The sequence below is a fragment of the Staurois parvus genome, unplaced genomic scaffold (assembly GCF_062004578.1).
Source record: "Staurois parvus isolate SC_StPar_1 unplaced genomic scaffold, SC_StPar_1.0 ptg001270l, whole genome shotgun sequence".
Taxonomy (NCBI): domain Eukaryota; kingdom Metazoa; phylum Chordata; class Amphibia; order Anura; family Ranidae; genus Staurois; species Staurois parvus.
The window spans coordinates 2,538,963-2,606,651 of record NW_028319066.1 but is presented as its reverse complement, the minus strand read 5'-3'; the positions used below and the strand labels follow the sequence as shown (position 1 = coordinate 2,606,651).

Genomic DNA, 67,689 nt, shown 5'->3' with positions numbered 1-67,689 from the left:
CTCCCCCTCTCTCTCTCGTCTCTCTCCCCTCTCCCCTCTCTCTCGTCTCTCCCCTCCTCTCTCTCGTCTCTCTCTCTCGTCTCTCTCTCTCGTCTCTCTCTCTGTCCTCCCAGTCCTGAGTTTTACACAGCTCTGCTACACCACAGAGCCCTATCTGGCAGGTGAGGACACCTGATTTTTCTCTGCTACAGTTAAGTAGCCTCCACAGGTCATGTCCTTCCCTTAGCCAGCGACTGAAGAGTGCACACTTAGTAGTTCATCTCTCTGCCACTCTGCTCTCTCGTATCAGCACGCTGTTTGTTAGCACACGAGTACTGCAACATAGCTGAGCTTTCCTGAACGGGGGACTGCATGAAGCGGATGCCAAGTCTGTCCGTAGAAGTGTATAATCTTTCCTTCTGTAGCAATGCTTGGAGGATCTTGATACCTAAGTCTGCCCAAAAATATATGTTTGGGGGGAGCCTGTGAACAATGTCTCACTGTTGTGCATTCAATGTCGTGAAGAATCCAAGAGGAAGATGAGCCCTTTTCTTGGTGGATAAGGCATAAGGATGCAGCTGGGAACTTTGAGAGTTCTGAAGTTATTTAGTGTATTTGCCCTTCAACATAACCCCCATTGTATGTGGTCAGTACATATCATTCCATCTCTTCACAAGAGACATTGGTAGTGGAGAGTGTCAGCTTTTTAATAATGGTTTCATAAAACCCTGCAGTTCCTTCATTATAGGAAAAGGTGACATCCATAGGGTTATGCCATCACGTGATTCATGGACTGTAAACCTGTATTCTCTCAATTACAGCCTGTACGGAGACAGTCACTGCCCCCGCCTCCCCCGAACACCATTACCTGGGAAGAGTACATGTCTGCAGAGAGTGGAAAGTAAGTTTCTTTTTTGTGTTTTTTTGTTTTTTTTTATAAAGAATAGCCCACTTCTACTTTCCTAATCATTTTTTTTTTTGCCTTAACCACTTCCAGCCCCAGACCAAGTAGTAATTTCTCGCCTCAAAATCATAATTTTTTGCTAGAAAATGACTCGGAACCCCCAAACAATATAAATGTATATTCACTTTAAAAATGTTTACAGGTTACCAGTTTACAGTTACAGAAGAGGTCTAGCACTAGAATTATTGATCTTGCCATAGCAATTGAGGCAATACCTCACATGTATGCATGTGGTTCAAATGCCGTTTACAGATGTGGGCGCAACCTATTTATGTGTTTGCTTCTGCATGCGCGAGCACAAGGGGATGGGAGCGCTTTACAAAATATATATATTTTTTTTTAACCCTTTCCCTTTAATAATTTTTTTTAATCCCTTTCATATTTCAAGGAATGTAAGCATCCCTTGTAATAAGAATAAGGCATGACAAGTTCTCTTTATGGAGAGATGTGGGGTCTAGAAGACCCCAGATCTCTCCTTTATGCTGGAAAGCATGAGCTAAAAAAAAAAAATCATCTCCAGGCTTTCCAGTAAAAAAAACTAGCCATGTTTATGCCTTGACGTCGCTCCCAGCCTCCCAGGATCATAGAGACGGCCAGGGACCATCTGGTAATCCGGGGCTTCCAGGTCAGATCTCCGGTTTGACAATCGCACGGAAGAGCATAGAGAGGTTGGGGGGAGGGAGAAACGCCCCCTTCCTGCTGCCTGTAAAAGCAATCCAGCAGCTAATCAACCCCTAGGATGGCTTTTACTAAAGAGGGACTCACTAGCTGAAAACAATATCTAGATAATACCTGTAGCTGCAAGCATCATCCAAATATCTCCTCTCAAACCCCGGGACATGATCTGATATCCACGGGGGGGGGGGAGTGGTTAAACCCCTTCCTAAGCCTTTTTAAGTTACCTTAAACCACCGTCATTTGACCATATGATACCTCTTCTGGGACTGGGGACTGGGAATCCACCTTAATCCTACAAAACTGCCATTGTTGAATTTTTAGGGTGTGTGCTCAGGTACTGTTATGGTTTCACCCTTCACTGTGTGGTGAGTCCATGACTTGGAACAAATGTGTAAGTCGGTTTCAGGTACCTTCAATGGCTGCATCCTTGTTAGTGACTCACTAAGAAGTGAACAAGGGTACGGATGACCTGCCCACACGTTATATCTTTTTTAAAAAAAAAACATATTTAACCAATCAGAATTTTGTATTGAGTTCATTTATAGTAGATAGAATAATGCTGAACATTTTCCTGTTGTAAGTGGATCCTGCTATTTGTATTGTAAAATAAATCCCTATGATGGAGGCAGATATTTAGATTTCACGATGGAGGCCTTTACTTTTTCTGAAAATACATGACGGCACCCAGGGACTCTGCCTTTTGGAAGTTTATCTTTGTTGAGCACTGTGTGTATCTTCGATCCCTTGTATTTAGGGCTCCCCATCTTGGAAGAGAACTTGTCTGCAAAGAGAACAAGAAAACCTTCAAAGCAACGATTGCTGTGAGCCAGGACTTCCCTCTAGGAATTGAATCGTAAGTGTCCCCTTATTCTGGCGCAACACATTCTATATTACTATCTGTAAGTGTTGGTGCGCTGCCGGATTCAGCAGGAACCAGCTGACTGGTGTGTACTCTTCTCTGTTCAACAGAAGCTGGCTTCTGTCAAAATGTCATGCTGGAAAACCATTCGGTCAGGCTGGAGGCATTATTGATGAGCGAGCAATGCCTTCTGCGGGCTGAAGGTTTATGTTGGCCACTTCCGCTCCAGACGTTTTTACGCCCTTCATGACCAGGCCATTTTTTTGCTGTACCGCACTGCGCTACTTTAACTAGTAATTGTGTGGTCATGCAATGCTGTTACCTAATTAAGCGAGCAATTATCAGGGCAGCCCCAAAAGTGCCCATCAGTGAAGGAGAAAAACTACCTGTTTAGAAAAACTTTTCTTGGCTTCTATTATGTAATTTTGCATTTTTGTTTTTCTTTAAACATACTGTCACTGATGTAGTACAGCGTCATACAGGGTGCGGCAACATAACTTCCTTTTTTCAAAACGCAATAAAACCCATTTTATGAATCAGAATTGTTTTTATTGCCTTTAATGTAGGTACATATATAAAGTTCTGTTTTACACAGTTTTGAAAATCATATCAGGTGGGTGACGCCCCCCATTGTCCATACACTGAATAAGCTGATTTCTGGCGTTTTTCATGACCTTTACCAGCATAGCAGCGGGTATGTTGGCAACTTCTGCGCGGATGTTGTCCTTCAGGTCTTATAGGGTCCTTGGACGGTTTACATAAACGCGGGATTTCAAAAAACCCCACAAAAAAAGTCGCAAGGGGCCAAATCGGGGGAGCGGGCTGGCCACTCCAAATCGCCCCTTATTGAGATGAGGCGCTCCGGGAAGTGTTCCCTTAAAACAGCCATTGATGCTCTTGAAGTGTGAGCCGTTGCTCCGTCCTGTTGGAACCAAATGTCCCCTAAGTCCAATTCATCAAGTCGTGGAAAAACAAATTCCTCCAACATGTTCACATACCGGTCTGAATTCACTGTCACTGTGACCTCATTTTCTTCAAAGAACCAGGGACCAATAATCCCAGCTGAGGCATTTGCACACCACACTGTGACTTTAGATGAATGCAAAGGCCTTTGATGCAATTCTCAAGGATTGGTGTCGGTCCAGTAGCGCATGTTCTGTTTGTTGATGCATCCAGTCAAGTGAAAATGGGCTTCATCACTGTAAAAAATAATTGCGTCCTCAGGGACGTTTTCGAGTACTGCCTCACATGCGTTCTTCCGAGAATTGAAGTCGCGTTCGGAGAGTTCCTGCACAATCGCCAACTTGTACGGATGGTAATGAAGGTCATCGTGAAGAATTCGCCTCACTGAAAGATCCGAAAGTCCAAGGGCAGACGCATGTTTGCGCGCAGAACGCTGTGGGGATCGCAAGATTGAAGCTCTCACTGCTTCGATGTTCTCAGGTGATCTGATGGGTTGAGGGACTCCAGCTCTTCATCATGTCGTACTCGCGGTTCCAACGCATGATGATGACTGACCTGGAAGAGAACAAAACTTTAGAACTACGCCTGTCGCCTCAGACCACTCCCGCCCCGCTATGGCCGCTACAGCCTGAATGGCACGCATTGCAAAAAAGGAAGTTATGTTGCTGCACCCTGTATAACTGGTGATCAGGGACAATGGTGAGAATTTTTTTTTTTTTAATCCATTTTTAACCCTGTGACCAGAGCAATACAGTGTTAGAAAGTTTTTTTTTTTGTTTTTGTTTTTGTTTTTTTTTTTAATGAATGCTTATACCAGTGAATTTTATTTTTACTTAATAATTGAGTACTGTCCGTGATACTTTTTTTATTTGCACTAACATACAACTTTGAGGACAAGCTTTCAGGGAATGTCCCCTTCTTCAGGTCCAAGCAGTGCTGATCACAATGTTTTTTTAGCAGAATGTTAGAAGAGATGTAGGGGATGGGGGGGAAAAAAAAACCCAGAGATAAGACACAGCAAAAGTAAAGTCTGGGGGGGAGACAACACTCACAGAGGCAGTCATGCTTGAGGTGATAGTCATAAAACTGTTAGATGCTGATTGAGGAATCCCATGTCCAAATTCAGGCCGTTATCTCTTGTGTCAAATACAATTATTCTTAGCTCAAAAGTTTTTCTTTCCTGAATGGATTTGAAATTTTAAGCGCTAAAATATTGAGGTCTCCCATAGTGTGGTCTGGTTGTGCGAAATGGTGTCCCAAAGGTGTGCAAAATCACCTCAATGACTATCACCTCAAGCATGACTGCCTCTGAGAGTGTTGTCTCCCCCCCCCAGACTTTGCTTTTGCTGTGTCTTATCTCTGTTCTTTTTTTTTTTTTTTTTTTTCCCCATTCCCTGCATCTCTTCTAACATTCTGCTAAAACATTGTGATCAGTACTGCTTGGACCTGAAGAAGGGGACACTCCCCGAAAGCTTGTCCTCAAGATTGTATGTTAGTGCAAATAAAGTATCACGGACAGTACTCAATTGTTTCTGTCGCAAATGCACTAATACGGCTACAATCACCTCAAGCATTTTTACTTAATGAAACTGATTAACTCAGTATATATTGTGGTTAGCTGTGATTGGCCACAGTTAATCACATGGTACGGATGGGCTGTGATTGGCTGTCCGTACCATGTGATAGCAGTGATTCGTCACAGTGAACAACACAATTGTAAGCAAAAGAATGACATGAAAGGAAGCCATTCATTGTTTACAATGGTTGGTCACAGGAATCACATGATACCGGCAGTGGGCCAGTACAGCGATCAGTCATCGGTGACAGATCGAGCCACAGCGCAGCCCCACAGCTGCCAGCAAGGCACGTTCCTGGAGGACGTCGTATGAATTCCACCCGGAATGGCAAAAGTCCCACCTATCCGTCATATTGCAATAGGCTGGGTGGGAACTGGTTAAAAGACGAGTGGAAAAGTGACATTCTGACATTTTATAAGCCATTTAGTTCACCTGCTTTGTTGGTTCCTTCTCTATATTGAGGTTTTAGATGCAATCGATCCTTTGTATAGATCTGCACATTTTAGGGACTATATAAACACAAGAAAAATATTTCCTTTTCTTACAGACTGCTGAATGTTCTAGAAGTAATTGCACCTTTCAAGCACTTTAACAAACTTCGAGAATTTGTACAGATGAAGCTTCCTGCAGGTTTCCCTGTAAAACTAGGTAAGTAACGTTCGATAAATAAATGAACACACAACACATAATAGATATAGTGTTATAGCGGCGCTAAATTAATAATAAAGTGATATAGTGAATGCCACAAAATGAATGTGAACCATGAAACAAAGTAAACATCCGTGATTAACATGCTCACAAAATAATATAAAATAGAATTGTGATGATCCAAAGTCCATAAACTTATTTCTTGTCCTTTAAATTCACCACGTGCTTTTATCTGATAACCGAGCGCTTCACCTGACGTGGCACATGGATGTACACTCACCACAGATAATTGCCTTCCACTCTCGTGGTTGGCAAACCAGCTTCCTGGGATATTCTTCCCAATTATAGGCGATGCTTATACATTGCATAAGAATGAAACTCCACTGCCTGGAGATATACCATGTAAAACACAGAGCAACGCTCCAATGGTATAGTATAAAACCAAGATCCTATAATTTAATGAATGGACATTAATCACCAGCAAACGAGTATAAAAATGCCCCAATCATTTGACCATGGATAAACCTGAAGTGATCATAGACCAGGTGCTCTCACCACCTCCGGATTGTTGGGAACTAACGCTGTTGTGTCACTTCCGGTCACGGTCTGACACATTGGGGTTTATTTACTAAAGCTGGAGAGTGCAAAATCAGACTCCCTTCTGCATAGAAACCAATCGGCTTCTAACCTCAGCTTGTTCAATGAAGCTTTGGCAATGAAACCTGGAAGCTGATTGGTTTCTATGCAGAAGTGAGTCTGATTTTGCACTCTCCAGCTTTAGTAAATAAACCCCATTTCGTCACTTCCGGTCGCCGCACCGTCACGGGCTGACGCATTTCGTCACTTCCGGTCGCCGCACCGTCACGGGCTGACGCATTTCGTCACTTCCGGTCGCCGCACCGTCACGGGCTGACGCATTTCGTCACTTCCGGTCGCCGCACCGTCACGGGCTGACGCATTTCGTCACTTCCGACTCGCTCATAGGGGTGACGGTTCGGCGTGTTGCTCTTTATAGAGCCGAGAATTGGAGAGAAAACAACACCCATTTGGTCAGTTTCAACATTTACCTCCAAACAGGAAGTGAGATGGGAACCTGGTGGAAGTTCCCCCAATGTAACAGTACAACTATGGGCAAAACAAATGTATTTTTGGGCAAAACAAAATATATACAAAATATAACTAATACAGGAACTCCATATGGCATGTGTAGTCATATAGACATGTATGGCAATCTACATAGGATATACATATAAAATATTAAAATTATACATATTAAACATAAATGAAAATGAGTTTAAAATTATAATAAAAATGAATTCAATCAATAACCCAAACTTGGATCAATATTTCAAAATTAGAAAAAAAGAAATATTTTAAATTTGGAATTTAAAATTAATAAAGCCAATTAATACATAATAAAACAGACATAAGAGACGATAATAATATACTAAAATAACAACTATCTAGATTTTTTTTTTCTTTTTTAGACACTAATTGCTTTTGCAGCAAGTGAGGCTGAAAGAGCAATCATTTCTCTCTCTGGCTGCATTCCTGAAGCCATTGAGAAATGCTGTGAGAGTTGTGATTGGTCACAGCTTATCACGTGGCACAAGGCTGTGGTGAATGGCTTTTGTACCATGTGATCTCTGTGATTGATCAGAGCTCACAGTAGAAAACCATCATGCCAGGAAATGGCATCTTGTTTACTACTGTACATGTGATCACTGAATGGCTAATTGGCGATCACATGGACTTTTTTGGACTTTGTAAAAGCAATAGCTGAGTTTGCACATTTTGGATGGTCTATACATATTCCCTGTATCAGGATTTAGTGCTAGCTGCCATGTCACACAAATTTTTTTTGAACTAGCACAGATTTTCTCAAATGGTTTGATGATCACATGGTACTGAGGCCAACACAGTGGCCCGGTACCGTGATCCGTGTTCTGCTGTGTCCGATGGATGCAGCGGACACAGATCGCGCCACTGTGTCCGCCCCATCGGCACTGATCCCATCCGGCCCTTTATGTGGATGAGCCAGATGGGGAGAGGTTAACAGTAGCCTTGAGAGGAAACACCTGAACTCCATTTTGAGGCATTGTCCACTATGAGCCATATAGAGGATGTGTATTGGTCAAGTTACATAGTTAGTCTGGCTGAAAAAAAGACAAGCGTCCATCCAGTTCAACCATAGAAAAAAAAGTTATAATCCTACACCCACAGTTGATCCAGATGAAGGCAAAAAAAACCCCAGCAAGGCATGATCCAGTTTGCTCCTACAGGGGAAAAAATTCCTTCCTGATCCCCCGAGAGGCAATCGGATATTCCCTGGATCAACTTTACCTATAAATGTTATATTCTGTGTATCCAAGAAAGAATCCAGGACTTTGTTAAAGAAATCCACTGAGCCGGCCAGAACCAACTCTTGAGGGAGTCTATTCCACATTCTCACAGCTCTCACTGTGAAGAAACCTTTCCGTGTTTGGAGATTACATTTCTTTTCCTCCAGATGTAAAGAGTGCCCCCTTGTCCTCTGTGATATAACTAGAAATGATGTAGCGCTAAACCAAAAACGATCATATCAGGCCCATGGACAATCTGACATCATGATGAGATTATATATATATATATATATATATATATATATATATATATATGGAAAGAACAAATTAGTGCGTGATAAAACTAGAAAATGAGATGAAACAAATGTGCAACCCCTGCACACAGTGCACATAAATAAAATGTGTCAATTCCTCCACTCATACAGAATCCATGGGCTATGTGTAGACCCGCACACCACCAAGTGCAATCCAAAAATGGCTGGAATGGCCTCTCACCTCCTCCCTGCGACCCTGCAGGGCCACAGAGCTTTATATATCCCCACTGTGTCAGAATAAGCTTCCTCTTGAGCGGATGGCTTCAGTGTTGTGTCCCCAGTATACTGCTTCCACCTCTCCTATGATATCCTCAGAGGTCAGCTGAGCAGGGTGAATCCCAGCTCAAACCCCAATAGGACAAAGGAAGCAGAAGACATCCTCCATAGTGTAAAATCGTTTTAATAAGATGAAATAAAATACTTGTGTACACTCACATTTGCCAGATGAAATACAAGCTGATACCCATACCATGGGTGTAAGCGTGTGGCTGAAGGGTGTTCCAAGATGGCGATATCATCCAAGATGGTGTATATCATTTTGTCCTCTGTGATGACCTCAGGGGGAATAGAGTCTCAAGTGTCTACAAATGTTTCCGCACATTTTACATGCTTTCCCAAACTCTTTTCTTGGTCTGCAGATATCCCTGTATTCCCAACCATCACAGCCACTGTAACGTTTCAAGAGTTCCGCTATGGAGAATTTGAGGAGTCCATCTTTACGATACCGGATGACTACAAAGAAGATCCAAGCCGTTTCCCCGACTTATAAAGACGTCTCACAGAGGATATGGATGTAGAGTACGATTCTGTGCGGGGAAAATCCGACGAGATTCCTTAAGCAAATCGCAGAGGCTCTGCGTTTTCTTTTGTATTGCAAGCGAACCGCTTCTGATCTCTCGTAATCTGTGATCCATTACCTCTAGGATTGATAACCAGCTGCACAGTCCGGCAAGCCAGGGGCATTATGGGACAATCTCAATACCCCCCACCCTTCTTCACACTTCCCTTTTCTCAGTTTAATTCCTCACTGCAGCTGCGGATCATCCAATTGTGTTCAAGGACTTTTTTTGACACTCAAATCTTGTATAATTCCACCTTCTATTTTAGGGTGAACTTTTAAATAATCTTTTTCCATAAATTATACTCTATGTAATATTATGTATAGATTCCTGTTTGCTGGATATATATATATAAAATAGAAGGCGTGTCCTTCTGTAGTCTACTTAAAACATTTACTGAATACACTGAATACATCAGTGCAGACCATCACACCCACCGGGGAGGCCAGACACCTGGCTCCAAAGTGGGTGCAACTTTTTTTTTTTTTTTTTTTTAACACATTGACATTTTTACTTAACTCTTTTTTCCTTTTTTTTTCTATTTAAAAAGAAATGTAATTGACCTTTTTATTGGCAGAAGCATCAGGTTTTTTTTTTTTTTTCTTTTGGGTTTTTTTTCTTTTTTTTGTTTTTTCTTTGTTTTTCCTTTTTTTTTTTTTTTTTTTTTTTTTTCTTTGTTTTTTTTTTGCATTTTTTTTTGTTCTTTGTGTGTTTTTTTTTTGCATTTTTTCCCCCCCCCCTCCCATAACCACCTGGGACGCAAGTGTCACCGTTACAGGCTGTGTTGAGTTGTTCTTTGATCAGTGCATAGATTTTCGTCATCATATGCTGGAAAGGGTTATATTAATTTTGTTTCAGAAGCCAGGCTGTCTCTGGAACGGGGTAACCGCTATCATGCAGCAGCTAGTTAAACAAGCTTTAAGGGGCTTTTTAAAGGTCTATGAAAAGGGACAGAACACGCTTGTGTAAAATGTTTTACTAGACAACCTCCTAACCTGTTTTATAATATTGCAATATTAGTCTGCTTGCTGGGAATTTTTAGTAAACACAAAAATTCCCTGGAAAAAAAAAAATGTGCTTTTCTTTTAAAGGACTGCGTTTTTATCATAAAATAATTACAAAAGGAAAAAAAATGCCAACGGTACTGTATGTTGATGGAAATTTCTTCCATGTGGTTTCCAGTAAGATCTGTGACCTTGCTGGGATGGAAACCTTTATAACGGACATATATGTATTTCACTCAGTGCACCCTGGGTAATATGAAGCAGATTTTCAGGCTCACAAGTCAGGTCTTCCAAAATGTTGCTTTTTACTGAAAGGGAATGAAGAGTCCGTTACCCCCTCACCCTGCCGCATTGAAGGTTGTCCCCGACTCCCCCATCACTGCAGAGATCTTTTTACTGGAAGATGTACACTTTGTCATACTTTTTGTTTTGCTGTTTGTTTTGTAACTAGTAAACAAGTTAATGATAACCATTTCTTGCTGGAACCACACCTAGTACTGGTTTAATTAAACAAAGATCAATCTGTTTTAATTGGCTTGTGTGCATTATTTCTCAGATTTTGTGTTTTTTAGAAATTTATTAAAGCAGACCTGTCTTATCCACTTGCCCTCTGGAAGATTTACCCCCAGTTCCTGACCAGGCCATTTTTTTTTTTTTTTGTGCTGTAGGGCTCTGCGCTTCTTTCACTAACAATTGTGCAGTCATGGAACACTGTACACAAATGAAATTTTTATTTTTTTTCACACAAATAGACCTTTCTTTTGGTTGTATTTGATCACCACTGGGTTTATTTTTTGCGATCTAAACCAAAAACATAGCAAAAAGTAAAAAAAAAAATGATATAAGACATCCAATTTAAAAAAAAAAAAAAAAAAAAAAAAATCTTCATAAATTTAGGCCAAAAGGTATTCTGCTACGTCTTCAGTAAAAAAAAAAAAAAATACCAATAAGTGTATATTAACTGGTTTGCGTGAAAATCGAGTCTACAAACTTATGGTATGCTGGATTTTTTTAAAAAAAATTTTTTATACTAGTAGTGATGATCAGCAAATTATTGTGGGACTGATAGTGGCAGTCAGTCAGCTCCCACCCAGTGTCAGTGTCACTGGAGATGTCAGTATGGTAGGCATTCTAATACAATGATCAGTGCCAATAAAAAAAAAAAGCAGTCATTTCTACGAAACGGGTTAACATCTATGTCAGAGATGTCAAACTAGCGGCCCTCCAGCTGTTGCGAAAGTACAAGTCCCATCATGCATCTGCCTTTAGGAGTCATGCTTGTAACTGTCAATCTTGCAATGCCTCATGGGACTTGTAGTTTGGCAACAGCTGGAGGCCGCCAGTTTGACACCTATGATCAAAACTGGCGGCATTATGGAATGTTATGGGTGTGTACTGGTTTACTGGGGACCTGCTGGTTTTTATTCCTTGCTTTGCAGGAAGATAAAAACTGGCACATCCCCGCTGACCGAACGTTCTGTTGCATTCACAGATATCTCTGCTGTCAGTTGCTCTGCCGATTGCTGTATCTTGGCCAGTGACATGCAAGGAAGCCAATGACAGCGCAGGCAGGCAGGTGCATGCATGCTCCTTACCCAGAAAAGTGGAATTGCGCATATATATATATATATATATATATATATATATATATACAGTCAGGTCCATAAATATTGGGACATCGACACAATTCTAACATTTTTGGCTCTATCCACCACCACAATGGATTTGAAATAAAACGAACAAGATGTGAGTTAACTGCAGACTGTCAGCTTTAATTTGAGGGTATTTACATCCAAATCAGGTGACCGGTGTAGGAATTACAACAGTTTGCATATGTGCCCCCCACTTGTTAAGGGACCAAAAGTAATGGGACAGAATAATAATCATAAATCAAACTTTCACTTTTTAATTCTTGGTTGCAAATCCTTTGCAGTCAATTACAGCCTGAAGTCTGGAATGCATAGACATCACCGGACGCTGGGTTTCATCCCTGGTGATGCTCTGCCAGGCCTCTACTGCAACTGTCTTCAGTTCCTGCTTGTTCTTGGGGCATTTTCCCTTCAGTTTTGTCTTCAGCAAGTGAAATGCATGCTCAATCGGATTCAGGTCAGGTGATTGACTTGGCCATTGCATAACATTCCACTTCTTTCCCTTAAAAAAACTCTTTGGTTGCTTTTGCAGTATGCTTTGGGTCATTGTCCATCTGCACTGTGAAGCATCCAATGAGTTGTGAAGCATTTGGCTGAATATGAGCAGATAATATTGCCTGAAACACTTCAGAATTCATCCGGCTGCTTTTGTCAGCAGTCACATCATCAATAAATACAAGAGAACCAGTTCCATTGGCAGCCATACATGCCCACGCCATGACACTACCACCACCATGCTTCACTGATGAGGTGGTATGCTTAGGATCATGAGCAGTTCCTTTCCTTCTCCATACTCTTCTCTTCCCATCACTCTGGTACAAGTTGATGTTGGTCTCATCTGTCCATAGGATGTTGTTCCAGAACTGTGAAGGCTTTTTTACATGTCGTTTGGCAAACTCTAATCTGGCCTTCCTGTTTTTGAGGCTCACCAATGGTTTCCATCTTGTGGTGAACCCTCTGTATTCACTCTGGTGAAGTCTTCTCTTGATTGTTGACTTTGACACACATACACCTACCTCCTGGAGAGTGTTCTTGATCTGGCCAACTGTTGTGAAGGGTGTTTTCTTCACCAGGGAAAGAATTCTTCAGTCATCCACCACAGTTGTTTTCCATGGTCTTCCGGGTCTTTTGGTGTTGCTGAGCTCACCGGTGCATTCCTTCTTTTTAGGAATGTTTCAAACAGTTGTTTTGGCCACGCCTAATGTTTTTGCTATCTCTCTGATGGGTTTGTTTTTTCAGCCTAATGATGGCTTGCTTCACTGATAGCGACAGCTCTTTGGATCTCATCTTGAGAGTTGACAGCAACAGATTCCAAATGCAAATAGCACACTTGGAATTAACTCTGGACCTTTTATCTGCTCATTGTAATTGGGATAATGAGGGAATAACACACACCTGGCCATGGAACAGCTGAGAAGCCAATTGTCCCATTACTTTTGGTCCCTTAACAAGTGGGAGGCACATATGCAAACTGTTGTAATTCCTACACCGTTCACCTGATTTGGATGTAAATACCCTCAAATTAAAGCTGGCAGTCTGCAGTTAAAGCACATCTTGTTTGTTTCATTTCAAATCCATTGTGGTGGTGTATAGAGCCAAAAATGTTAGAATTGTGTCGATGTCCCAATATTTATGGACCTGACTGTATATGTGATTGTGCACAGGGCGGCCGTTCTGTAGCAGTAAATCTACAATGGGCCAGTCGCCAAGTAGTTTAGTTTATATGCAGAAATAGTATTGGTATAAAGAAATATGTTCTTAACCTCCAGTCAGCGATTTTGCTGCAGTCAGTATTCCCTCCTCTCCTGTGGTCAGACTATTCCCTCCTCTCCTGTGGTCAGACTTCAAGACTGTAACTTTGTGGAAAGTCACAAGGTGCGAGGCTGAAGCAAAGGTGGATCAGTTTCAGACATTCTTGATGCAGCCAAGCACTGCGCCGGCACCAGGATTTATATGAAATGCATAGTGACCCTGCATGATGCCTGGAAAGAGATGGCTTTGTCCTTCTGGAGAGAAAAGCAGAGGGTATGATAATAGAGAGCACTTCATTACTATTGAGGTTTTTATAGATTTGTTAATTGTCTGAATTGTCAGTGAAAAGGCTACAAGTTGTTAGTCGTCAAGCTTTTCACACAATAATATATGGGGGGGGGGGGGGGATCTAATCAGTGTTGTGAAAAAGTATTTGCCCCCTTCCAAGAGCAGTTGCTCCAGAGCTTAGTAAATGGGCAGAAGCTCTGCTTACCTCCATCATCCAATCATGTGCAAGCAAAAAAAATTTTTATATTTTTTTCTCACATGTAATTGGGTATTCTATGCAAACATAAGCTTTACCTCATTTACAAAGCTCTGGAGAAACTGCTCTTGCGGAGTGCAAGTACTCAGTCTGTTTGCCTTTAGTAAATCAACCCCAAAGGCTTCTCTCACATTTGCCAAAACAATTCTTGATTATCCTCAAGACTTTTGCGCAAATATTTTGTGGACTGCTGAGACAAAAGTTGAACTTTCTGGACGTTGTGCATCCTGTTATCAGGTGTAACACTAACATAGAGTTTCATAAAAAGAACATCATACCAGCAGTCAAATGTGTGGTGGTGGTGTGATGGTGCCGGGCTTCTTTGCAGCTTCAGGACCTGGGCAATGTGCCATAATTGATAGAGCCATGAATTCTGCATCAGAAACCAGAAAATCCTGGAGACTGTCCGACCATCCTTTGTGACCTCAAGCACACTGGTTATGCAGCAGGGGGTTTAGGGGTAAGGTTTGGACCACTTATTTTCCCCTTAATAAATTAATACATCATTTGTAAACTGCGTTTTGTATTTACTGAGGTTATCTTTGTTCAATATTAAAATTTGATCTAAATGATTTACCATATTTTTTGCTCCATAAGACGCACCTAAGTTATAGAGGAGGAAAACAAGAAAAAAAATATTCTGAACCAATGGAGTGCAGGCATAGTACAGGAGAAGGACCGGAGACTGCGGACACAGTACAGGAGAAGGACCGGAGACTGCGGACACAGTACAGGAGAAGGACCGGAGACTGCGGACACAGTACAGGAGAAGGACCGGAGACTGCGGACACAGCACAGGGGATGGCCGGAGACTGCGGACACAGCACAGGGGATGACCGGAGACTGTGGACCCTCTTTGGGGAGTGGGTATCTGATTTGGACAGGTTCCTGCTTCCACGGAGTTGTAATCCCTCCCTGTCTTCTGGGACACATGACAGGTCCCAGAAGACTGCCAGACCATTCACAAAGCGCAGCGGGCACCTGGCTGTGAGGCTGCTAGCTGTCACAGCTGGGTGCTCACACTGAAGATGCCGGCACCGAGGAGAGTAGACAGTGAGGACACGGCTGGACCGAGGAGTAGATTCTGCTGCAGAGAAGAGCCGAGTGGCTGGCCCGGTATTCTAACACGGCGGGCATTCCGAGCCGGCTGATTTCATATTCGCTCCATAAGACGCACAGACATTTACCCCATTTTTTTTTTTTTGGGGGGGGTGTCTTATGGAGTGAAAAATGTGTGACAAATGGGCAAAAAAAATAAAAATCAGGAAAGGGTGATTACTTTTTCACAACACTACTTTCCTGCTGCTAGGCAATATTTTGAGCTCCAAAGACTCTCTGCCTTTAAAGACCACCTCTGTGGAATCCAAGAGGCCTTGGCAGGCAAACACCACCCTATCCAATAAAGCTGGCCATACATGGGTCAAATTCCAAAAGAATTTTCTTCTGAAAATCTTTTCTAAGACTTTTTGTTTGAATATCGTACTGTTAGTGGGCCACATCAATGGCTGATTTTCAAACAACCATCAACTTTGCGTAACTGGGCATTTTGAAAATTTTTTGAAAAATGAATATTTTTTATCGAAGGAAGAATCGTGCCAGAAATGTAATTGAAAAAGAAATGAGCATGAGCTGTGACCTGAAAAGAAAATTCTTGGCCATGAAAATACTTTTCTGTAGCAATGTGAGGTGAAATTAAAGGCTTGGTTGGTTGAATTTTGAAATCGATGGGGGCATCATCAGATTACAAAATACACAAAATGTCAGGTTTTCTAAAGAAAATTCGTTTGGAATTTGGCTTATGTATGGGCTGCTTTACACCCCCCCCCCCCAGTCAAATCATAAGTCAGTAGGAGGCAGCTCTGACATGAAGGAAGAAAAGCCCTATTCATCTACCACACTGACTGCCTCAACACAATGTAGGACACAGATGATGAGTGCTTACTGACACCAATGATGGGGCACTATTCCTCCCACTGACACCAATGCCAGGGCACTATTCCTACCACTGACACCAATGCCGGGGCACTATTCCTACCACTGACACCAATGCCGGGGCACTATTCCTACCACTGACACCAAGGCCGGGGCACTATTCCTACCACTGACACCAATGCCGGGGCACTATTCCTACCACTGACACCAATGCCGGGGCACTATTTCTACCACTGACACCAATGCCGGGGCACTATTCCTACCACTGACACCAATGCCGGGGCACTATTCCTACCACACACCAATGCCGGGGCACTATTCCTACCACTGACACCAATGCCGGGGCACTATTCCTACCACTGACACCAATGCCGGGGCACTATTCCTACCACTGACACCAATGCCGGAGCACTATTCCTACCACTGACACCAATGCCGGGGCACTATTCCTACCACTGACACCAATGATGGGGCACTATTCCTACCACTGACACCAATGATGGGGCACTATTCCTACCACTGACACCAATGCTGGGGCACTATTCCTACCACTGACACCAATGTTGGGGCACTATTCCTACCACTGACGCCGATGACTGGGTACTATTCCTCATCCTACTGACCACCAAGCCTTGCGGATTTTCATATATTTATATGTATTTTGAGGAATTTATATACACTGATTAAAAAGTGTTCCTTTAATTTTTTTGAGCAGAGTATAGCATCACGTCAATGAAACTCCTGGGATATTGATCTGGTCAGTTAAGTAGCAGAGGGGGTTGTAATCAGTTTCAGCTGCTTTGGTGTTCATGAAATTAACAACAGGTGCACTAGATGGACAACAATGAGACAACCCCCAGGTGGAGGCCACTGACATTTTCTTCCCTACTCATCTTTTCTGATTGTTTTTCACTAATTTTGCATTTGTCTAGGGTCAGCGTCACTGCTGCTAGCATGAGGCCATACTTGGACCCTACAGAGGTACAGGGTCCTCGGTTCCTCCTGGTGCATGACAATGCCCGGCCTCATGTGGAGAGTATGCAGGCAGATCCTGGAATTGATACCATTGAATGGCCCCCACGCTGTCCTAAATCCAATAGAACACCTCTGGGATATCATGTTTCAGTCCATCGGATGCCACCAGGTTGCACCTCAGACAGTCCAGGAGCTCAGTGATGCCCCGGTCCAGATCTGGGAGGAAATCCCCCAGGACACCATCCATCGTCTCATTAGGAGCCTCCCCTGACGTTGTCAGGCATACATACAAGCACATGGGGGCCATACAAACTACTGAGGACCATTCTGAGTTGCTGCAATGAAATTTCAGCAAAATGGACTCGCCTGCTGCATCATATTTTCACTTTGATCTTCAGGGTGTCTTTGAATTCAGTCCTCTGTAGGTTGATCATTTCCATCATACAATGGGGCATCCTTACATTCCTAATATATTACCCCGTCCATATCAGTATAGATATCCAGCATGATATCTGTCCCCATTGAGATCTGATGTGTTTTTAAAGCGTTCCTTTAATTTTTTGGAGCAGTGTATTTATTGGCACATTTTTTTTTATATAAGCATTTATTTCTTTTCAAATGAATTTGACACAAGAATTGTTTCTAGCTAAGGGGATAGCGCCACACAATGTCTTAGATTTTTTGATACTTGTCTGTGTGCTAAATATCAGTGAGGGGGCGCTGTCTTAAGTCGCTTATTCTAATTAGCACTTTTAGCACGATTGGTTTTGTGTTTTTGTTTTAGAATTGAGTACCTTATAAAGCAGGAATCACTAAATGGCGGAATGTAGTCCCCAGATCTGATCCTGTCCAGATGTCAGCAACTATGCCATTTAACTGCCTGTGTGTCTGTCCTTCTCTTCCTCCTGCTATCCTCACAGCAGGACAGAGGGTGGGAGGAGCAATCAGCCCAGATGAAGGGCAGGGAGCTGCCTGCTTTTCAAATTAACCAACGGCCAATTGGTTGATATGCTGCTGGGCGGTTCTAACATCCAATCACCCCTTGTTAACAGGAAAAGTTGGGAAGCTCCTGCCCTTCATCCAGTCCGATTTCTCCTCCTGCCCTTCATCCAGTCCGATTTCTCCTCCTGCCCTTCATCCAGTCCGATTTCTCCTCCTGCCCTTCATCCAGTCCGATTTCTCCTCCTGCCCTTCATCCAGTCCGATTTCTCCTCCTGCCCTTCATCCAGTCCGATTTCTCCTCCTGCCCTTCATCCAGTCCGATTTCTCCTCCTGCCCTTCATCCAGTCCGATTTCTCCTCCTGCCCTTCATCCAGTCCGATTTCTCCTCCTGCTCTTCATCCAGTCCGATTTCTCCTCCTGCCCTTCATCCAGTCCGATTTCTCCTCCTGCCCTTCATCCAGTCCGATTTCTCCTCCTGCTCTTCATCCAGTCTGATTTCTCCTCCTGCCCTTCATCCAGTCCGATTTCTCCTCCTGCCCTCTGCTATGAAAGGAAGGGCTAGAAGAGCAGGGAGAGGATTGGTCACACTGATGTAAAGATAGAGGGTCATCTGTGTTGTAAACATGGGACTGCAATGCAAAGGGGGGACTGCTAAGTAAAGATGGGGACTGCAATCTAAAGGGGGGAGACTGATGCAAAGGGGGGCCTGCTAAGTAAAGATAGGGACTGCACTCTAAAGGGGGGGAGACTGATGCAAAGGGGGGTCCTGCTAAGTAAAGATGGGGACTGCACTCTAAAGGGGGTGAGACTGATGCAAAGGGGGGCCTGCTAAGTACAGATGGGGACGGGGAGACAGATTGCAGTCCCCATCCTTGCTTAGCAGGCCCCCCTTTGCATCAAAGGGGGGTGAGACTGATGCAAAGGGGGGCCTGCTAAGTAAAGATGGGGACTGCAATCTAAAGGGGGGGACTGATGCAAAGGGGGGCCTGCTAAGTAAAGATGGGGACTGCAGTCTAAAGTGGGGACTGATGCTAAGGTGGGGCCCTATATTGTAGACAGAGGCTGTAACATACAGAGGGGCTGAGTAATAGCACAAATATGAGATTTTAACCCCTACTGGAAGAAATATTTACTGCCCAGACCTCTATGAATTTTAATTCATTACCCCTATTATAAAGGGTTGTAGGTGAAAGTAGTGGTAGAAGGGCGACCTATACCAACCTACAAATCCTCCTACATAATTTGTACCCAAATATCTACAGCTGCATTTCCCCTATATCCAAAGTGCAGAATTTACACAGGATCTCTCAGCTCTGAAAAGCAGGGGGTGGGCAGCTGGAGTTACATCACTGAGGAGAGCTGATTGGAGGAAGAGACACACCCCCCCTTCACAAAGTACAGAGCTGAGGCTAACAATCACAGGCCATGCCATCCCTGTCACCATTTTTCTCTTGGTGTCAGGAAAACTTGTCAGAAATGACTCATGTTTATTGCAGAGGAACAGAGCAGCAGACAGATATGACAAGCATACACTATAGAGGAATATGCCTTGTTCATATTTCATGAAGGGTCCCAGACTTTGCCCATCATAGTGGGCATAGGGGTCTTTAGGGTCCGGGCTCCAAAGGCATGGACTATGGTCCTGGACCTGTATGGTACTCCTCGGCTTTACTACACGTGTTACTAAAGGTGAGTGTCCAAGCAGGATCCATTTCCTGAAGTAACATTACAGGCTGTCCCTACAATTTGGGGTCTGGCTATGGCTCCCAAGGTTATACTGAGGTTGCACTGCTTCTGTTGTTGAAATAGAAAACAGTCAAATAAATACTAGTGCCGTTGGTTCAAATACCAACCACGGCACCACCTGCCTGGAGTTTGCATGTCCTCCCTGTGCCTGTGTGGGTTTCCTCCTACACGCCAAAGACATGCTGGTAGGTTAATTGGCTCCAGTCTAAATTGGCCCTGGTATGTGTATGTATGAATGTGAGTTAGGGACCTTAGATTGTACACCCCTTGAGGGTTAGGGACTGATGTGAATATACAATATACTGTGCCTTGAAAAAGTATCACATAAAATCCCAATACTTTTACGTTTTTGGTTGTAACATGACAAAATGGGGAACATTTCAAGGGTATGAATAGACCAACACAAAGTGGTACAGAATTGTGAAGTGGAAGGAAAATAAATGTTTTCAAATTTTTTTTTACAATTAAATCTGTGAAAAGTGTGGCAGCATTTGTATTCAGCCCCCGGAGTCAATATTTGTAGGACCCCCTTTCACTGCAATTACAGCTGCAAGTCTTTTTGTGGATGTCTCTCCCAGCTTTGCACATCTAGAGAGGGACATTTCTGCCCGTTCTTCTTTGCAGAATAGCTCCAGCTCTGTCAGATTGGATGGAGAGCGTCTGTGAACAGCAATTCTCAAGTCTTGCCACAGATTCTCCACTGGATTTAGGTCTGGACTTTGACTGGGCCATTCTAACACATGAATATGCTTTGATCTAAACCATTCCATTGTAGCTCTGGCTGGATGTTTCGGGTCGTTGTCCTGCTGGAAGGTGAACCTCCGCCTTAAGTCTTTTGCAGATTCTAACAGGTTTTCTTCTCAGATTGCCCTGTATTTGGCTCCATCCATCTTCCCATCAACTCTGACCAGCTTCCCTGTCCCTGCTGTAGAAATGCATCCCCACATCATGATGCTGCCACATTTCACAGTGGGGATGGTGTGTTCAGGGTGATGGGCAGCGTTAGTTTTCCACCACACATAGCATTTTGCCTTTAGACCAAAAGGTTCAATTTTGGTCTCCTGTGACCAAAGCCCCTTCTTCTAAGTTTGCTGTGTCCCCCACATGGCTTCTCGCAAACAAGACTTCTTATGGCTTTCTTCTGTCACTCTTCCATAAAGGCCAGATTCTACCACCTGAGCTGTGGATCTCTGCAGCTCCCCCAGTTACCATGGTTCTCTTGGCTGCTTCTCCGATGCATGCTCTCCTTGCCCGGCCTGTCAGGCAACAGTTTGATCAAAATAAAAAAAAGTTTAACAAATTTTAATATCATATTAGTGAAATCCCAATTTAGGAGAGGATTTACAAGAACCAAGCTGTTTCATGACCCTCCAGACAGGTCGGTGACCAAGTTTGACATTAACCACCATTGTCTGGGTTTCATATTAACCTAAAAACACTGAATTTAAAGAATAATTTCACCTTTTGAAAAAAATACTTTTGCAGGTAAAAAAAAGGGGGCTTTTTTTTTTTTTTTTTTTTTTTTTTAAGAGCCTGCAGACCATTGCACCAGTGATCAGCAGATGCTGGGTGCAGTGTAATGCTCCTGCAGACCCTCAGCAGAGCTGTATGCCTGCACCTCGTAAAGGCAGGCTGTTAGGCTGGCCATACATTATACAATTATCTGCAGATTTTTGGTTTAGATTTACCAAAAACCATATAATAGGAGGACAAACCTAAACAACACTTTCAGTTGTATCCAATTAGGCAGGCCCTTGCACTACATAGTTGAAGGTAAATCTAAAGGAAATTGGGCAGAAAATCTGCAGATAATTGTATAATGTATGGCCAGCCTTACTTGTGAGCAGAAAGATCAATGGACTAGAATACTCTCCAGCACTCTCATAGTTCATTCAGAACTACAAGCTGTCTGCCACAAGACAAGATGGTAGTTGTAGTCTATTCATTCACAAGAAATGTTCAAATTGTGAGAGTGGGTGCAGAGAAAGGATCCCCTTCCCACTGTTATGGGGGGGCAAAGAGGCTGCAGACCATTGCACCAGTGACCAGCAGATGCTGAGTGCAGTGTAATGCTCCTGCAGACCCTCAGCAGAGCTGTATGCCTGCACCTCGTACAGGCAGGCAGTTACTTGTGAGCAGAAAGATCAATGGACTAGAATACTCTCCAGCACTCTCAGGGACGGGGCGAAGGGGCTGCAGATGCTGGAACATATTTCACCCTCAAAATATGTTGGAACATATTCCAAAGGTGAACTTTATCCTTTAATATACCACCTACACCCCTCTGCCTTAGGTATCAGCAGTAATATAGGCACATACTCAGGTATTTACAATCACATTGGGGTGGATTTACTAAAACTGGAACGTGCAAAATCTGCTGCAGCTCTGCATAGAAACCAATCAGCTTCCAGGTTTTTGTCAAGCTGACAATAGAAGCGGATCGCCTACCATGCACAGCTCCTCCAGATTTCGTAAACAAACCCCTTTAAGTCTTGGTCAGCTTGTGATCATCCTCCGTGCATGCACACAGATAGATGAACAGTACTCGATCTACACAGACCGAACACCAACAAGGCCTCCAAATAAAATGAAACTAGCAATCCTGGTTTATATATTTTATTATCAAAGTTTCTTGTAAAACAAAATTTCAGGAACTGTACAACAAGATGGCACAGACTGGAAACTAGCTTTCATTACTGGGTCATCAACAAAAAATAAGCTCTTATGTTTTTGAAAATGAAACTGAAGAAAAAAAAAAAAAAATTCACTGACTACTGTGTGTAAGAATGGAATCACCATCAGTATACTACAGCACTAAGAGAACACAATCAGCAGGGTACGTTCTGGAAAGAAAAAAGAAGAAAGGACTTCTCAACAGTATACAAAAATATCCAATTAAAATGCAGTACTATATAAATCAATTTACACAGCAAAAAGAAGAACTTTTCAAGTGAACGGTCAAGACGTAAGTGTTAAACCACTAGCAGGCTTGTTGAATAAGGCAGGCAGCAATGATGAGACAAATCCAGGACAACATGCTAGAACCTGGAGCTACCATCAGATTTTTGTTTACTTCAGATATATCTGTTAAAAGAACAAGCAAAGTGACAGGTTCTCTTAAAAGCTCACATTTTCTGTTCCATTTTTCCATTGGAGCCATGGGTCCAATCCTTGTGTATGCTCCTTGTTAGAGCTTACACAGCACAGTTCTCCCTCATGCATCCATGTTTTGGGCATCTTTCAAAACTGAGCAGTGGGTATATAGGCTGAAGGTCACATGCTCCCCCATCCCCAGAGACACCGGCTGTTTCCCCGAGCTCTGACAAAAAGGAATGAAGTAGCAGGCTATGTGACAAACACAAATGAGTGTGGGGGAAAAAGGAGCGGTTAAGAAGTGCCAGTCACTTTGCTGTGAATAGGCTAAGGTGGACTGTGTTGTGATGGGTTCACACAAGAGCATTTATTGCCTATTAAATAGTCAGAGGAAGGGAACTTCTGAAAGACTGAAATGGTCAACATGCTAAGCTAACAAAGTTAAAAAAAAAGAAAAAAAAGAAAAAGAAAAAGAAAAGGTATGCAGCATTTGACCTATATTTTCAGACCAATTCCACAAAGTCTTTCAAAGAATTGTGTTTATAACACATGGACTCTCACCAACTAGTGTAAACAAGCCTTCAAAAGGGCATCTACTTTCACAAAGTACAAAGCCCTCATACATCTGCACAGCCCTTCCTTCTTTGATGGGTAAGGGTGACCCATTTGATACTCTGTTCTGACTGGCTGATCTACTAGGCCCATTGCCCGGCACATCGTCTCAGACTCCTTTGGGTGTCATAGCCCATCTTTGAAAACTCTGATCTCCTGAAGTTGTCTGCGTCACTCAGTCAGGTCTTTAAAACCCACCAAGAAGCCTGAGCAGAGGGGAAACTGGATGTTTATTTTTCTGCCGATTTGTTGCCTTGCTATACATCACTGCCTTATGTGCTAGCTTACCAAATAAGCCTGCTATTTGTATTGTAGCTGACGGCAAACTAGTGAACTGAGGGGGTCACTCACAGCCTTCAAACAAGTACATAAGATTAAAGCCTTAAAAAACAAAAACCACATTAAATCGGCAGAGTGTGTCTCATTCCCATGAGCAGAGGAGGTTCCGCTGTCCAACCTGCTGCATAGAGGACTGGCAGCTGTGAACACGGAGGGGTGGGGGTTGTCTAATGACTGCAAACACACACATACAGCTTTCTCTGACTAAAGTACTGCATATATCTATCTAGCACACAGGAGAGAGGAGGAAAGGGAATGGGCAGCTAAGTAGCAAATGATGGTAATCATGCGAGGTGTTAGACGCATGCAACGTGATCGTTAAGTTGCGTCACACTAGAGAATTGGGGTGGTTTTCATTTTACAAGTTTTTTTTTTTTTTTTTTCACCACACAAAACCGGTTATCCACTTCAATGTTTTAGATAGACAAACCTTTCAGCACAGCTCTAGTAACAGAAGGAAATGTACATTCACCAATAGCTCAGTGTTGCATACAACCAAAATTAGAACATATTAAATAGAAATAAAAATCACATAGTAATAAGGAGGAGAGTTAATCGCTCATATCCATGTCTTCCTCGTGATGATCGTCTCCATTCACTTTGGAGTCCTTTGGCGAGTCGCTGCTTGCTGGCTCAGCCGTGGTCTCGCAGTCTTGCGGCCCGCTGGCCTCTGAAACCATGTACTCTTCTCGCTTGTCCTTCTCGCTGTCGTAGCCCTGCTCCTCTTCATCATAATCCCGGGTTACCTGCTGTGTGGATGGAAAAACAAGAAAAGATTCTAATATGACCGATTCTTTAGTGGTGTTGTACCACACGAGAAACAAGCAGTGTACTACTACACGACATAAAAAGCATCTAGAACCTTTCAACCTCGGATTCGAAGATCCTTTAAAAAATAAAAAAAGTTTTAAGTCTTGGGGAACGCCTGAAAAACATTTAGTACATTAGCATGATCAGTACATCACAGAATGTTTTTAAGTACAAAAAAATGAAATGTTATAGCCAACATTTTGACATGCAAATCATACGTTTTCAGTAATAATCTTAAAAAAAATAAAAATATAAAAACCGCATCCCTGTACATTAGTGACCAGGGTAGACGTCCCCCCCCGTACAATGGTGGTTAGTGCTAGTTGGAGATCAACCCTGGCTGAGAAAAGGTTGATCTAGACTTTAGTATTGCTGAAGGTTTACCACCCATGTACGAGCCCTTCCTCACCGTGCCGGTGGAGGTTATATTCATTCACATCCCCAGTTTGAAAGCCAGCAACAGACCACCCAATGACCGCTCTGGTTTCTATCAACCATTGGGAACCAAAGTGGTTCCTGACCATTTGATTGCTTTAACAAGGTGATTTTTTTTCCCATTTTACACCAGCCTGCAACCACCACACAAGCCCACAGATGGCAGTGTGCCTGTTTCATACTGTAAAGAGATCTACAATTATAGTAATTTTTGTCAATTGAACGTGTACCAATAAAAGCTCAGTGTGTCCTTAACCCTTTCCTGCCGGCGCCTCCCAGCCCTTTAAGAGTTTCAGATGGTGGGATGGGGTTTAGGGATCATGTGACTGCCGTGACGAGTTATCACGGCGGTCACATGATCGGGAAAGGTCCAGATCGAAAGAGCAGACCGGGACCTTTCCGTGAGTACCGGACATGTGTGCTGGGAGCGCGCAGGTTGCGCGCTCTCAGCACATATGTTTTTTTGTTAAGTGCACGCAAATGTGCGGCCGCTCGGTGTCTAGGCCCAGATGCCAGGAGGCTGCACATTTGTGTGCTGCTGGCGTGAAGAGGTTAACACCTTCCCACACAGCCTACAGCAAAATTGACAGCCGGGTGGGACACTCCACGTTGTGACTGGGCGTCATATGACATCCTGTCAAAACAAGCCGCTCACGCAGCTGTGCAGTGGCGTGATCTGTCACCGACTGTGTCCACAGGACACAGCCGATGACATCACTACACCGGCCCATTGCCAGTGTCATGTGACCGCTGTGACCAATCACAGCAGATCACATGTCAATTGTATACAATGGATGGCTTCCTGTCATGCCATCCATTGTATACAATTGTTAGCTGTGATTGGTCAAAGCAGACACATGATACAGACAGGGCCATTCACAGCCCATCTGTATCATGTGATGAGCTTTGCCAAATCACAGCTAATCACAACAAGACTGAATGAATCAGTTTCATTCAGTAACAATGATTGCAAATATCAATGAAATACATTGGTATTAGTAATCATAATGTGTTAAAAAAAAAAAAATCCTGATCACTTGCCCAGAGTAGTTCAATGTGTTGAAAAACAAAAAAATAGTATTCTTTACATACGGTCACCAGTGTCCTTGATGAACACCACACCCGTTATATAATAACACTGTACTGAACTGGCAACAATATGTTAAAACAAAAACAAGCTTACAAAAAAAAAATGTACCCCTCACACTTCTGTTCAATTTTTTCATACTTTATTCAGTTAAAAAATTAACATGAAGTCCCTTTGCCCATTAATTTCCTTAGCGCCAGGTCAATTTCCCAATGTGGAAGACAAATTTCCAATAAGTTGCAGCTATAAATGTATGCCTGCCTGTATCTAGCAGCTACATACAAGAGCATGCTGGGTCTGCCTTAAGCTGGCAGCTATATGAGACAACTTCATGCAGAGCTTATCTACTCATGTGCAGCTCATGGACACAGCTGAAAGCACAGAAGGGGAGACTGCCACCACCAGAAATAGGCCATGGCATTTTTAAAGGACAAACGGTTAGCCAATGAAATTTTATGCTGGCTATCCAGAGTGCTGGGAAATGCATCTCGTTTTTGCTGCTCTGAGCATAGCTTTCATATGCACCGTACTATAAAGGGGAGTTATAAACTGGTGCTGATGCCATTTTAGTTTAGCCTGTTGTACAATAGACCTGTTACTAAAGTAAATGAATATTGTATGCAAAGCAACAAAAAAGCTGCCTGAAACTGAGGACTTTTGTACAGATACACATTCACTACAGGAAAGGGATACTTTGCTAAAATTAAGCTAATTTAGGATTTAAAACAAAAAAACAATTCCATGGGAAAAAAAAAAAAAAAAACCTACTTACTTTCACGTCTTTTTCACTTTCTGATCTCCGCTCACGTTCCCTCTCTTTATCTTTGCTCTTCTTCTTCTTGCTGGAAGATCGTTCTCTTTCATCCCTGTTCCTCTCACGCTCCTTATCCTTCTTCTTTTCTTTTTTGTGTCTGCAATTCCAAGAAGGTTGGGAAAAGTTAAACAGAACTGGCCAATGTACAACACTTCAGCAGACACTTGAACAGTTCTTGTATTCCCGCCTTTAGACAGAAACCAGCTAGGTATACCGTGCAAAATGCATAGCAGAGTGACTGATCTGACATAAGGGATCCCTGTCAAGAGATAACAATGGAGGCTGCCATTACCAGTCTCCTAAAAAAGGCAGTGCATTTCAATGGTTTGTGAGAGGTCAGAATGTTGTCTTCCATAGCCTCCGACTACGGTTTTTTTGTTTTTAAAAGAATAAGGGCATTTATCAACAGTTTTTTTTTTGCGGCAGAACTACTTTACTCAACACAAGTTTGGGAATACAAATGCAGTTTAACAGCTTCCCAACCGCCCTGTAGCAGGAATACTACTACAGGGTGGCACAGGTGCGCAAAATCACGTATATATGTGATTTTGTATTTCTGGGTGGGGGGCGTCATTCACGGCAGTCAGTCACCAGGTCCCGGCCGGTGGTTACTGAGGATCTCCGACAGGGAGGAGGGCTGCTTTGTTCACTAACAGTTCTCCTCCCTGTCAGCTGGGGCACACTGCTTTGGATGCATAGCGCAGCCATCCAAAGCAGTGTGCTTACCGTGAAGCACACCCCCCTAGTAAAACACGCCCAGCATACAGTTAACCCTTTGATTGCCCCCTCATGTTAACCCCTTCCTGCCCAGTGCCATTAGTACAAAGTCCAAAGGTGCAATCCTTAATGGGGAGCGGGGGACAAAGGCTTACAGCGGAACTTCCCCTTTTGGGTGGAGCTCCACTTTAAACTGCACAGAAAAACCAAATATTTGTGGCATTTTACTTTCCACACTTTAGTGAACAGGCTAGAAGATGTAACTACTACAGGAACAGTCAATTCCCTAGTACAGCCTCTTTGCATGTATTTACTCTCTGTGCTGACTCAGTTCCTGTGTCTCTTCCCTCACTATAGTGTGTCACTTTGCTGACAGTCTGAGTTTGCAGAGACTGTTGATATAACATCCAAGATGGCAGTGCCCAGCAGGCGTTTCACAGCTTTTGGATGTCTACACATTGGAGAGCTTTTACAAGCCAAAAACATGCATAAAAACAGATTAAATGCATGTATAAGCTTATGGGAAGTTTTTTTGTTGAAATTTATAGTCTGGTAACAAAAAGAACAAACACAACAACAAAAATGAAAACCTATCATCTCCTTTATGCACACCACAAAGAGTATAAGCGCATACACTTTTGGTGGCTAAAGAAATTACCTCCTTGGTGAAGGAGAGCGTGAGTACTTCCTCTTCGGTGACCTTGGCTTTTTAGGAGACCGAGATGCAGTTCGACTCTTCCTGCGCCTCCGATCTCTGTTAAAAAGAATACATTAGAAGATGCATTTGAAAGCAGATGATCGACAGATCCTCATTTCTGGCAACACTACACGGAGATTTCACACAAAGCAAAGGATTTTACCTGCTTGTGCTTCTAGACCGTCTGCTTGTGCTGTAGCTTTTAGGAGGTGTTTTGGATCGTTTTTTCTCCTTTTCTTCTCGCTTTTTCTCTCTAAAACAAGTTAAACAGCAATCTATTGATATTTGCACAAAGTCAAGAGCAATTTTATGAACCTGTGAATGTAAAAGTATTACCAATTTCTGAAGAGGAGGAAAAGGTTCTGGGAAATGGTGGTGAACACTGAATGGTGCATACACAGAAAAAGTAAAGTTGACAAATACCTAGACTTGGATCGAGAGCGGCGGGTTCTTTCCCGTGAGTGTGATCTTCGCCTGCGTGGGCTCTTTGATCGCCGCCGGCTTCTAGACTTTGAATGAGATCTTCTCCTTGATCTACTTCTAGATCGCCTAAGCAAGCAAGAGATCAGAATTAAAGACAGATTTACATGACTTTCTTTAAAAGGCAAACCTGTGTTCTTTGTGCAGAGCAATGCAAAAGGTTCACTCCAAAGCAGACCTCCCTAGCTTCCTATACATACCTTCCTTATGCGGTCACTCCTGTTGCTGGGAGCAAAAGGAAAGACCTGTATGAGTTGCGAGTCAATGGAGTCCCCTACTAGGCTGTCACACTGAGAAAGCCACATGCTCCTCTACCTGAAGTACCAGATATTGCCTTAGGCTCTATAGGCTGCTGGGGTGGATAGACGGAGGGCTTAAAACAAACCTTTTTCTTTGTCCTGAATCCATAAAATAGCATATCAACCAAACACTGGACTGGACTTTTGCACATCACATTTATATATGCACTTTACATTTCAGTATTTTTAGTTCGTATGGTTTTTGATACATGTTAATGCATGTCATTTGTTTGCACATGAATTCATATTCCTCTCTAAACTGTTACGTCATATTGCATTGAAGTTGGATTTGCACATTAAAAATGCATGTCAGTAATAAATTTCTTTAGATTATGCTGCACTTTTTCAAAGTATTATCATTGGTGCGGGACCTCGTGTCAGTGCTGGCTGCAGTTTGTTTTTGTATTTTTTTTCTTTTTTGTGTTAATCAGTTGCACTGTGTAGCGCAAAGACAGTACTTTATTTTACAGTGACAGTTACAGAAGAGTCTTCAGGGGATGGCAAAAGGGAAAAATTATAAATTGGTCAGGGAAAAGGGATTTGTCAGCGTCTCCCAGCTTAGTCAGTGAATCAACGATGGCATACAGTATTAAAGGATAGGTGTACATGATGAAGATGGACAAAATGCTCTTCTGCCTGATCAAATTAGTTTTTAACCCTTTCGCTGCCCGGTCTGTACACCATATGGACCTGAAAGCAGGAGGTTTTATACACAATCCAGTGGCTGCAGCCACAGGGATTGTGTATAAAACGGACAGGCAGACTCCTGCCTGTCAGGTGGAAGCAGTCAGGCAGCTCACAAAAATTTAGGGTTTGGCATGTTGACTATTTACTCGGCACAACCTCTACTTTTATATTGTACCAAAAATTTAGGTAATTTATTGCGTTTGTTTGCCTGAAAATTCACTTTAGTGTGATTTTTACTAAGATTTTTTGCAGAAATTTGCGTTTCCTAGACCTTTGCAATAATATCATGTGACATGGAACATGTGACAAATTGGAACTACTACTTTTTTATTCTCTAGGGTGTCTTCTTTCAGAAAATATGTTTGGGGGTTTTCTGTAATCTTCAGGCCTAAAATGATTTTTTTACAACGTGTGCAAAAACAGCTCTGGCAGCGAAAGGGTTAAACTGTGGGCTGAGAAAAGAGCCTTCAATACTCCCAGGAGAGGTTAAATTAAAAGACTCTTGTGAGGCAGACTAAAAGGACATTTATAGGCCTCTGTGTGCTTACTAAAATTTTATAACAAACACTGAAATTGAAAAGGAGAAACCCTGATCGCCGCACTCCAAGCAAAACCTGAAAGTCACTCAGGTAAAAGCAACGTTACCGTGAGGTAAGCGGAGACTGCTTTTACTTGACTGTTTTGCTGGCAGTGCAGAGATTTGGGTTTCTTCCTTTTAATCTCATGGTTTGTTATAAAGTTTTAGTAAAGCACACAAAGGCCTGTAAATGTCCTTTAGTTAGCCTCACAAGATTAAAGACCCTGCAACCAGTGCATTACCGAACCTAATGAACTTCAAGATTGAACATTATTGAGCCGGGACGAGTTCTTCTCAAGCCTGCACCCATAGTGAGAGCCTACAAGATTTGGACATAGGACCCTGAGTAGCATTCCGAGTCTTTTTAAAACATTGGAAATGGATATAGAAGAATCTCTCACCTGTGTCTGGAAGAAGAGGGTGTCCTCCTCCTCCTGGATCGGGAACGTGACCTTGAATGCTTTTTCGACTTGTCATCTTTCTTTTCTGAAATCAAATACGCAGATAGCTCTCAGATCTCTGATCAATCAAATCAACAGCAAAGAAAGTCACAGAGGACCTGAAACTTACCTGGCTCAATAGCTGCAGATATCAAGGACTGAGCCTCCCGGACACGCTTCATTGCCTCCTCGATATCTTTATTCGAGGCATCAGATTTCAGGCTTGGTGACACTAGCCCAGCCGTCACATGATTCAGCCTAAAAACCAAACATGTTATAATTCATTCAATGCACATACAGAATGGAGAGTGCAATGAGAAAACTCTGGGCATAAGGGAGAGGACTTACTTTGGATCCACTGTGCTCATGAGCTTCAACAACTGATCTGCTGCAAGAGACTGGAAACAAACCCACAAACACGTTAGCAATAAAATGACATTCAATGAAAAAAAAGAAAAAAAAAAAAAAACTGCTAAGCTTTCCAAGAAATGCAAAGATTCTTTCCAATCTAACCTTGCCCAGCCTAGAAAGAATGCCGATATTTTGGCCACTGAAAGAAATGGATACTGGGAGAAATGCTGACCTCTAAAATGTAATATACTGGGCCATCTCCTGGATTCCATTTTTTTTTTTCTTTTGAATAGGGTGCGGTATGGTGTATCAGCAAAATCACTTGTGGTATAAAGCAGAGCATCATCCCATAAAGTATATAGCAACTATTGAACACCTCTGATATGGGATACATTATACTACTAGTTACCACAAATCACAAAGAGACCAATATATCAAACAGATTTTATTACAAATTTACTAAAAAATATTAATGGTCCACACATAATAAAAATTGAAAAAAAAAAAAAAAAAAAAAAAAAAAAAAAAAAAGAGCATAATACATAGATGTCCCTGAAATAGGTTATGTGTTTTGTAAGTTTTTCATGCTTCTTCAGGACCGACAAGGAGAACGTATAATGGGTTTTGCAAATTAGTAGAATGATCTCTATAAAAGAATATGTTCAGGGGGGAAATCTATCTAGAAACTTCAAAAATCATCACAGAGGTGCTTGAAAACTGTGCCTGCCAGCCCATAAGAAACATTCGTGCACGACTCACTTGCAGTGTGCCCCCCCAGAAAAGCATGATGCAGATAGTGAGTGGATCTTTGGTAAGCCAGGATGGGAATCTAAAACTAAGGTGTATAAGGAAAATTATTTAAAGCAATCACACATAGCCACTAGGCCATCTCAGTCTCAGTTACTGGCATTCAAACATAGACAGGCGGCGCCTTCCTGTCATGTTTGACAGTCAGTAACGGAGATGGCCTAGTGGCTCTGTATGATCTGTGCGAATAGGGAGATCATTCTACTATTCTGCACAACCCATTATAAACTCGTCAGTCCTGAAGAAGCAGGTAAAACCCACAAAACACTGTGACCTATTTCAAAGGATAGATACCTTTAATTCTTTTATCTAGTAAAGTGGAACTTCACCCAAAAAGGAGATGTTCAGCTTATTTGTATCCTCCACTACCATATTTGGCACATTTTTTGGGGTGGGTTTGGGAAGGGGGAGCAGGCACCTGGTTTTGACAGGTACCCGCTGCCACTTCCGAGCCAGATTGCCGCAACTATCTGAGCTGGAAGTTTAGACCCTGCATGTCTCATTAAAGAGAACCTGTCAGCTAAAGATAATCACATAGCACGCGTTGAGAGCAATACTCATGCTACAAATCACACCGGAGTGAGAGCAATAATTCTAGTACAAGATCTCCTCCGTAACACTGAACTGATGACCTAGAAGGGGCTTTTGAAGTGTCACCTACAGAAAATATAGGGTACTGAAGTTTGTCTCCATTTCATAGGCGCACACAAATTTAAGGATCAACATATTGGGTATCTATTTGCTTGGTGCAACCTCATCTTATATTTTACCAAAATATTTGGGTAATTTATTGCATTTGCCTTAAAATTCACTTTGGTGTGTTTTTTACTGACATTTTGCATTTCTTAGACCTTTGCAGTAATATTGTGTGAGCATTCAGGAGCCCAGAACTCAAAATTTGAAGCTTGAAAAGATACACAAGTTACTTTTGAGGCAAATATGGCATTTTTGGTCCCATTCACTTCAGTGAGTGCATGAAAAGATGCTAGATACAGCAATGTCATGTAATTTAACTGTCAAAAAGGAAAATCTACCTGTGAGTTTAGATTGGCTCCTGGAAGAGTGAGAGCCGCAAGAGTGGGATCCAGTGTAGGTGCTCCCAGCGCAGAAAGGGGAACAGCTCCAATCTGTAGGCACATAAGATCTGCATTTGTATCCTGAAACATGCCCATGCTCTAGATTGGTTAGAAATAAAAACAGGTTTGTGTGGTACATCAATTACAACGATATCGAAAAAATGACAAATAAAAATGCAACAGAGCCATTGTAATGAAACATTCAATATTTTATCTGCTGGTATGATGTTTGGAGTATGCAATAGAGTATACTGCTACCTGCAACATTGTTTCTAAACCAAAGAATAGAAATTTAATGTACTGTATAATATATTATATCCTTAAAAATGGTGATCTGTGGTCAGTGTTCTCCCCCTTTTACTTTCATTTGGCAGTACTGCAACTAACACTTCCTGTCCTATGGTGGCAAAGCTCACTCTGTACTGTAACTATGGAGGAGTATTAATGTCACCCTAGGACAGGAAGTTTGATAGGAATTCAGAACACCTTCACTTCTCCACACCAAAGGGGAAGAATTACATAGCACAAAGCAGTGCACAGGACAGCAAAGATTCTGGGCCTGATATAATCAGGTGACGAAACTCATCAGGAGTCGAGCCACACGACGTACTCTGGAATGAGGCATCCACCTTACATTCCCAGCCAGAAGTGACTATCGCTGGGAAGCAACAAGGATTGGGTGAGACGCTCGTTCCATGTGACATGCCGATACCCTTAGTGGTTACTGGGGATATTTTGGCATGCTTTCATTTATTTTATGTGAGTGCATACTTTTTATCCAATAAATGGTTTTTAATGGATTCACGCTATGAGTTTCCTTTCATATCTTTCCTCGATTAAGGAGTTTAATAGTTTGGAGGATTCCACGCCATTTAATCAGTCTCTAAAATGATGAAGGACTTGTTGATTGATGATCTTTACTATGCTGACACTCACCACAAGTGCTACTGCCTATCTGGTTTGGATGGGCCACGATATCTGGTGAGCGTCCCTGAAACGGGGGAGGTTCTTCCTCTGGAGCATGTGGCGATATCTGAATGCACTGTATTCAAATCAATTATCGTTGTTACTCACGTGGTGATTTCGGTGGATCAAAAGGACTTTGTACTTCATCCCAATTTTCTTTTCTTTTTTTTGTTGGTGGATTTGTGTTAATTAAATGATTTAAATATTTGTGCATATCATTTATTGAAGTTTTATATTTCGTGCTATTTTTCCACTTTGCCTGTGATTCACATTCTTTTGCGCGGCTTTTGTCTTTTTTTGGATAGGTTTTCAACATTCTAAATTATTTTGAGATTATATTACAATGTCTCTATGCTACAGAAGTTGGATAATTGAAAACTCTCAGTACATAGGACCACAGCGAATGCCTGTATTAGATAGATTTTTTTTCCTTCCCCCAGAATAGCTTAGGTAATACATTATTTTAAGCAATACTGACTGGTCCCAGTTTGTCTAACCAGTTCTGTCAAAAGAGCATATACTTTAGTTTATAGCTTTTTAACAAGCTAAATGTTAGGAGCTAAATAACCCAACTTGATTTGATTTTTATTTATAATCACCAATTATATTTTTCATTACCATTTTGCACTGATTTTTATTAATATACAGGTGAAACTCAAAATATTAGAATATCGTGCAAAAGTTCATTAATTTCAGTAATGCAACTTAAAAGGTGAAACTAATATATGAGATAGACTCATTACATGCAAAGCAAGATAGTTCAAGCCGTGATTTGTCATCATTGTGATGATTATGGCTTACAGCTCATGAAAACCCCAAATCCACAATCTCAGAAAATGAGAATATTGTGAAAAGGTGCAATATTCTCGGCTCAAAGTGTCCCACTCTAATCAGATAATTAAGCCATAACACCTGCAAAGGGTTCCTGAGCCTTTAAATGGTCTCTCAGTCTGGTTCAGTAGGAATCACAATCATGGGAAAGACTGCTGACCTGACACTTGTGCAGAGAACCATCATTGACACCCTCCATAAGGAGGGAAAGCCTCAAAGGGTAATTGCAAAAGAAGCTGGATGTTCCCAAAGTATTGTATCAAAGCACATTAATAGAAAGTTATGTGGAAGGGAAAAGTGTGGAAGAAAAAGGTGCACAAGCAGCAGGGATGACCGCAGCCTGGAGAGGATGGTCAGGAAAAGGCCATTCAAAAGTGTTGGGGACTTACACAAGGAGTGGACTGAGGCTGGAGTCAGTGCATCAAGAGCCACCACACACAGATGGATCCTGGACATGGGCTTCAAATGTCGTATTCCTCTTGTCAAGCCTCTCCTGAACAACGAACGTCAGAAACGTCTTACCCGGGCTAAAGAAAAACAGACCTGGTCTGTTGCTCAGTGGTCCAAAGTCCTCTTTTCTGATGAGAGCAACTTTTGCATCTCATTTGGAAACCAAGGACCCAGAGTATGGTGGAAGAATGGAGAGGCACAAGGACCCCGAGTATGGAGGAAGAATGGAGAGGCCCAAGGACCCCGAGTATGGAGGAAGAATGGAGAGGCCCAAGGACCCCGAGTATGGAGGAAGAATGGAGAGGCACACACTGCAAGATGCTTGAAGTCCAGTGTGAAGTTTCCACAGTCTGTGTTGATTTGGGGAGCCATGTCATCTGCTGGTGTTGGTCCACTGTGCTTCATTAAATCCAGGGTCAACGCAGCCATCTACCAGGAGATTTTGGAGCACTTCATGCTTCCTTCCGCAGACTAGCTTTATGGGGATGCTGACTTCATTTTCCAGCAGGACTTGGCACCTGCCCACACTGCCAAAAGCACCAAAACCTGGTTCAATGACTGTGGGATTCCTGTGCTTGATTGGCCAGCAAACTCGCCTGACCTGAACCCCATAGAGAATCTATGGGGCATCGCCAAGAGAAAGATGAGAGACATGAGACCGAACAATGCAGAAGAGCTGAAGGCAGCTATTGAAGCATCCTGGTCTTCCATAACACCTCAGCAGTGCCACAGGCTGATAGCTTCCATGCCACGCCGCATTGAGGCAGTAATTGCTGCAAAAGGGGCCCAAACCAAGTACTGAGTACATATGCATGCTTCTACTTTTCAGAGGTCCGATATTGTTCTATGTACAATCCTTGTTTTATTGATTGCATGTAATATTCTCATTTTCTGAGATTGTGGATTTGGGGTTTTCATGAGCTGTAAGCCATAATCATCACAATGATGACAAATCACGGCTTGAACTATCTTGCTTTGCATGTAATGAGTCTATCTCATATATTAGTTTCACCTTTTAAGTTGCTGCACTGAAATAAATGAACTTTTGCACAATATTCTATCTTTTCGAGTTTCACCTGTATATTTCTGCACATTATTGCTTTTTATTTCATCTACAAATTAGCACAAATAAAGAACTCTGATTATCAGTTGATTTATGAAAATTAGTAGGTAATCGCCTTAATTCCAGATACCCGCCTGTTATCATAAATTATATACTGATTATTACCTCAGAGCAAAAGTTCTCACACCAGTTCTTTTGTACTTGGCAAACAGGCATATTACAATTTTCAATGATAAAATTTACTGGTAAACCCCATTTTAAAAATAAAAACATGTTATACTCGCCTGCTCTGGGTTTTTCCACAGAACAGCCCAGATCCCCCCCCCCATGCTCCTGGCTGCTCCTCTTTAGTTAGTGCCTGCACAGGAAGCTGCTTCCTAAGGGGGCACTCTTGCGGGCTCTAGCCCGAGCCACTTTCATCTTGCCACTCTTCCATAAAGGCCAGATTTGTGGAGTGCGGGACCAATAGTTGTCCTGTGGACAGATTCTCCCACTTGAGCTGTGGATCTCTTCAACTCCTCCAGTTATCATGGGCCTCTTGGCTGCTTCTCTGATTTATGCTCTCCTTGCCCGGCCTGTCAGTTTAGGTGGACAGCCATGTCTTGGTAGGTTTGCAGTTGTGCCATACTCTTTCCATTTTCGGATGATGGATTGGACAGTGCTCCGTGAGATGTTCAAAGCTTGAGTTTTATTTTTTTTTTTATATATAACCTAACCCTGCTTTAAAGTTCTCCACAAATCTATCCGTGACCTGTCTTGTGTGTTCCTTGGCCTTTATGCTGCTGTTTGTTCACTAATGTTTTCTAACAAACCTCTGAGGGCTTCACAGAACAGTGGTATTTATACTGAGATAAAATTACACAGGTGGACTCTTATTTACTAATTAGGATACTTCTGAAGGCAATTGATTCCACTAGATTTGAGTTAAGAGTATCACAGTAAAAGGTGCTGAATACAAAATGCACACCACACTTATCAGATATTTGTAAACAATTATGACAACCATTTTATCATTTTCCTTCCATTTCACAATTATGTGCCACTTTGTGTTAGTCTATCACATAAAATCCCAAAAAAATACATTTACGTTTTTGGTTGTAATATGACAAAGTGGAAACTTTCAAGGGGTATGAATACTTTTTAGGGCACTGTAGATGGAAGCCGCTGAAGGAATCTCAAACTGAGGAGTAAGAATCCTTAGTCTGATGAAACCAAGATTGAACTGTTTGGCTTCAATTCTAAGACGTTAAGTCTGGAGGAAACCAGGCACTACTCACCACCTGCCCAATACCATCCCAACAGTGAAGCATGCTGGCAGCAGCATCACACTGTGGGGGTGCTTTTCCACAGCAAGGCCGGAGAGACCAGTCACGGTTGAGGGAAAGCTGAATGGAGCAAAGTACAGACATATCCTCAATGAAAACGTCATCCGCAGCACTCACAACCTCAGCCTGGGCCAAAGGTTCACCTTACAACATGGCAAGGATCCTAAGCACAAACCCAAAACAGCACAGGAGTGGCTTAGGGACAACTCAATGTCCTACAGTGGCCCAGCCAGAGCCCTGACTTGAACCCTATTGAACATCTCTGGAAAGACTTGAAAATGGCTTTCCACCGATGGTCCCCATCCAACCTGACTGAGCTTGAGAGGATTTGCAAAGAATGGCAGAAAATCCAGTTGTGAAAAGCTTGTCATGTCATACCCAAAAGACAAGGCTGTAATTGCTGCTAAAGGTGCTTCAACAAAGTACTTTGTAAAGAGTTTCAATACTTAAGTGCATGGGATATCATTATTATACAGGATTCATATAGCACCAACAGTTTACGCAGCGTTTTACAATATAAGGGAACAGTACAATTACAATACAGTTTGATGCAGAAGGAATTGGAGGGCCCTGCGCAGGTAGCTTAAAATCTAAAGGGAGGGGAAGGGGGTACAAAGGTAGCAGCCGCAAGGGATGATCTAATGGAGGTGACGAGGACAGTTCTTAGGTGGAGGTGGGGAAGGCATCCCTGAATAAACAAGTTTAAGGATAGTCTAAAGGCAGACAAGGTAGGAGCTAAACGGACACATTGGGGCAGGGAGTTCCAGAGGATTGGAGAGGCTCTGGAGAAGTCCTGGAGGCAAGCATGGGTAGAGGTAACAAAGGAACTGGAGAGCAGGAGGTCTTGGGATGAGCAGAGAGGATGGTTTGGGTGACATCTGCAGATGAGGTTGGTGATGTAGCTGGGGGCGAAGTTGGGGATGGCCTTGTATGTTTTGGTTCGTATTTTTAATTTTATACGTTGGGCTGGTGAAAGCCAGTTAAGAGATTGGCAGAGAGGGGAAGCAGTCATGGATCGGTTAGGAAGGTGTATTAATCTAGCAGCAGAATTCATAATAGACTGAAGGGGGAGGATAGCCTGTGTAGGAGTAGGCCAATGAGGAGGGAGTTGCAGTAGTCAAGGCGGGAAATAACCAAGGAGTGAATAAGCGGTTTTGGGGTGTCGTTAGTCAGGAAGGGGCGAATTCTTGAAATGTTGCGGAGGTTGAGGCAGCAACATTTAGCCAGTGATTGGATGTGGGGGCTGAAGGATAGGTCAGAGTCTACAATTACACCTAGAACTCTGGCATGTGGGGGAGTGACCAAAGGTGATAAAGGGGTCCTGCAAGACACCGAAACGTAGCCTTACTGTAACTATGATCGTTCATTAAAACTTTTGTGATATGTAAGGAGATTGAGGGGGTTAGCTGAGCGGGTGAGAGGAGCTGAGAGAGATCTGGGTGTCATCATAGAGACGGTATTGGAAGCCATGAAAGGTTATCAACTGGCCCAGGGAAGAGGTATAGAGAGAAGAGGAGGGGCCAAAGGACAGAGCCTTGGGGTACCCCAAAAGAAAGAGGAGCGGAGGAGATGGTATTGCATGTGATACGAAAAATGCGCTGAGATAGGTAGGAGAACAAGGAAAGAGCAGAGTCACAGAGGCTAAGGGAGTGGAGTTTACTGAGGAGAGGCTGGTCAACGGTGTCAAAGTCAGCAGAAAGGTCTAAGAGTATGAGCATGGATTACTGGCCGTCGGTTTTAATAGGGCAGTTTCAGTGGAACGTTGTGGGTGGAAGCCAGACTGTAGGGGATTGAAAAAGCTGTTGTCAATGACGTAGCAACTCAGTTGTGGACAAGGCGTTCAAGAAGGTTTGAGCCACACAGGAGTAGGGAGATGGGCCTTAAGCTATTCAAACAGGTGGGGTCCAGTGAGGGTTTTTTTTTCTTTCAAGTATGGAGTTGACAAGTGCAAGTTTGAGTGGGGAGGGAAAGGTGCCGGAAGATGAGCGGTTGAAGATGTGGGTTATAGTTTAGAATGGAGCAGGAAGGTGGTTGCAGTAATTGTGAGGGGACAGGTGATGAGGTGGGCAGCGGAAAGGGGTTTGTCAACTTCCTCAGTGGTAACAGGGTTGAAGGAGGAGAGTGTTGAGTGTGGTGTTGGGCTTGGTGGAGAAAGCTGGACATCTCATTAAGAATTGTGTATTTTCTTTTAGAAATGATTGGTGGTAATAAGGTTGGTGGCTGGAGGCAGTGAGGTGTAAAGTAAAAAATTAAAGGTAGAAAAGAGTTGGAACACTTTTTTCTTATAAATTCACATTTCTAAAAAGTATTACCAGGCTGCAACATATAATTGAAAATAATGCCGTGTACATGTGTGTATGTATACACACACACACCCCTATATCTCTCTAAATAAAAAAAAAACGTACCTGACTGAGGGGGTTCGGAGTAGGCAGGAGTCCTCCACCTGGTAGCAAACTAGTGACCGCATTAGCTGGGGCCACAAGTGTCAGAGCTTTGGCCTCATCAGGAATGATTCCTGTAGAAGAACATATCTGTATTAGCCACACCGTTCACAGAAGGACTTAAAAACACAAAAAAAAAAAAGTCAAAGTAAAAGAAAGAAAAGAGAAAAACAGAACAAAAAAAGAAAAAAAAAAACAAACAAAAAAAACACCCAGAAATTCACTGATCCATCACTCAAACTTGCTGATTGTACTTATTTCTGGCTGTCATGTTCATGCTAGCTCTATCTACATTTTACCGGTAATGTGAAAAAATTAAATCACTGGGCTTTTTTTCTCGACTTTCTACACATGGTTAAAAAGTTCTAGAGTAAGAAAAGATACTGCACAATACACACTACTGCTGCTTTGTGTTAACACTGCCGAGATTTCATCACCTGTACGGGATTTTTAATTCATGAACCAAACGTAAGCAAGCACAGTCGGTTTTCTCCGTGGGGGGGTGTGCTCTCAACTTTTCAAAAGCTGTTATATGAACAACGACTCGTGTCGGCTGCTTCACTATAAAGCACACAGAGAAATCAAGATACACAAGACAAAAAAAAAAGGTCGGTTTAGGAGTTAATCATATGGAACAATTCACTAGCTCTTGTATCATACCTACCACAGAAGAGTGTGTGAGTTTGTAATGTGTTCTACAAGGGTGTCTGGGAGTTTAAAATCAGGCCCTTTGATTTCTAACACTTTGCTTACCTGATGAAGAACGCTATTAAAGATTGGGAAGGGTTATGGGAAAAAGCATGAAGGATGTAATGCCAGTCTACTGTGCATATCCATACGCAAGGTGTATTTGTGTCAAAATAGAATAGTCACATACATACAGCAGGGAGGCTATTTTGAAGACTGAACCAATATTAAAGTGCACCAGTCATTTTGAAGAAGACACGTTACGGCAAAATAAAATGCCTTTTGTCTGTCCCAGTTTACTGTAGTTCAAATCTTGCCATTTCCATTAGAATAAAGCTGAACCCTGACCAAAAACAATATTTGGGCATGTGCTCTGTAAAAATAAATGTGCTTAATGTCCAGTACCAAGACTTCCAGTTCAGGCAGGACTACACTGATCAGATCACTCACTCAATGCCTTGTTCATTGAGAAACAGCCTGCATTCTGCATTGATTGAAGGCAGGAAGATTGTGACAATCATCAGAACCTCCTCCATTCACAGAACATATATTCTGCAACAAGGTGGTTTTGTCAATGAATGAGGTGTTACGTGACCCGCTATGATCAGTGTACGACAGCCAAAACAGAATTTCAGCACCGGACATTCAGCATTAGCTATATGGTAAAGGGTGAATGAAAGTAAATGTTTAGCGTAGCGCTACAGCCTATACCCACGTGCCAATTTATTTTTACAGTGCAAATGTTCAGATGGTCTTTGGCCAGAATTTGGCTTTAAAGTGGAACTAAACCCGCCAGTTTCCTCAAAAGAAAGCCTCAAGACAGAACGTTTAGTAAAGATTTATTTAGACATGTGGCAGCAGAGCAGTGGGCTTTAAATGCTGTCCTGCTATACTTATGCATACAGCCAGCGCTGCCGCTTTGTGCTGGGAGCGTTTTCACTAGGCATGCCCAGTACTGCGAGCATGCTTTCATCAACAGCTCCCTGTTTACAATCAGGAGTTGACAGAACAGGTTCCCAATCACATGATCACAGTGAACACCAACCACTGATCACATAATGAGGAAACCCATGAAATGGCCTTGGCATTAAGAACCCCTTAAAGGGCCAGTAGTAAGGGGTTAGTCAAATGTACCAAATGTATGTTTTCTTTACTGCTTTCATTTACATTCTACCCAACAGTACATGTCCAATGAAAGCTACGTTCAAAGCAGGTCTTCTGGTGATAACTGTCACAGTTGATAGTGTGCTTATGTAAGCCTTCAAACGGCTGGTGTCATAGCTTGTCACATACAGCACCATGACATCTGCAGATCCATATAGAGGCTACGATGGGACCTTCCTCAGTGGATAAGATGGTTTAGCTGTTTTAGAATGCTCTTCTGAACAAAGGACGACGCATACTTACCCATTACAGCACCCACTATATCCTCTCGGACATTTTATTTTATCCCTCCTAGCTACAGCCTCTGACCCTAAGCTATGTTGGCATGTTCATGTGTCATGGATTTGGAGCAGTCTCATGACATGGGAGAGACACCACTGTTCAACAGAAAATGAACACCGCTGCGAACGTCAAAAATGTTCAGCATGGGGAGGTGGCAAAATTAATTTTTGGAAGAGAGATTGCTTTACATCATGTGAAAAGAGCATGCAATTCGGCCCAGAAGGGAGAGTTTGTAAATTCAATGTGGCAATAGGGTCATGGCTGCAAATGCTGAAGACCATGTTCTGATGGTAATCGCTCACTTCCCGGTTTAAGACCACAAGTAGAGTTTTGAACCCTTTCAAACAGCATCCTTTGCACAAACATGTCTGGTACAAAGTGACAGGTTCACTTCAATAAGTGGCAAGTCGATATGACCCAGTATTTCCAACAATGACATTCACACTGATTAGCGCAGCCAAAAACAGGTCCTCACTGTATGTAGATGACGGCTAAAAGACAGCACATTCAGTATAACTCCAATGTGCCACATTTGTCTGCCCTCCCCCTTCCAATTGCCCATATCCAACCCCCAAAAAACAGAGCGTGAGCAAAATCAAAGAAATGGAAAAAAAAAATAAAATAAATGCAACTATAGATTTCCATATACCAGTCGTTTTGTCTTGGATTAACAAAGTGCGTGTGAGCATAAAACATACAACATGTACAGGGCACTTAAGAGAAACTGGACAAGCTGGAGAAGAAAACGGTTGAGTGGTATTTTCAGCAGGGCCTGGTATATAGTTCAGGCTGAACCAGGGAAAAGAACTGTAAAACACAACAACAAAAAAAGAAAAACCACTGTTAAATAAGGATCATGGTTCCTTCCACCTACGCTGAGAGCTGCAGATCTTAAACAAATTATATATTACACTGCATGAGGCAGATAGCTGCATTCTGAGGAAAAAGGGGGCCCGAGTCTTTGCCAATTTCACCATACATCACAAATCTCTATGGTATATCTCAGGGGACAGTCATGCATTGGTCCAGAGGCAAGAGTTGGCCAATATTTGGAAAAAAGTAAGACAGCATCTACCATAAATCATGCACTGGATAGACCAGTCTGGTTTTTTTTTTTTTTTTTTTTTTTAATTTTGTTAAATGTGACATTAATTTAGAACTGGAACTGAAATAAAATAAAATGAAAAAAAAGCAATGAGGACCCTCACCAGGTATTTTTCATGCGTCATGGTTTAATTTTTTACACTGCCGCTTTGTTAGAACCATGAAATACTGCGTGGATATGTTGAAATGAAAGAAAAAAAGAAGAAACAGACAAAAAAAGAAACAAACATTAACCAATACACCTGAAAACCAGCCCAGTTTTAAGACCTTTATTTAAAAATCCAGAGAGCAAAGAGCATTTGTGGCCAGTAACCCATAGCATCTAACCAGTTTTCTTTACGCTCTATGCTAAACCACTCACAGTCATGTTCTGACTGGCTGCTATGGGTAACGGCAAACCAATGCTCTCCATACTGTTAAAATCTTAAAAGGCAGTGTTCACTTTTTATTTGTATTTTTTTTTAAAGCCAATATTATGCAGTCAAGTGGCTCCAGCAACAATGTCTAGCTTAAGAAGAAAAAAAAAAAAAATTTTTTATACACCCACACCACTAGACTGAAAGCAAATTTTTCAAGCCCTAAACTTCAGTACCCTACGATGCTTTAAAAGCCCCCTATAGGTCATCTGTTTATCATTACGGAGGTCGTCTGGTGCTAGAATTATTGCTCTCAAATCGCTTTCATGTGTAGGTGCCGCAACACATGCGTTTACCTTTGTACGTGCATATATGTGGATGGATTGGGGGATTTCATGCGCTTGGGTAGAACTAATTTTTAATTTTTTTTACTTAATGCCAAGCTGTACCCAAAAGGGGAAGTTCCACTTTAAGCCTGTGTCTCCAGCTCTCCATTAAGGATTGGCACCTTTGGGGAGCAGTACCCGAATTTCACAGGTACCCGCTCCCACTTCCGCTGCGATCGTCTAAGGCGATCGCAAGCAGAAGTTTTCGTCCTTCCTCCTCTCTCCCCGTAGTCTTCTGGGATATGCGATAGGTCCCAGAAGACTACGGGACCATTCACAAAGCTCAACACTAATTGAGCAAGCGCAGTGGGCACCCGGCTGTGAAACCGCAAGCTGTCACAGCCGGCTGCCCACACTGAAGATGCTGGCACCGGGGAGAGAAGACAGCCCAGTGAAACCAGCCATGGTGAGAACACCGCTGGACCGAGGGACAGGAAAGTGTCTGTATTTTAAAAGTCAGCACTACAGTTTTTGGAGCTGTTGACTTTTTTTTTATTCAACTGGGACTCCCCTGTGTGATGATTTTTTGGAGACAGGTTCTCTTTGAGAAATGCAGGGTTTAAAAGACTCTGCATGTCTCCCCTGTGCTACACTGAAGGTAATGCACTGCAGATCACACGGCATTACACTCTTTGCCTGCCATGCTGGGCAGGGAAACTGTCAATGAAGACCCGGAAGTGACATCCTACACGTTACTTCCTGGTCAGGAACAAGATGGGGAGGAGAGCGGATGTTGGCAATTTACCCACTCGTATGGAAGGAATTGGGCAGCAGCGGAGCCACGCGAGTGCTTCCACCCGATAGGTGAGCCCTGCTGCATAAAAAATGCATGTCCAGGGTGTCAAAGCCCAGGCATCAGGATGCAATTTCTAATTGCAATGGAGACCTGGTGTCTTTGATATGTCAATCCCTGAGCTCAGTGCTACTTTGATGGGTGGAGAGAGAGCAATGCACATATCTTGAAAGAGGAAGGAACACTTGTTCTCATGATGCTGGGGATGGCCCATGCGCTATGCATGCCAGATCCTGGGCATAATGAGGTAAAAACACTCCCATAGCAAGCTTTTGTGAAGCTAAGCTTAATTTAGGAGTATGACATTTCATCCAAGAAGAATGTTCTAAGCTACAAAGTGTTTTTAAAAGCACTGGGGCCCTTTAACCGCATAGTACATTTTATTACAAAGGTGAACTCAGCCTTTAAAGGATTAGTTCACCCAAAAAGAATAATTCATTTTTTGGTAAAAGCCAGCAAGTAGAGTATGTGGGCACCATTTCTGTCCATAATTACAAAAGTTGATTATTCACCATTTAGAACATGCAACAAAAGGTGCATAACTGGGCACTACAGTAATGAGATCTGTCCACTGGAGTCAACCAGCCAGCAATATCCAGGAGTGAAATATCCAATTTGGGTGGACCAGCCCTTGAAATGTAAGGAAAAATCCCACAATGATAATATAAAATGATAACCTTGAAATACAATACAAATACAGTGCCCGTTTTATTTTAGCTTTTGTCAGAAGCAAATATGGCAATCATATGCTGTAATATATAGCAACCAGACATTTACCCAGTCTAATATGACTACATACAACACTACAGAAAGCTGCCACACAAGATACTCCACAGAAGAGTATGTACGCCTGACAGTGTTGTAGCTGACACTTCCCCAGTTGCAAAAGTGAAAGCAAACATACACTTGCAATGAGCGACTCTTTCCTTTCGACGTTGTTTGTGAAACAGTTTCTCCATCTTTAATACTCTAAGTCAGCGATCCTAAAGCAGTATGCAACCAAGTTGGTCAGAAATTCTAAAAGTTGAACTCGGGTCAGTTTACAAAAGGACATGTGGGTGCCGCCCCGTACACTGCATCGTCCCCTATATAGTCTAGATATAATTCTTGTTCAGTCGATGGGGGATGTAATAAAGAGAATTGTTTACGCCACAGACTTTCTCCCCGCCACTTATAAGGACTACCGCTCTCTACTTCTTTTTCGAGTCATGAGACCAGTCCTCTCAATATCATCGGATACAACGCAGGAACCAGCGCCACCACTGGTGGGATCGAGTAGCACCAGCTGCCATGGGACCGAGGAATAAAGCTATGATTTCTCTATTACATCCACTGGACTAAACAAGTATTAGATGCCGAATATATGAAAAGTGGGCTACTTTTTTTTTTCTAAGCTGACCGGAGTTCAGATTTATATTAGAACTAATCACTTAACACTGAAGCTGGAAAATCATAAGGAGGCAGACAGCATTTTCAGAAGAAGCACTGCATGGGCAACCAATATATTTCGTCCCATGGAAGGTTTCCTTTAAAGTGAACCTCTCAACCATTTTAGTCCTGCCCAAGATACCACAACGCCTCTTTGTACCAAGCTTTACTTTATACTAAAGTATACTTTGTATAGAGTATTTATACTCCGACCTCCCATTTACAGGCCCAAGCCCTGCCAGCTGTAATCCATTCTTCTACCAACACCTCGGGGGCCTACAAGGGTGCTCTCATTGGACAGGGGGGTGGTAGCTAGTATGAACTTTCAGACAGCCTGATAGAAATGTGAAACTAATTTTCAAAAAAGCCACAGAAGTGTGTTTCTGGCACACACCATCTTGTCGTGTCTGCAGGACATTTAACAAGTAAAACAGATAACAGCTTTACTTTAAGTATTCGACTAGTTTAAAGCCAACCTTCAGGCAGATATAAAAAACACAAATTAACGGAGCTCTGAATTAATTCGTATATTTAAAAAAAAAAAAAAAAAAAACGACCAGTGTAAGTACCTGAATTTTATTTGGCATCAGCCTCTTGCAAGTCTACTGAACAGCAGAACTCAGACTGGGAGAGAAGAAGCATTACAAGGAGCCAATCAGTTGCGCTGCAGTGCTCAGGTGCTAACAAGAAGCATGCTGATAGAGAGCAAAATGACAGATGAGCTGTTAAACCTGCTGCTTCTCCTTCAAGATCCAATCACAGAATGGGGTAGGTACAAGACCTGTCAATTACTTAACTGCATCAGAGGTAAATTAGGATTCCTGCGCAGTCAGACAGGACTGTGCACACTGCAAATCTCAGGACTGGATGGCCATAAACAAATCCTTTGGCAGGTAAAACCTCCTAAACATATGCGCATTCAATCTTCATAGTTAGCTGTCTGCCTGGAGTTCAGCATTATTAATAACAATACTATCATGATGTTCAGAAGAGACAGCATCAGTCTTCAAACTTACACAATGATCTTAATAAAGATTGTGTGGAAAAGGAAGATAAAAATGTCAGATTTTTTTTACAGTAACGAGTGTCAAGCAAACAATTTATACAGCCAATTTTCTTTACTGATAAGTATCTTGGCATGGATGACAAAGTAACCTTCAGGTGTGCCTTTTTTTCCTTTTCTTTTAAATAACTTCTAAACGGATTTGCTACATGCATATAACCTGTGTATGAATGGTGGCAGAGGCTACAGCTGTAATAAAGGGATTACAAAGGAAATCGTATAAGTCCCATCAAGTGTTGCTTAGCATGTGACAGGGATATATAGCTAAAGCAGACTATTTATAGAAAACCTATTTTTGAAGAGAGGAGGCACTAAAGAACCAAGTCACACAAAGGGCTGTACTGCTAATACTGAATAAAAATATCCTGGCTAGATCATAGCGTGGGAGAAAACAATACAAGGCACATGCAAGATTTTGTGTGTTGAAATGGAAGAGAGATATTGTGTAGAAGTATATTTAATATGTGAACCCCCCCAAAAAAATATCTATACAGCTTTTGACATTAAAAAAATACATGAACTATGTATAAAACAAACGTTATCACGGCTTACAAATCTATTTTGGTGCTGCAGCTCAATGTCTTTGAAACAAGCATAAATGCACTAAAAGCCATTAGGTAGGTAGGGGTTTAATTGTACAAGAGCAAGAGTATATACTTGCAACCCAATTGTGAGGCCTGAATCTCATACCAATTCCCTTTATGTGATGCTATGTTCATCTACACGCAGAAAGGCATTTTCTCCCACTTCTTACTGAATGACCAACTCTAAACTGCAACTGGCTTATCCTGAAGACAGTTTCTTATGTGTCAGGCTCCCTGATATATGTAAAACCAAAAGGTTATGATGGAGAAATCCACTGGTCCCAGCAAGAGTTTATGGGGCAGCTAGCTGACAAGGCCCATTTAAAAAAAAAAAAAAAAAAAAAAAAAAAAAAGTGTATATAAACCCAAAATCAGTAAGGTTTTAATATGTTTAGCATCACGCCTCACTGTACACAGATTTCTTACGTATATGGTTTGTTTTGGGAACCTCTTGCAAAGTTTTATTACCTGGAGATCCTGTCAGTACAGCACTTCCTGTTGCAGGCTGACATTGCTTAACCAATACCTTGCAATTAGCATTAGTGTTGTCAGTCTGTCACATGCACTCCTTCAGTTGGCCATTGGGCTGCCTAACTGGCAACTAAGAGCATGTCTGGCTGGGTGACAAGGTTGCAACCAAATACTGCCTTCAACCACTTAATACCAGACACTTTCACCCCCTTTCTGGCCCAGGATAATTTTCAGCACTGTCGCACTTTGAATGACAGTTCCGTGGTCATACAACACTGTAACCATATGAAATTTCTATCTTTTTTTCACACAAATAGAGCTTTCTTTTGGTATTTAAACACATTGATAAACAAAAAACACCTAAAGGGTTTGTTAAAATAAAAAACAACAACTTTTATGTGCATCTGTTAATACATTTTGGCCTAAATTTTCTGAAGAACAATTTATTTGCAAAATGTTATATGCTACAATGTTTTTTTCACAATGTTTTTTTTTTTAACATACGGTCACCAGTGCAGTACAGCATAATCATAAAAACTAGTGGGGAGAGATAAGGGACACTGGTGACAGTATGTAAAAAACACAAAAAAAAGTAATTTTTCAAATATTTTCTTTATTACATTTGTTTTCCTTTTTTAAATGTTTTTCTTTTAACACAGATTGCTTATTATACTGAATTTTACAGTTATAAGCAACCTTTTTCTAAATGAAAACCATTCATTGCATTTACTATTGTGATCAGCTGTGATTGACCACAGCTAAATCACATGGTACAGATGGGCTGCACTTGGCCCTGTCTGTACCATGTGATCACTGTGACCAATCACAGAGCTCATCACAATAGTACACAATGAAAGGCATGAATCAAAGCCTTTCGCCGTGTACAGTTGTCATGTGATCTGCTGTGACTGGCCACAGTGATCACATGGTATAAACAATGGGCTGATACAGTGATCTGTCACCAGCTGTGTCCGGTGACACAGGTGACCGATCGCGCTGGAGCACGACCTGTGGGGTGCACAAGCTGTGATCCTGGGAGTATCATGGGACATCCTCCCAGGATAATAGGGCTCCCGTCCGGCTGTTATACTACAATAGGCCAGGCAGGAAGGGGTTAAAGCAGGACTACCAGTAGAGCTGGCAGCACAGTTCCGTAGAGGACTTACTTACTTACTAGGGCTCTCTGTTCCAGCAAGGAAACCATCTACATGGAGTTTGCAGATTCTCTCTGTGCTTCCTTTGACACGCCAAATACATTCTCATGACTAAATTGGCTCTAGAATGTGTGCATGTGGGACCTTACATTATACTGCAAGTTCCACAAGAGCAGGGAATGATGTGAATGAATAGCTGCTTTACATAAATAGACAACTCTATAGAAGTATCTGTAGTAATAAATAAGAAGCTGTTACCAACAGGATCTAAAGCAGCCTCTCAACAACACAGAGGAACCCTTGAAATGCCTTTTCGGTCTCAGGAAACCCCTGATAAAAATGACTATATCTACAATGCCTGATACATTAGTGTGATGGTCAGTGGGAAGAACGCTGCTTACACTTGTGGTCATTGGGAAGAATTATCCCCTTTCCGATAGCTAAAAAGATCAACTGTGTCAATGGAAATTTATCTAAGAGGCAGAAATTGCTCAAAGAACCCCTTGTAACCTCTGGAGGAACCCTGGTTGAGAAACCCTGATCTAAAAGTAAGAAACTTTGCAAGAGTACGTACGTACGTACACAGACACACACAGCGAGCCAATGTTAAACATTTTAGGTTTAGATACATTTTAAGCCTCTTAAAATGGCAACAAACTCAAGGGGGCCTTTATATATTGCAGGGAATCTCATGAGTGATGAATAAAGGAGAAAATCTAATGCTCTATGACAAGAGTAGAGGGCTGATCTTACTAGGGAATAGTAAACCTGACATTTGTGAACAGTTGTGCTGCCTGAAAACACCATCCACTAAAGGGGGAAACTTCTGCAACGCAATTCTTTTTAGGAACTCAGCAGCTTAAAGACAGTCATTCTTAAACATTTTTGTGAAACTTGGTGACCCCGGGTAAGACTCAACAAGGTATTGTATTTTACTTCCCACATAATGAAGTCATTGAAAGACTAACTAAGGCTGTAATACAAGATCCATCGTGTTACGATAGCTACTATTGGGTATTTGCAATGCAACTCCAAACATAATGGTGATGTCCAATATGGGTGGTGGGGAGTAGGATTTAACCACCCCCATGATCACCACGGTTGTCCAGGATCTAGCTGCAGCGATCTACACCCTTATCCTAGCAGAACTGTGAGAGGTTAAGACTGGCTTTAAATTTGGTCTGCCAGTATTAGAGCACATTCACACTGGTGTGACCCCATGTTTCCAAATGAGTACCATTCATATCGGTGTGACTTCAAGTAGCAGCAACTTGAAAGTAGTTCCTGCACTAGTTTGGTCTGACTTTCATGCTACTTGAGGGCCACAGACTTCACTGTAAAGCCTCCGTAAGTCACACCTGAATGATATACACGTGAGTTATTTGCGACTTTGTACAGCACAATCATCCTTGGTCAAAGTCAAACTCATCCAAAGTTACTGTAATATCACAATGAAAATCAAATGATTTTGAAGTCGCACAAGAGTGAATGAAGCCTTTTTTCCTTACAAAGGCTACATCAGTGATCACATGATATCTCCATCATCCTGAACAGTAAATTAAGGGGCCCTGTCGCCAGACTATCCATTTAAAACTTTATGAGCATTTAAAGGTATTTTATGCATGTCATTTACTTGTATAAACCTCCCTTCTGTAGATCTTCAAAAGGCTGGAGACTGCTACTGGGCGTCAAAATCCAGTATCCAAGCAGACTCAAAGATGTCACTCCATTGAAAGTCTAGAGTATTTCCCTTTGCTCCTTCCCTGGCTGCTTCATAAGAATAACCAGGTAGGTGAGAGGAGGGGCAAAGGTAAGTAGACACTCCCAGAAAAGGAGAGGGCTATGAACTATGAAGAGGGAGGGGAGCTATGCTAGGGAATTAACTCTTTCTGGAGTGGTCAGATTTTCTAGCAAGTTCAAAAGCTTATTGCGAGTGGGGGGGAAAAAAAAACAAACAAACAAAAAAAAAAACGGCAGCTATGCATTTGAAAATTGAATTACTGTTTTTACCTAAAATTTATTAAGTTGCTGATAAGGTTTCTTTTTAAAACCAGTCTACCAGTATTACCACCTTTCTGTCTTTTTGTAAAGACATTAGGGGTCACGTGATACTGTACTGTTGTGTTCAGCATCCTGAAGAGTAAATTAATGTAGTGACAAACCCTAATCTGTTACAGTTATAGGAGAGAGGGAAGAACCCTCCACTGGGATCTTGGTCAGCAATGAACAGGCAATTGAACCTTGTCCAGATCCACCCAGCAGATAAAAATCCATAAGGAGTTGCTGTATTAGACATAAGTTGCCCATTTATCCTTTAAATCATTTATCCTGCATTTGTTCTCAGATACAAAACCCCACACCTGCCATCTTATAACCAACTAACAATCCTAGATATACAGAGATTTAAGCCATTTTAAAAAAGAAAGAAAAAAAAAAAAAAAAAAAAAAAGGAGACATTGTTAGCATGTAGTTACAGCATGTACAACACGCGAGTGCTTGCTGGCGTCTAGTTAATGTCTAGCATCCCCTGAAGCAGAAGAGGACCCACTTTTTTTCTGCCATCAGGAAGGGCTTTGCAAATGCCTTCTCCACTACAAAAATCACACACACAAATAACAGAGAAAAGAGTTCATTATTCGGCAAATACTGTGAGGTATTGAAGGATGCAAACTTCAAAAAGGGAGAGAGGAAAATTTTACACCCTGCACCCATTCAGCACCTCTGTAAGTTACTGACTTACAGGACACCAAGACTGATCTGTGGTATACCTGACATTCTGGGAGCCAATGTGCCAGTTATAAATACAACTTAGAAAGTTGTGACTATGCTACAAAGATAAGCAATGACAATACTTTCCAAAAAGGGGAGACAGTTATTTGATGTCATTGTAAAGCACAGTAAGACACCATATTGATGCAACTAATGAGATTGTAAGCTCTCCAGAGCAGGGCCCGCTAACCTTCCTCTTGTATTGTAACTGTACTGTCTCCTTTTATTAAAAGAGCGCAACACAAATTGCTCATGATCTATAAATACAGTATAGTAAATTGGAAAAACAGGATGTAGGCGTTGGAAGACTAGGAACTGGCAGAACAGCCTCAGGATATTTTTGAAGAAAAAGAATCAGTGTATACCAGAGATCTTTAAACAAAAACGACAAGCATGCAGACTGTGCACTTTTAGAACCCGAAACAGACACCCCCACCCCATCTCCCTCAAAAGATGTGAATAACCAGGTAATGTACAAACCTTCCGCGTACGGAACCACTATTAATGCTCGGTCCACGAACACTGTGTTAGTCAGGTGCTGGGCCACCACCGCAGACTCTGGATCATGGAACTTTACAAAACAGACACGAGATGTTACAGGCAAAGGAGAATCACTAAAAAAGGAAAAGGAGAAATCCAGATGAAACACATGAAGATTATAAAAAGAAGCATTGGGGGAGAGCGAATATAAAAACCAGCATTGGGACGATTTAGGTAGCCAGACTGCAGTACTCACCCTTTATTGAAATCCCTAAAAAAAATTAAAGGCATTATGGAGATTGGTGCATATGGGATGTTTTATGTCACAGCAGATGTTGCCAGCTCCTGGAAGGGGTGCTAGTTCTGGCATAAATACACCTCTTTATACTGCAAAATGATGTGCTAATCCTAGAACCAGCACTACTTCTAAGGCCCGGTTTAAACTAGTGTGCCAGTGCAGCCCGCATTTGCGCAGGCATGGCAGTCCATTCAGCCCAATGGGCTGCTGTGCCTGCATTTCACACAAGGAAAAAGGTGCATGCAGCTTTTCCAAAACAGATCCACAGGGAAACCACATGGTCTTTTTGACCATGTGGTTCTCTCACCCGCGATTCTGCTGCGGGATGAGATGCGTGGAAGTGCCATTCAAAATAGAACCCCCTCAGAATGAATGACAACCCTGCGTGTCTTGCAAGAGAAATGCAATGCTGGTGGGGGCGGGAACAGGTACAATTCCTGCACTCGTAACCAGCCTGCATGTAGTGTGAACCAGGCTTAAATGCAACAGAAGACTACAACAAAGGATGTGAGCCCCAACTGTTTTCAGTTACTGCTGTCCTAACAAGTAGGAAACTATCACAGAACATTTTTAATTGACAGCAAATCCAGTTGTGTTTGACTCAATAACACAAACTAGCTTACGAGCTGAGTGACTGCAAACCTTCACTGTGCAAACTGTGCCAGCTGATTCCAATACTTTGCAGTACAACAGTTGCAATATTATCTGCAACGCAAATAAGCATTTCAAAACAGTATTTGTAGTACATACACCTCTCATCCCAGGACAACTAGGAGATAGGTTTTTGAACAATTTTGTTAGCATTTTTATGACAGTAGTATTGAGTTTGCTCAGTGTCTACTGCATTATAGAATTAGGCAGACACACAGGAGTTGGTTTACCAAGGGCCCATTTAAACCACAAAGCTGTGTGCTACAAAGAAAGCTGTGCATGCCTATGTGCATTGTGGTGCATTAAACAGCCCATTAAAAAAAAAAAGAAAAAAAAAAAAAGGAAGAGGTTAACAACTGAATGTTATCACAGCGTGACGCACAAGACACTCTGCATTGTACTTTGTTGCAGAGGACATGTGTTTTGGTGCCATTCACAATGAATAGCACTGCTGAGCAAAAAACACATGCAATATTCATTACTGAAAGGCACAAATAGGCACTGTAAGAGCAGAGGAGGATTACTTCGCAAAGTGAAAGTTCATAAATAAGGTGAACCTGGGTTCATTTTGAATGCCCAAATTATACGCAAGTGAACTAAGCAAAAACCATGAAACCTCATTAGCAAAACACGGGCTGTGGAAGCGAACACAGCTTCACCCAAGTTACTAACGTTCACAAAGTAAGCAGTCTCTGTTAATTTTGTAAATCACTCCATGTTGTGTTCGAAACCACCCCTACCTGGAACATGGATCTGACAACCTTATTCTCTTCAAAAATTAATGCAACATACCCTATATTTTCCCAGGGACCAATGAAGCAGACTGCTCACACTTTATTCCCTAACTGATCAACATCCTAAGACCAACTCAAAGCACTAAACATATTTAAAAATATTCCTCTATAGCCACAAAGGATATATATCCACTGTGTGTGCACCAAATGCCTTTGCAAATCCAGTTATTACTATGTAAAACGTAGTAGTGACATCACTGTGCTGTACAAGTGTGGGAGGGACCCAGAATGTTCCACCCACTACAGGCTGCCTGTAGAAAACTACAAGAGGGGGTGGAGACAAGACCAGCCACCCCAAACCAGGAGAGAGATCAGCAGTGACCGGTCTTTACTACAGAAGCTCTGCACAGAGGTAAAGTCTCACAATGGAATACTGCACAGATCTGAATGAAATAAGCACACCAAGACTGAGGAATACACATGCCTCTTGTATTTACATGGAATTCGTAAATCCTGGAGTTCAGCTTTAAAATAAACCATTCCCAAAACACATTGTGGTGGCCTTTGTCACTCCCCTTCTGAACAGGCTAGCCACCTCCTGGCCAGTGCACTGACACAACTGGACTCAGTAGGGTTTAATCACTGACATGAACAAGTATGCATACTTGCAAAGTGAGAATATAAAGTCAAGCATTTAATGCTTGGTCCAGGTAAAAAACACAAAGTATTGAAAGCAGGGAAGATAAACATGACAGCCAGTATTTGCAGAATGAGAAGTAGCACTGGCCACATCCATGTTTCGGTGAAAGGACTTACAAATCCCCTAGACTCTAATTACTAAATGCAATTAGCATGGCACAACCAAAAGATCCCTTTAAATGCAGCCATCAGACAGGCCAGGCAGTCATAGCTAAAGGGACACACAGCACCACCAGTGTAAAAGGATACTTTCTTCTTACACCAAGATATGCGTGCCGTTCTATTGGAAATAACACAGGCATGCCTAACTTCCTTTGCAGTGGTGTCAAAAACAAGTCCCTATTTATAGGATGCATGCTCATGAATATTGATGCAAACTGCAAAAAGGCTGCATTCTGTGTTCAACTTCTGTAAAGATTATGACAAATTTTAATTATGCTGCAAACCACTTAGCAATACAAAGTACTATCCATTACTGCCCAGCTGAATGAAGAAGGAAAAAAAAAAAGTCCTCAATTGTACAAGCCTGATCCAATGCCATCAATACAGATCTATAATGCAATTCAGTTGCAATTGTAGAAGCAAACCTAAAATTTTGTTCTCCTTTAAGATGACCCAACTACGCTCACAAAAACACATATTACAGTATACTGCCAATAGCTGATCAGGTGATACCTAAATCCTTCTGTATAAGCTATTTAACTACTAGGAAAGGTTGCAATCTTCTCACTGCCGCAGCTTGTCTGTAGCTAACAGTGACATCTGCTGATCTGCACCAAATAAAAAAAAAAGTCTCTCTATAAATTAAAATGATGCAGTTGGGAGAATTTAAGAAAAGAGCTTTAATCAATTTATCAACTGAAAAATGTTTATGCCACAATAACTCATCTGAATAAATACAATTTATAATTAGGGATTTATTTTGCTCAAATCTACTCTGGGTTCTGATCTCTAATCCTTCCGATTAAAACACTTAAAAAAAAAAAAAAAAAAAAAAAAAAAAAAAAGCATGCTATCCAAAAATGTTACAGAATACATTTCGTCCATGTTTCCTTTTATTTGCACAGCCCTGCAGGAAAAAAAAACATTACATATTGCTGACAAGTAGAGCTATTGCTGCAGTGTAAGACTACTGATGGACAAAACCTGCAAAGATCAATTTAAATTTAGCTAGACTAAACTAGTAATAGAAAAATGTGCACATGCTTAGGAATGAAGATCATTTTAATATGAAATCATTTCCTGATTTTTTTTTTTTTTTGTTATGTATAAGCAGTCTGTTAGTGAAGAAAAGAATATGACCTGCCAGCTAACTGTTTTCTGTCAAACGAATTCTGGCTACATAAGGCCCGTTTCACACAGGAAATCCTCCTCTTCCATTTACTCCCAGCTGCCCATAGAGCAGAAAAGTCTGTCAGTGTCCGCTCTGACCAGAGCGCCCTCAGAATAGGTAGGTATAGACCTTTCTTTTACACCATAGTTAGCATAGGCTTAGAACAGGGGAGGGAGCAGGTTTACTATAGTTAGTATTTGACGGAACTATTTTAAACGTGTTAACTGGAGTTATAGACTTTAAGGGGCGAACAAATGAAAGCATATCAACGTTCGATTTTAAAACAATTAAATTAATTCTCTCTCATCTGCCCCCTCTTACACAATTGCACATTTTTTTAAATTTATTTTAAAACATACTTTTCTTTAATCACTACTGGGCACTTTTACCCCCTTCGTGCCAAGGCCAATTTTCAGCTTTTGAATGACAATTGCGCGGTCATGCAATACTGTATCATATGAAAATATCTTTTTTCACACAAATAGAGCTCTCTTTTGGTGTGTTTTATTTTTTGCAGTATAGAAGTTTTTCTTCACTTCTATTATAAAATTTTGCAAACAAGTAACTTTTCTCCTACACTGATGTGCGCTGATGAGCAGGTGCTAAATCATTGTCCCAATCTACTTGTCCCTCATGACAAACTACTTATCAGAATAAAAAATAAATAAATACATTTTAACCAAAACCGTATTTAAATCCAAGGTGACTAAGAATGTCTGGGGCTTTTAAAAACAAACAGGGCTTTATGGAGACCTAAATGTGTAATAATTTAACATTGCACTGTTTATCTACTCCTCCCCTCCCTGCCTGTCTCCAACACCACACCTGGGGACTAGCAGGGAGGGGAGAGACCTTTCAGTGTAATGAGCACTGATTGGGTGCTTGTCAGGGAAGGGGAGTGTCGGGCTTATCCTTTGTCCCATTCGCTGCCCGAGCCGTGTTTGCACATTTAAAAAATCATTTAAGGCCTGAAGATTTCATAAAACCCCCAAACAGGATATATTTACTGAAAGCAGAGACCCTAGAGAATAAAATAGTGGTAGTTTGTTTTTTACGTCACAAAATTTGAGTAAAAAATACAAGTTAGTTTTAGGGAACAAAAAAAGCAATAAATTACAATTTTCTTTGTAAAATATAGAAGATGAGGTTGCATCGAGTAAAGTCCTCCACCTTGACAGGTGAGCCCTGCTGCTTGCCCGCAGCAAGGCTAAGGGTTAAAAAAAAAAAAAAAGAAACGAGCTGCCCAGCGCCCAGAACTACATGACCTGGGCGTCAGGCGATATAAATTCAACATCCCTGGATGAGGCTGCACTGAGGAGGTGGCACAGAGACAGCACTGATGGGCATTAATGAGGAGGCACTGATGATGCTGCACAGATATGCAGCAATCATAGGCAGCACTGATGGGCAATAGTGGGTGGCACTACTCATCAGGGCACTGATCACTGCCGATCTGCTCTGTGACAGCTGCTGGTTATTGGCAGTACTTTCCTCATGCTGTGACAGTATGATTAAAGTGCTGCTGACAACTGCCAGCTTTATTTACTAGTTGATTTGCTGCGTCATTGGACACAGCTGATCACTTGGTAAAAGGCTCCTGGTATTGGCCTTTTACCTCATGTGATCAGCTGTGTCAGTAGGACATAGTGATCATGGAGATCGTTGAGTGCGCACCGATTGGGGGCATGCGGGAGGGTGCATTCTAGGAGGACGTCATATGACGCCCTCCCAGAACTGGACAACCAGGCTGTAGCAGTCATTCGGCTATAGCGCAGTAAGGATGTAGTTAAAAGATACGTGCACCCTTGTAAGAAAAAATACACTTTTTTTACCTGCAAAAAATATGAATCCCGCCCCCCGGAGCATAGAAAGCATTGCCTTCCTAATCAGCAGACAACAGGTGCCATGCAGGACTCCTGCAGACCTGTCTGTATTGAATCAGCTGTAACATGTTAGAACACGTCAACTTATTTAATGGTGCCACATCCCGATTCAATAATTTGGCCACTTTGCCTCCTGGGATGTCCACATCATGCATCCCAGGAAGCAGTGTCATCAGTGCAAGATCTGATGCATGCACAGACACAGCCTTGAGGCATGTCTATGCATACTCAAGTGTTCTGCACATGCATGTCTGCGCAGTTGCAAGATTTCCCCTAACAAGAATTTAAAGATGGTGGTACGGAAGCAGGGTGGTGAAAGGCAAACTTCAGCTTCAAGGAAGACAACCCTAGAATTCACTGACCAGTAATGTTTTTATTATTATACAGGGACAAGTATTAGCTGAAGATTAAGTTAACCAAGGTAAGTTCCAGATTACCAAAAAGGTGTTGTCACCCTGTTACAAAAGTGTAAAATCAAATAATCTATTAGCAGGATCAACAGGTAATAATGGTGATGTAGGAAAACAAAATGCTGTGTTAATGCATGACAGGTTGCTTCATATGTATTTTTTCTATTTTATCCCCAATTTAACCTGAGACTAACTCAATTTATAACAAATGAAGATGAACAAATCCATAAAAAGTAGTGGTGCACCGAAATGTAAGTTCTGGGGCCGAAACCTCCAAAAATAAATTTTAATGAATAAAAAACCAAAACACAACATATACCCCATTTATTTGTAAAATATGAAAGATTATGTTACGCGGAGTAAATAGATACCCAACATGTCATGCCTTAAAACTGCACACGCTCAAAGAATGACACCAAACTACGGTACTTAATCATGGTGACGCTTTAAAAATTTCTACAGGTTACCAGTTTAAAGTTACAGAGGAGGTCCAGTGCTAGAATTATTGCTCTCGCGCCGACGCTCGTGGCGATACCTCAGGTGTGCTTTTTACACATCTCGGTGTGGCCTACGTATGCGGTCACCACTGCGCGTGAAGACCGGGGCACTTGAAAAAAAGTTTTATACATTTACTACTTTTTTTTTTTTTTTTTAACACTGTCCCTTTACGAAGAAGAAAAAAAAAAAAAAAGTATAACTTTTATTCCTATCAGAAGAATCATAAACATCCCTTGTAATAGAAATAAGCAGTGACAGGTCCTCTTTACAGAGAGATCTGGGGTAAATAAGACCCCACATCTCCCATCTATAATGTAAAGCATTAGATAAAAAAAAAAAAAAAAAAGGCCTTGCTCATATGGTGCCAAACATCACTCTGGTCCTCCAAGAGCATAGAGGTGAGTGGAGGCCATCTTTCCTTCACTGATCTCTATGCCCAGCAGCCAGGCTCCTTGGAACGGGTTCACATGTAAACCTGAGAACCACCGAAAAGCTGCAGCAGGGGGCGGGGCTATCTTCGGGCACCTGTATCGGTGACTATTTTCATATCGGCAGAAACGTTTGAGCATCCCTAATAAAAAGATTTTAATTTCATTAAAACCAAATGTTAAAAGATCAGTAGAGCCAGATTTACAGCTGGCGTTACAAAAAATGTCAACTGTTGTAAAATTAAAGCTTCTCCCTCCCAGCTACTGAGCATCCCTATGGGTCCTCCAGTGTGATGTGTGCCCTCACTGATACCCCCCCCCCCCCCCAGGGATGCAGGGTATGTGGAAACATTTGTATTCTATGTGTCCTGTTCAAACTATACGTGTGTGGTGATGTGTGCTGAACAAAACTGTCTTCACTAAAAATCACATTAAGTGTATATTGATTTGTTAAAATGAAAATTATAGCATCTAAAAATGGCAGTATAAATACTGGAATTTTTATTTCTTTATACTAGTAATGGCAGCGCTCAGCGACTTATAGTGGGACTGCGGCAGGCACTTGATACTGGGTGGGAACTGACACTGACATCTCCACTGACACCAATACAGTGATCAGTGCTAATAAAAAGCGCAGACACTGTATGACACTGGGCAGGAAGGGGTTAACATCTGGGACAATCATAGGAATAAAAGTGTGCGGTTTGTGTTTTACTATGAAAAGTGTGTGCCGTTTTACCTGGGAGACCTGCTGCTTTCTCTGATTAGTCCCGGCTGGGACCTGGTGATTGACATCCGCAGGAGCCAATCGTAACGCGGGTAGGGCAGCATGCGCGCCCCCCTACTCGGAAATGCAAAATCACATAAATTTACATGATTTTGAACAGCGCAGCCTCCCTGTAGCAATACATCTGCTATGGCGTGTTCGTCAAGTGAAGTGATGAAGTCTGCTAGCAGCTTGCCCAAAGTGGCAGTCGACATTCCCATTAGAATGTGTTCAACATTTACAAACTGGAGTTGAACAGTACACATTCTATACAGGTACATGAATTTTGTTCACACAGCAACACTTTTAGAATGCATGAGAGACACTTTAGCAAAATCTGCTGTGCCAGTCTAAATGAATTGACAGTTTTGGCCCCTAGGTGAAGCAGATTATCAGATAAAATAGTACTGCAGAAAACAGGTAACATTTGTGCAGTATTAATAAATGCTTACGACATTTGTCCAGAGGATTTTTTTATAAATAGATCTTCTTAATGTCATTTTAAATGGGACAAACATACTGTAGGTCAAGATTGAAACGTTATCTACAATAACACCAAGTTATAAAAAAAAAAAAAAAAAAAGTTAACTTTCCTTCTTTCAGGTTACTTTTTTTGTAAAAAAAAAATGCATAAAAACAAATCATTTGACAAGTCAATATCACCAAAAGAAAGACTCGTTTGTCCTTAAAAAAAAATTATATGTATTACTCTCAATGACAAAGTTACCTGTGACTAGACAGGCCCATGAGGGAAATGTAAACATTGCTCTGGTCCATAGGGGGCGTAGGTAAACTGGTCAAGTATAACTAAAGGCAGAACTTTTTGCAGTGTTGGATGGCGTGAACAGGAACAGAACACCCGTCTGTTTTTTTACTGCTGTTGGTGCCACCACCAGGGAGATTCACCCTCCCTATATGCCTGCTTTACGATAAGAGTGAAAGTGAAAAAATCCCATATTTTGGGTTTTAACCAGAACAGTAATGGAGAAGAAATCTTTCAATGGGGACACCAATTAGGGCAACTAGGGATTCCCTCACTTCCTGTTTTGGTTATAGAGCAGGAAGTGAAGGAAATATGCCCAATTGGACACAGATGATGCAAAGAAAAAAAAAACCTGACAGTTTATAACCCTCCCTTGCCTTATCCAAAATGAAAAAAAAAAAAAAATCCAACTTTAGTTCTATTTCAAGGGTTCCTTCACTAGAGAAGAGCTGATCCCTGCAGGAGCACACAGAAAACAATTGTTTTTATGCATAGAAAGGAAATGTCACTTTTCAATAAAGCTGAAAATCAATAATAAAAAGCAGTTAGTGCCCTGAGCTGCTCTCTGAAGCTCGCCCAACACAGACAAGCCCACAGAGGAAAAGTCTTCCTGTGCAGCTAGTGTGAACCAGCCCTAAAGAGAACCTGTATCCTGTACAGCACCAGGTACATCTTGGCAGTGGTCACACCAGGTACCAGAAAGCAGCCAGAGAGCACAAGGCTCCTGGCACTAAAGCTGAGCTGCGGGTGATGTGCAATTGTTGGGGCCGGGCGATGTATGTGAACCCTCACTGCTTATCTACACAAGAAACACAGTGAAGAGAGCCTGTCATCACTTATCCAAAACATAAATAGAAAACTGACGCCTGGAGGATTCCTGGCATAGAGGGAGGCAGCACAGTCAGCACCCAGAGAACTGCTGAACACAACATGAATGTCTCAGGAAGGAGGCAGGAAAAGTGACACCACTCGCAGAGGGGGGGGGTCACATCCCAGGAAAGGACCAGAGTCTGTTCATGACTTACATCACCACCTGAAATTGTACTGGAAACAAGGACAGGACATCCCGGGCCTTATAGTCCCCAAGCAACCAGAGGACCCAATATGCCCTGTAATCCCTCAACAGTCAGGGTTTCCACTAGGCTTTGTAGTCCCCTAGCAGCCGCAGGACACGATGGGCCTTGCAGTCCCTCAGGAATTGAGGAGCCCCGCTGTACCATGTAGGACAGAGGGGGCCCTGCAGTCCCTCGGCAGCAGGAGGACGCCCCGCTGGGCCCTGCAGTCCCTCGGCAGCAGGAGGACGCCCCGCTGGGCCCTGCAGTCCCTCAAGAGGGGTCTCGCTGTACCAAGAGAAAGGCTCTGCCAGACCTTTCAGACCCTCAGCAGCTGGAAGCCCCACTATGCCATACAAAGGAGGAGCCCCACCGGGCCTTGTAGTCCCTCAGCAGCTGGGAGTTCTGCCGGGCCTTGTAGTCCCTCAGCAGCTGGGAGTTCTGCCGGGCCTTGTAGTCCCTCAGCAGCTGGGAGTTCTGCCGGGCCTTGTAGTCCCTCAGCAGCTGGGAGTTCTGCCGGGCCTTGTAGTCCCTCAGCAGCTGGGAGTTCTGCCGGGCCTTGTAGTCCCTCAGCAGCTGGGAGTTCTGCCGGGCCTTGTAGTCCCTCAGCAGCTGGGAGTTCTGCCGGGCCTTGTAGTCCCTCGGTGCAGGAGAACATGCTGGACCTTGAAGTCCCTCAGTCACTGAGGGGCCCCACTGGACCTTGTAGTTCTTGAGCAGCTGAGGGCCCCACTAGGCCTTGCAGCAGATAGAGGACACGCTGGACCTTTTAGTCCCTCAGCAGCTGGGATCATGCTGGTCTTTGTAGACCCTCAGGCCCCCCTTATCCATATCCGCCCCGCCCCCTACCGGGCGCCATTTTGTCCCCCCCCGGCCAGGCCCGCTCCGCCATGTCGGTTTCCCCTCACCTCCCCGTCGGGTCACTTACTCGGGCGGGAAGAGGCGCAGCTCGTCGATCTTGCCCAGGAAGCCGAAGAGTGTTTTCATCTGCTCGGAGCTGGCGCTGGGGGACACGTTGGTCACCTGGATGACGTCTGTGCTCGAAGTCATGGCGCCTCTCCTGCTCTAACACACAACAAGAGGGACACACACACACGATTAGTACAGTTCGGCGGAGGGGGGATGGGGGGCAGACAGCGGCCGGCTACAGCGAGCAGCACACCGCCGCCATCCAACAACGACAAGAACCTGACTGGGCCGCAGCCTCCCACAATGCACCAAACGCGCCTGCGTACTGAACGCCCTGCCTCCTCAGACAGGCGGGAAGGACCGCCCAGCTGCTCTTACACGTGACCACGCCCGGCAACGGAGAGCTCCACCTCCGTCACGACCTGAGAAAAACCTCCACGCGCCCGTCTCCTTTCCCGCCCAGGCCGCGCCCTCATTACCTCAGGACACTTCTCCCCGCCCCAGGCACGCCCCTCCCTTTCTCTCAGAGAGATGTGCTCAGTGAAGGCGCCACAGTATGTGTGGGAGCTATACCAATATGACAGTGGAGGCTGTGGAGCGTTCTCTCACTTTCCTTCTTCCCTTCCCAGGTTTTGGCCACATAATAATAAATACATTACTATATAAGGGATTTGTCTACCTTTACACGAAAAAACTGCCCATGCAGATAAGGGGCATCTGTAGATAAAAACAAACTGGGAAGCTTTGAGTAAAGTTGAAGAATGCCCTTGCTACAGGTGTAGGCCATTCACATACCTCCTGAAGCCTGACTGGAATACTCCCAGGCAGGGGCAGACTGACAAATAATGGGACCCCCAGGCAATAGGGGATCATGGGGCCCCTGTGTCCTTGACCAAACTCAAAAAAGCCTATGAAAAAGGTACCAGGGGCATCTCATGGGGTCCCCTACTGACCCCGAGCCCTCGGGAAGTGCCCGAGTTTCCAAATGGTCAGTCCGCCCCTGCTCCCAGAGCGTTGCTAAGAGACTCCTAACTGTTCCTGCTTACCATCATCATCACAAGAGGGAGCTCTTCCTCTGATCCAAACCCCCTCCCATTCTCTTTCTTTCCCTTGATGCAGTAGCTCTGAGTTCATGCGGAAATGTAATAGCTAGGTGTCCCTTAGCAACGTTCTTAGCAACATCCTAGAAGTTTTCCAGTCAGGCTTCATGATGTACATAAATGGCCTACACCAGGGGTGGACTGACTATTCGAGCACTCGGCACTGCCCGAGGGCCCGGGGTCAGTAGGGGGTGTCACGATCGCGGCATCAGACCCCAGACCTTCTCACCAAACTCGTGACCGAAGGACTGGCCGATCAAGACCGCGATGTGACGTGCGTAACAATGCCACACCCAACTGCACCCTACACAGCGATTTTCCAGCTATTGGATTTCAATCTGTGTCTGCAGCCTGGATGCGCTTGTTACTGGGTCACGTTAATTACGCAACTGACCCTTACACACTGCCACCACCCCTTTTTTGTGCAGAGCAAGAGGAAACTCTATCAAATATACACTATAAAGTTTGAAAAGTCTTCTCTCCAATATGGTCACCGCAGGCCAATTGGGCAGAGCATTATGTCACGGACGCACGATCGCCACCCTCAACATGCGACAATCGCACGACCGCGACCAACAATACGTCACGCCCGCGGCGTCAGACCCCAGATCTTCTCACCAAACTCGTGACCGAAGGATCAGCTGATCTAAAACCGCGATGTGACGTGCGTAACAATGCCACACCCAACTGCACCCTACACAGCGATTTTCCAGCTATTGGATTTCAATCTGTGTCTGCAGCCTGGATGCGCTTGTTACTGGGTCAGGTTAATTACGCAACTGACCCTTACACACTGCCACCACCCCTTTTTTGTGCAGAGCAAGAGGAAACTCTATCAAATATACACTATAAAGTTTGAAAAGTCTTCTCTCCAATATGGTCACCGCAGGCCAATTGGGCAGAGCATTATGTCACGGACGCACGATCGCCACCCTCAACATGCGACAATCGCACGACCGCGACCAACAATACGTCACGCCCGCGGCGTCAGACCCCAGATCTTCTCACCAAACTCGTGACCGAAGGATCAGCTGATCTAAAACCGCGATGTGACGTGCGTAACAATGCCACACTCAGCTGCGCCCTGCACAACGATTGTCCAGCTAATGGAACGCAATCGACGCACCGGCAGCCTGAATGCACTTGTTACTGGGTCGGGTTAATTACGCAACTAACCCTCTACTGCCACCACCACTTTTTGTACAGAGAAAGGGGAAACTCTTTTTATCAAATATACACTGTAATGGTTGAAAAGTCGCCTGTCCAATACGGTCACCACAGGCCGATTGGGCAGAGGATTAAACAAACACAGTAGCGTCTCTTCAGAAGGCAGGGATTCGTAAATTGCAATTAAGCGCTTTAGAAACAGTTTAACACGTTCAGAAAGAAAGATTTATTACTAAAAGAGTCAAACAGGTGCAATAAAATATTTACAGAAAAAGATGTAACTAAGATATATTTATATATATATATATATACACACAAAGAACCAAAGCACAGCAAAGAGATAACAGGGAGAAGTTAAAGGGTTAAGTTACTTGCCATTTAAGCCTTTGAGGTAAGCAGATCCAAGTTGCAGAGCTAAAGGGTCTCCCCAGGTGGTATTGATGTTACAAATGGGAGATGTCTTCAACTTCCCTTTTTAGGCCTGCTAGCCTGTTTTTTAAAGTCCCCCAGCAGGGGGGTGGCTCTGAGTAACTGACCAATACTCTGTTTAGGGAGGGATAGTCGGGCGGAACTCTGAATTAGAACCAACATCTTTCATAATCCATATTTTGGCCTATAACTTTCCAGCTGCACAAGCGGCAACCTCTTAGCGGGTATTTTATTATGCAAATAAGTCTAAGGATCATGTAGATATGAATTAGGAGATTGTAGGCCGCACGGTTCACGAGATACAGTATATGTTTCTGCTTCCCTGAGCATGCAAAACAAATGGAGAGACCTATCAGAATGTCCGTCTGCACGTTGGCCATTTGACGAGGTGCCCAGTTTTTATGTAGGTCTTCCATATTTCAAGAAATGAAACATAGGGGAAAAACTGACTTGAGGAATGTTCATTTAATTCTGTCACCTACGCTGCTAGGTTTTATGAGGTTACAATCTCTTTCAATTCCTGGGAAAAACTGCCTTATCTCTGTTACGAGGTGAGAGATTCCACAGGTCCTTGGGCAGAGCAGCTCTGTCTCTCTTGGGGGGGACTTTAGCTCTGGGCCCCCTGCTGCTCTAGCCTGCTAGTGACCCACAACCAGATATCGCTGTGGCTGAACAGAGAGGGGAGGGGGGAGGATGCAGGAAAATATATTTCAGGATGGTTAGTCCATTCGCCAAGATGGAGGTTGAAGCCAAAATGTTTGAACTGCGTCCATCTCTGATGCGCGCTTTTGCGACAGGGGGCCCCATGAAATGCCCCTTGTACCGTTTTTATAGGCTTTTTTGAGTGTGGGCAAGGACACAGGGACCCCATGATCCCCTATTGCCCGGGGTCCCCATGAGTTGTCAGTTCTCCCCTGGCCTACACCTATAGCAAGGGAATTATCCACTCAGGCTCAGTTCTCATCTGTGTGAGTGGTGTCACTGCGGGACCCTCATAAATACCAGCAGCTGCAACCACCCACACAAAGAACCGCGGGACCCATATCCAAATGGCATGCTGCCCGCACTGGAAATTACAACTATACTAGGTACCTTGGGTCCTGAGTGGGTAGCGATTTAAAAAAATAGTGCAGGGACTTCTTTCCTGCGTGTCCCAGGGCACGGCAGTGCATTCAAATGAATGGGCTCTTAAGCATGATATGGGATGTCTCTTTGCTGGATTTGGGTCTGTCTCTTTGCTGGGTATGGAATGTCTCTTTGCAGGATGTCAGAACTTTAGCTCTGAGAAAATAATCAGTATACAATTTATGAAACAGATCTGGAATTAGGGCAGGTTCACACTATAGAAACGCAGTCCAGATGCGTTTCTCCAGGCGAGTTTTTGATACGTTCCAGTGCGTTTTTGATGCATTCCATTTCAGTGTTTCCCCTCTTTTTTTATTCAATTTAAATAGGGACATGTGCATTCCAGGGCATTTTTTATGCCTGTTGCTGCGTTCCAGTGCGATTTTTATGCATTTTACCGCATTCCAGTACAATTCCGTGCAGAAAAAATGCAGCATGTTCTACTTTTTTTTACTGAAACTGGAACGCACTGGAACTGCAAGCACTGATGTAAACTATGACACTGACAACCATACAACCTACTTTCTGTGTGTTTTGGATGCAGAAAAAAAAAGCAGCTGAAATGCATTGAGTGTGAACTGGCCCTTAACCTCCCTGGCGGTATTCCCGAGTGTAG

At 42.7% G+C, this 67,689-nt stretch overlaps 2 protein-coding genes across 5 annotated transcripts; one reads left to right on the top strand and one right to left on the bottom strand.

Moving 5' to 3' along the window:
• Positions 1–797: 797 nt before the first annotated feature.
• On the top strand, positions 798–10,698 carry LOC149437690 (ankyrin repeat domain-containing protein 13C-like). Its single transcript, XM_089660772.1, has 4 exons — positions 798–880; positions 2,376–2,474; positions 5,568–5,668; positions 8,963–10,698. Exons 1-4 carry the CDS (start codon positions 861–863, stop codon positions 9,091–9,093), a joined length of 351 nt encoding a protein of 116 aa, XP_089516898.1. The 5' UTR covers positions 798–860; the 3' UTR covers positions 9,094–10,698.
• An 11,609-nt stretch (positions 10,699–22,307) lies between these two features.
• Positions 22,308–63,584, bottom strand: SRSF11 (serine and arginine rich splicing factor 11). Of its 4 annotated transcripts, XM_089660769.1 has the most exons (13): positions 63,272–63,584; positions 52,829–52,962; positions 40,072–40,181; positions 32,987–33,127; positions 31,143–31,192; positions 30,925–31,052; positions 30,756–30,840; positions 28,735–28,860; positions 28,475–28,564; positions 28,273–28,368; positions 26,856–26,994; positions 24,284–24,500; positions 22,308–22,550 (listed from the first exon to the last, which is right to left on the bottom strand). In XM_089660769.1, exons 1-12 carry the CDS (start codon positions 63,391–63,393, stop codon positions 24,303–24,305), a joined length of 1,419 nt encoding a protein of 472 aa, XP_089516895.1. In that variant the 5' UTR covers positions 63,394–63,584; the 3' UTR covers positions 22,308–22,550; positions 24,284–24,302. The 4 variants fall into 4 exon arrangements, with proteins under 4 accessions (XP_089516895.1, XP_089516894.1, XP_089516896.1 ...); XM_089660768.1 differs by having other exon boundaries at positions 22,308–24,500; positions 63,272–63,583; XM_089660770.1 differs by having other exon boundaries at positions 22,308–24,500; positions 32,987–33,079; positions 63,272–63,583.
• Positions 63,585–67,689: the final 4,105 nt, after the last annotated feature.

Bases quoted from the DNA above. Each gene is read 5' to 3' on its own strand.
- SRSF11 (XM_089660769.1), bottom strand. From the start codon at position 63,393: ATGACTTCGAGCACAGACGTCATCCAGGTGACCAACGTGTCCCCCAGC. The intron at 28,861-30,755 runs GTGAGAGATTCT...TTGCTTGCTTAG, and splicing joins CCCTCTTCTTCCAGACACAG to GCGATCTAGAAGTAGATCAA. The intron at 26,995-28,272 runs GTAATTTCTTTA...TTGGAATTGCAG, and splicing joins CGCTCTCCTTCACCAAGGAG to ACACAAAAAAGAAAAGAAGA.
- LOC149437690 (XM_089660772.1), top strand. From the start codon at position 861: ATGTCTGCAGAGAGTGGAAA. The intron at 2,475-5,567 runs GTAAGTGTCCCC...CTTTTCTTACAG, and splicing joins TTCCCTCTAGGAATTGAATC to ACTGCTGAATGTTCTAGAAG. The intron at 5,669-8,962 runs GTAAGTAACGTT...CTTGGTCTGCAG, and splicing joins AGGTTTCCCTGTAAAACTAG to ATATCCCTGTATTCCCAACC.